Source organism: Zea mays, chromosome 7 (genome assembly GCF_902167145.1).
Source record: "Zea mays cultivar B73 chromosome 7, Zm-B73-REFERENCE-NAM-5.0, whole genome shotgun sequence".
Lineage (NCBI taxonomy): Eukaryota > Viridiplantae > Streptophyta > Magnoliopsida > Poales > Poaceae > Zea > Zea mays.
Window position 1 is genome coordinate 152,873,491 of NC_050102.1, and position 70,985 is coordinate 152,944,475.

The window sequence follows — 70,985 nt, forward strand, 5'->3', positions numbered from 1 at the left end:
CGTCTAAAGTCTCAGGAGGAGGAAACTGAGTGGTTAAAAAATAAGAATTAAAAACCTCATGGGTTTGAATTAAAAATAGAACCCCACAATTAGAGCTTGTAGGACTGGCCAATGTGGACCATGGAGACATGATATAAATTGACTATCCACAGCTCATTAACCATTCTCTTCATTCTGCCTTCATGTATAGTTTTTCTACAGTACACGAAGTAATCAAGAATAAACCTGAACTGTGCATCCCGTCCATAACAAATAGGACAAGAATCACAGCTGACAGCTCACATGACCAATGGCATCCTACTGAAGTGTGCTGATTATTCAATGTGATAGTGCAGTAATGCTAATGTGTACAGTAATAAAAGGTTTAAAAACACAGATTGCATTCGTGTTTTCTTTTCCTACTTGCAATCAGTTGTGTCCTAAAGTGACTGGACAGCATCATTTCAAGATATGAAAAACTATCTTGCCTAGTACTCCTTCCTTCCTAAGAACCAAGCTCTGCCAAACACTGCGCTCATTGACAATGGGATGACCACACAGCGGCACAGGATCAATTTTTTGGAATAAGCGCCAGCAGTACTATATATCTGGTCGGTGATTGTCACGACATCCACGAGCGCAACTGCGATCGCAGCACCAGAATGTTTGACACTCCACCACACCATGGAACACCGTAGTGCTAGAGAGCAGTGGCAAACAGCTAGGTAGTGCCGCAGTGCTCTTGTCATGTGGATTCCGAATCGCAAAAGAACGCCCGCGTGACGCACTACGTAGCTAGCTGCGTACCTCGGTCGCCAGCGTCCTCTGCGAGGGCGAGGCGGCCTGGGGGCCACCGGGCAGCCGCAGGAGGCGGGGCGCGAGCCGCTGGTGCCGCAACCATTCCCTCTAAATTTTCCCCCCTAAATGTTACTATGCAGCCACGTCAGCAAGATTTCATCCCCTATATTCACTCGTCCTGCAACCGTTCCCCCTAAAGTTTCCCCTATATATCCCTCTACTCATTAAGGGCCCGTTTGGCACAGCTCTAGCTCCTGATTCTAAGCGAGGATCTGGAGGAGTCGTGCCAAACGGGTATTTTTTAAAACTGATTCTCGTGTGGAGCCGAAAGATCGGGAGCCGTTTTTGTGAAGAAAGGTGGGATCTAAAAAAACATGCTCCACCCTCCCTTAAAACAGCTCCTCAACCAACCAAATATGGACCTCCCCTTAAATTTTGATCGAAATTACCCGCAATTGCCATTGGACAAAAACATAACGAGCCAATTTATGGATTAAACATTTGAGACCATTTTATGCACTACTATGATAGGAATATTTTATATGTTATTGTTTCATAATTTTTTTCCGTATATGCATCCTACTTATTAGTTTGTAACAAAGTTGAACTGCAAAGGGTAAAACAGACAATCGCCACAGACCACCAACTTTCAGAAGACAAGAATCAGTTTACTTGCCAAACGGTTTTAAAAATGATTTTGATTCTCTAGGAGAATCAGGAGGATCAACTCCTCACGAGGATCAGGATCTGGAGCTAAAGAAGCAGGAGCTGGAGCTTTGCCAAACGGGCCCTAAATATACATTTTCATATAACTAACTTAACCAACTTCAATTTTGTTTTCATTTTATTTATTTGCACACGTCCGACATGTTGCGCTTGTATTCAAAATAATAGAATTATTAATAATAATATGTTTCAATTAAATGTCACATAAAATATATAACAAAATTGTAGTTTACAGTAAATTCGTAATTGCATAATTTTGTGAAAACTTATGCTCCGTCATAAGTATTGGAATATATTCGTATGCAAGATATGAAACCACGCGTACGGTCAAAGCAAATTCGACTTGTCGTGCGCGGCAAGCCGCACTTGTCTTGCAACGAAAGCCACGTTTGGCTTTCGACGGAAGGCACTTGCTTCCCCCTGAAGCCGCATTCCTCTCCCCTATAAATATGGAATCCATCTCTTCACATATGCACCAACAAAGTTGAGTAGTTCAACTATTTAGCCATTTCACGGTATGTCTCACAGGCATAGGGATCACGATTCTGATTCGAGTGATAGTGAGGACAAAACACTTATGCTTGTCAATCTTCTTGCCCTCAACATAGAGGCCAGACGCCATCACCGACGACGGTCCCGTTTGCCTCGCCGCGTCATTCAAAGGGATCATTTTGCTGGAGAAAATCTTATCCACCATCACTACTTCGCCCTGAACCCAGTGTATCCACCCCACGTCTTTCGTAGAAGGTACCCCACTACTTGTTATTCGAATAGGGTTTGATATTTGCATTTTATTTACTAATATTCTATGTTCATAAATTAGGTTCCGCATGAGTAGGCCTCTCTTTCTCCGAATCTTGCAAGGACTTCAACAACAGGATTCGTACTTTACACAACGGGTTGACGCAACTGGTATGCCAGGTCTAGGTCCCCTCCAAAAAGTATGTGCGGCAATGCGGGTACTTGCATATGGGTTACCTTCTGATGCAGTAGACGAGTACATTCAAATTGGCGAGTCCACAGCTAGGGAATGCCTTCAGCATTTTTGTCGAGGAATCATTGCATACTTTAGTGGGTGGTATCTACGAACTCCTAATGAAGCGGACATAACACGCATCATGCACCATAGCGAATCAAGGGGTTTCCCAGGGATGTTGGGTTCTATAGATTGCATGCATTGGGAGTGGCGGAACTGTCCTACCGCATGGCGTGGTCAGTTTTGTGGCAGAAATGGTCGAGCGTCCATGATACTAGAAGCTGTAGCAACGTATGATCTTTGGATTTGGCATGCTTTTTTGGCATGCCAGGGACAAACAACGACGTGAACGTGCTCCACCGATCACCAGTTTTCGACCCCATGACATCCAGTCGAATGCCACATGTCCATTATACAATTAATGGTAATGCATATAACTTCGGTTATTACCTAGCTGATGGTATTTACCCCAACTGGCCAACTTTTGTAAAAGCTATCAGGCACCCATATGAGCAAAAGAAAGTCTATTTCACACAAATGCAGGAAAGTTGTCGAAAGGATATTGAGCGTGCATTTGGAGTTCTTCAAGCAAGGTGGGCGGTGCTGCGAGGTCCAGCGTATGGTTGGGATCGTAATCGTTTAACTGAAATAATCACAGCTTGCATCATCATGCACAACATGATTGTTGAAGACGAAGGGGCGTTTGCTGCTAATATCGATTTTGGAGATAACAGTTCAACCATTGAACCATCGCAACTAATTGCTGAAGGAAGGGCGGAATGGGTCATAAACCACTTGGATCTTCGTCGCCAAGAAAGATCGTGCTCCCTCCAAAATGATCTTGTCGAGCATTTGTGGGCATGGCGTGGAAGCATGTAAACTTCATAATTTGTTGCTACTTTATTTTCAAGTTCATTGAACTATGTTTAATTTGCATTGTAATGTCTAACCTATCGGTTATGAAATAAAGTTTATGATCATTGGACAACTTTCCTTGGTTCTTGAAACAATAACATTCATAACTAGTACGGAGCCATGTACAACTAAATTTGCAAATGATTTTGAAACATCAGAACCGGTTCCAAGCAGACCATTACTATCAAAGTATACCTTGACAAACAAATTTATGAAACTTTAATCAAACATGTTCACAACACTGACAAATAATTATTGTCTATAACAACACGATACAACATACGTCACAGCACAACTGTCCTTCACGACTTATGGTTCGAACAAAAAAAATATAATGGTCTGACATACAAATTAAACCATGACTTAAAGAAATAATGCAAACCGGTTTCGTGAACAAGCTGAAGTTTTGAGTAACCGAATATATCTTTTACTCATAACTAAATATGAATTATTGCAACTTTTTTTTGTTCTTTCATCATAATCCAGACTTCGGGATCGACATCTTCTTCATTTGTTGCCTCCAGCCTTTGCAATCTTTTTTCAGCAGAATCTAGTTCTTGAAGTTTCAATTCCCTTTGTCGTATGATGACCTTTTGTGCTTCCAATTCCAACCTCTTTTTCTCCATTTCCCTATCTTCTTCTGAGCACTTCTCTTTCTTTTCACCCTTTTCTATGGACCTCTGAATTTGTTTTTCAGTTATCTCTTGCAAACGGCTTAGGTACTCTGGAGATGACGAAGATGCAGCTTTGTGTCTCTCTGATTTACTGAAATCATGACCACGTGGTCGTTTTCCTGTCAATCCAGCAGATGCACTATCAGTTTGAGTTGCGTCAGCATAGGGACTACCTGTAGAGCCAATTGGATTTGCATTCAATCCGCGGAACGATTGTCCACTACAAATGCTCTCCCATTTGGGTTCTCCCTTGAGTTGGTGCCAGCAATGCATGTACTGGAAAGGTTTGTTCTCCTCGTGTGCAAACAATGTTGCCGCCTTCGATGTCTGTACAAATTTTGGTTTCATTTTAAAAATGTGTCAACATGTATACTTTAATATGGACATGATTCAAAGTCTGTAAAAATGGGTTACCTTGTCGTCATCAGTTAAGCCACTTTGTTTCTCTCTTAGAACTCTTGCGTAGTAGCCAGAGAACTTACTAACATCTACTCTAATCTTGTCCCATCTGCTGCTAAGGGCTCTGTTGACTCTACAAGGAAACTTGCCCCTCTGTTCGTTGTATCTTTTTTCAATTCTAGCCCAAAGCCCCTCCCTACGTTGGCCAGTGTGCACAACAGGGTCACTGCTAATTTGCAACCAGGTTGTGCAAAGGAGAAGATCTTCAGGCCCAGTAAAGTTTTGTTCCTTAGACTTCTTCGGTTTGTGCACAAGAGGTGCATTCTTTTCAGGACTATTGATGTCATGAACACTGTGTTCAGCATCTGAGTCCAAGTTCATAGGTAATGAAGGTATAGTATTGGAACCCTGCAATGGTGTACTAGTATTGGAAGGTGGAATGGAATCAGGAATTGGATTTACTTCAACTGACCCAAGAGGATTCCTGACAAAGTTCAAGTAATGATTCCAGTACATAGCTGATTGTGAGGCCGGAATCATGGTAGAATGGGAAGTACTATGTCCTGTCTGCATGGGTGCCCACATTGTTGTCGGACCTTGAGCAGGGTTTGGAAAACTAAGGTTTCCCAAAAAGTTACAATCCATACCACTCTGCTGCATGTAACCCGTAGGCCATAAAGGGTGTGGAGGAGGAAACTGTTGGCCACTTGAGGCATTTGACATGGGCTGTGAAGAAGTGGCATTGTTTGCTGGGTCCATTCTAGTAATTGTGGAGATGGGACAAATTTAGTTATATGCTAAAAACTTTTAAAATGTACACAAGCATTTCAACATATGAAGTACATAACAAGCAATTAACTGCGCACAGTTATAATAAAAGGTTCCCATTCACGGTTACAGTACTAAACCATAGATAGAACATATAGTACTGAACATAGTTCACACACTACATAATTCATTACATCATAGTTACTACTTGTTGTGACTGGGTACCACATAGACTTAGCCATACATGACATATGGTTGTTCAAAAGCATGTCATGTACCTTTAACTACAAACAAGTGCCTAATACAGATTCCAGTAGCTATTACGGGTAGACCTATCCGAATCACTGAAGTACCATTCGTCACTGACGTCGGGGCAGTAGAACTCCTCTTCTTCAACAGAAGGATCAGTAACTGTTGGAGGGGGTGACGGAGAGGGAGGATCAACAATGATGTCATCCCACTCGTACTTAGCTATTTCTGGAAAGGCTTGGACTTTTGCCTCTAAGGCATCCTGCTGAAGCAACTCTAGTTTTTCTTTCATGACAAACAATGTCCTAGCTAGGATCTCTTCATCATGCATGTGATCTAATGCATGATCAACTAAACCCCCCAGGGATTTTGTGGCATCCTCGGTACAATCTACAAGGACTTTCATCAAAGCCTTCATCTTATCTTCTTGGGAGGATGCCATGATGAAATGGGCTGCAAACATTTAATATATGAAGTAACATGTGGAAACCCTTCAAAAGCATATGCATTGATGAAATGAAAAAAAGTTCCCACATAATATTGCCTACAAATTTGTATGCACCACCATGGATTCATAAACAAAAGGAACACCATTACAAACATGTAGGAAATATAAGGGAAGTATATGTAACAGAGCTTGGAATGTAGTGTACATGCGCTAGCATGGATATATCATAATGATGAACAAAGGTAACAGGAAAATGTATCCTAAGGCATATGAAAAACATGTACATGTCCATAATTTAGGGAGGAAGTAAAGTGAAGATGACATATGTCATGTACAGTTAGAATCATAAACCAAACAGACACATGAAAACTATAAATTTGTCAATATCAGTTAGATGTTTGTTGCCAGGTACATGTGATTGTACATAAAGCAATAACATTATAAACACAATTAAACGTAAGGGAAGTGTATGGCACAGAACTAGAAAAGGAAAGTAGAACATGCAGATAGAAATGTTACAACTATTGTCATGACAGAAAGACATGTTGAAGTATTGAACATTACATAATCAGGCAGGTAATCATAGTCAAACACATGTTGAGGCAGACACATGATCAGGCAGATAATCATAGTCAAAAGTAAATGAACATGTCATGAAATGTATTCAACAATCAGTGTGTCAGTGAAATGCCTTATATTGGTGAAGACTAAAATACTACGAAATGGTAACATTCCACAGAAACGGCAGAAATACAATTGGTTCACTTAATAAACATCTGCTTCAGTCGAATGAACATCACTGGGGAAATAGATTTGGTGTCATGGCTAATGTTAGGCTACGAGTTTGAAAACCTTTGTTCCATTAGCATGTACGGGTGAACTGATAAATTGTAGGGGCCGTCAGCATCTCCTAGAAACATGACGCCCAAAGAAGGGTTCAAAGTTGTTCCAAAAGCACGACTACTGACTGTTGGTGTGTAATCCAACTTTAATGGTACAGACAAAGTTTGTTGCACAAGGGGGCTAAATCGGAGGATGAAGAACGTAATCAGAGGTGAAACTACAAGTGTGGGTCTGCTAAACTCGTATGGGCTGGCCAAAATAAAATAGGAATGTTGAACAAAACCATTGCTAATCTAAATATTTCCTGAATTAAGTTTTCATTTCACGGGGTATCGGTATACCTCAAGAAGGGAGGATCTCGCCCGCAAGACGGCGAATCGAAGCAAAATACAAGTGCTGTTCTAAATGAATCGAGAAATAAGTATTGATTTGCCGAGGTTGATGAAGGTAATACCTTAAGAAGGGGAGATCTCGGCCGCAACACGCCGAGTCGAAGCGTCTCTGTGTGGATCTGATGGCGCCGTCGATGGTCGGAGACGGAAGCCAACGAATCGGTCGCGACGTTCCTCGCCGGAAGCGGATTGGACTCCTCTTCATCTTGGGTCGCGAACGTCACTGGGTGGTCACGAACTCGACGTTCTCTTCTCCGAAACCGAGGTGGCCCGGGGCCGACTCCACCGGCCGACGGGAGATCCGCCGCCGCGTCGCTGCGAAATTTCACCCTTCCACGGAGTGCTCGAGGCGAAGCGAGGTGGAACGAGAAGTTTCTGTAGACTGCCGTGGCCGGCTCCGTCCACGCGAAGGAGGCGAGGGGGCGGCTACAGTCGTCCCCTGCATTTGGCGTGAGAGAGAAGAGTGCGGCGAGGAAGGGGAGAGGGTGGCGCTCGCCGCTGCGGGAGGTAGGGGGTACTGTAGCCGCCAGATGGTGAACAGTATTAGAGTAGGGGAGGGGTAGAGTGAAGCGTTGCGGACAGTTAGACTTAAGAGCACGGAGATGGTAGTGTTGAATAATTAGACAAATTCCAAATTAAATTCCGAATATAAATCATGACCAAATCAGAAGAACTGAAATAAAAGCCAAATCAGATGATGCGTACTGATTAGACTTACTGATTGTTGGCGCGCGCCAGGATCAGCTGAGTCGACGATGTCAGAAGATCACGAGCAGTCGCGTGAAGACGCTTCCCAAAAACCTTATTCGCCCTCTCCCGGTGCAGGATCTAGAAGACGAAGGGTTCCGGAGACCTGCTCTCCTGATCGCAGATGCACCTCTGCGGTCGGGACGAAGAGAACTAAAAGGCGGCTCAGCTATGAAGAGAGGCGAAAGCGAACTGGGATCTGGGGATGATTTGGAGGCTGGCTGCCGGGCTCCTTTTATAGGGTCGAGTCCGCGACCCCCCGTGCTTATCCGCCCACGAAAATCTCGCAATCAGTTGAGATTTTGTAGGAATCGGTTAGGATAAGCGTAACAGCCAAGAAACCAAAAAATCAAACGGCAAAAGGTAGCCGCGCCCCCGCAAGGCGAGGGGCCGGATTTCGGCGGACCATTCACGCGCATGTCGTGCGCCCGCGCCCCGCCCCGCCCCGGCCCGCCCCGCCCCGGCCAGGCCAGGCCAGGCCAGGCCAGGCGAGGCGAGCGAGCGCGCGCGCGCGTGTGGCTCTCCACACTCTCTCCTCTCATCCATGACTTGGTGAGTGAGTGTGGCTTCCATATTTAAGTTAGCTCTACTCCACAAGAGCTAGCAATATGGTGCTATTGGTTCCACCTATCCCTTTGCCATCCACTTATATGGGCTTTTGAGATTTTTCTGGGATTTATTTGAATAACTTAATTGGGCCAAGCCCATAAATCCTAACAATCCCCCACCAGATCTCAAATGCCCATCTACAGTTTTCGCCACTGTTCACTACTGTTTAATATACTAGTTTTTCAGCAGAGACTGTTAAGTTGAACTTCCGCCTAGAACTCCAAGTTACACCAACCCACAACTTGGACAATGGACTATGCCTTGAATTGCAAGTTTTGCGTGAATGGGTTTCACTTGAAGTCATGACCAGTACTTGGCTACCAGTAGTCCCCTTCTCGGGTGGAGCATATACGTCGTACTCCAAGGTCTCTTCATGAGTTTACTAGAGATCACCCAGATCTCATAGACTGCGACGTTAGACAGTCTAACTCATATAGGTGTGTTCTTTCAAAGAATGTTCTGCAGGACAACATCTTCGCTAATACAAGCCAACAGAACACATTAAGGCACAAAGCCAACCTGCCTTACAGCATTTGAGAGTATTGCATCTTTACTTAGAGAGGGTCAAAGGCTACTCTCCTCAGTTCACCAATGGCTTGTTCTTCCCAGGACCTAATTCACGGGATCTCCGATCACATAGACTGGGTTTCCACCATGGCAACTTTATTCGGGTCTCATACCCATCTCTCTCGATGCGATTTCTATCACATTACGTGGTAGTCCCTTGGTAAAAGGATCTGCCAGATTTTTATCTGTTGAAATATAAGTCACACTTATAACTCCGGAGTTTCTCAACTTTCTGACAGACTTCAATCGTCTTTTGACATGTCTTGATGACTTTCCATTATCCTTAGAACTCGTCACTTTAGCAATCACTGTTTGATTGTCACAGTTCATAAGGATAGCTGGTATTGGTTTCTCAACCACCGGCAAGTCCATCAAGAGTTCACGCAACCATTCTGCCTCAACGGTTGCTGTGTCAAGTGCAGCTAGCTCGGCTTCCATGGTTGACCTCGTCAAAATGGTCTGCTTGCATGACCTCCATGATACCGCACCTCCACCAATAGTAAAGACATAACCACTGGTGGCATAAAGCTCGTCTGCATCATATATCCAGTTCGAATCACTATATCCTTCAAGTACTGCATGCTGACCAGAATAGTGAATTCCATAACTCATTGTACCTTGCAGATAGCGCATAACCCGCTCAAGTGCATGCCAATGATCAGTCCCGGGGTTTGACATGAACCTACTCAATTTGCTCACAGCAAACGAGATATCGGGCCTTGTTGCACCAGCAAGATACATGAGTGAACCGACAATCTGAGAGTATCTCAATTGGTCTAAACCAATTCTCTTGTTCTTTCGCAGTGTCACACTGGGATCATAAGGTGTTGGAGAAGGTTTGCACTCAGAGAAGCCAAATCGCTTCAAAACCTTTTCAACATAGTGAGATTGCGAGAGAGTAATCCCACCATCTGCCTTAATCAGCTTGATGTTTAGAATCACATCAGCTTCTCCCAGATCTTTCATATCAAAACTCTTTGATAGAAAAGACTTGACTTCATTGATCACATCAATGTTTGTGCCAAATATCAATATATCATCAACATATAAGCACAATATAACTCCTTCGCCCCCACCACAGCGATAATATACACACCTGTCTGCCTCATTAATGGCAAAGCCTGCAGACGTTAGAGTAGTGTCAAACTTCTCATGCCACTGCTTTGGTGCTTGCTTCAGACCATACAAAGATTTCAATAACTTGCACACCTTGCTTTCTTGACCCTTTACTACAAATCCATCAGGTTGTTCCATATAGATTTCCTCGTCCAGCTCTCCATTAAGAAAAGCTGTCTTTACATCCATTTGATGAACAAGGAGACCATACGAGGCAGCCAAAGAAAGTAGTACTCGAATAGTGGTCATTCTAGCAACAGGTGAGTAAGTATCAAAGAAGTCTTCTCCTTCTTTCTGAGTATAGCCTTTAGCCACAAGCCTAGCCTTGTACTTTTCAATTGTACCATCAGGCTTGAGCTTCTTTTTAAACACCCACTTACAACCCACGGGTTTGCATCCATAGGGTCGATCAGTGACTTCCCACGTACCATTTGAAAGAATAGAGTCCATCTCATTATGAACTGCTTCTTTCCAATCATCTGCATCTGGAGATGCAAATGCTTCTGCAATGGTAGTAGGAGTATCGTCCACAAGGTACACAATGAAATCATTACCAAAGGATTTTTCAACCCTTTGTCTCTTGCTCCTTTTAGGAGCATCATTGTCATCCTCCTCTAGGACAATTTCATGTGGCTGTTCAAAACTCTCAATAGGTGTATTATGTTCAGGAATTATCTCAGAAGAGTATCTAGAATTGCTATGAATGTCTTTCATTGGAAATATATGCTCAAAGAAAGTAGCATCACGTGATTCCATAATAGTATCAACATACACATCAGGAACTTCAGATTTAACTACTAAAAATCTATATGCTATGCTACACGAAGCATATCCAAGAAAGACACAATCCACTGTCCTTGGACCAAGCTTGCGCTTTTTATTAATTGGTACATTGACTTTCGCCATGCACCCCCAAGTGCGCAAGTATGAAAGTGATGGTTTTCTCCCAACCCACTTCTCATAAGGGGTTTTCTCTTCTTTGCCCATAGGAATTCTATTCAGAACATGACATGAAGTCAGGACTGCCTCCCCCCACCATGCCTTAGATAAACCACAAGTGTCTAACATGGCATTCACCAGGTCAGTCAACGTACGGTTTTTCCTTTCAGCAATCCCGTTTGACTCGGGTGAATAGGGAGGAGTCCTCTCATGAATAATGCCATGTTCTGCACAGAAATCATCAAAGACTTTGGGAAAGAACTCGCCACCACGATCTGATCTAAGACGTTTGATCTTTCTCTCTAGTTGGTTTTCAACCTCAGCCTTATAGATTTTAAAGTAGTCTAAAGCCTCATCTTTAGTTTTTAGCAAGTATACATAGCAAAATCTAGACGCATCATCAATCAATGTCATGAAGTATCTCTTACCACCTTTTGTCAACACACCATTCATCTCACAAAGATCAGAATGTATGAGTTCTAGTGGTGCCAGGTGTCTCTCCTCAGCAGCCTTATGAGGCTTTCGAGGTTGCTTCGACTGCACACAACTATGGCACTTAGAACCTTTGACTATGGTGATATTCGGAATTAAACTCATGGTTGCAAGCCGAGACATAGAGCCAAAATTAATATGACACAAACGAGAATGCCAAATACTCGCAAGATCATCAACATTAGCACAAATATGGTTCACAGACTTATTATTGAAATCTAACAAAGAAAAGCGGAACAAGCCTCCGCAATCATAGCCTTTACCAATAAATTGTCCAGACTTGGACACAACTAATTTATTGGACTCTAAAACTACCTTGAACCCATCTCTACATAGAAGGGTTCCGCTAACGAGATTCTTGTGTATAGAAGGGACATGATGCACGTTCTTCAGCTGCACGATCTTTCCCGAAGTAAACTTCAGATCCATCGTGCCAGTGCCATGAACAGAAGCATGTGACCCATTCCCCATTAGCACGGAAGAATCCCGGGCGCCCTGATAAGAAGAGAACAAGTTGATGTCAGAACACACATGAACATTAGCACCAGTATCAAGCCACCAGCTAGGTGATTGAAATACTGAGAAGATGAAAGGTAAATTACCATACCCTTTGTCTTCCTCATTGCTAGCGACCACTGTGTTGACATTGCCCTTTTTGCCACGGCGATCCGCTCGATCGGGACAATCCTTGGCAAAATGACCCGCCTCGCCACATGCGAAACATGTCAATTCAGCCTTGTTCTTCTTCTTCTTGAAGTTGGTAGTTTTGTTGGGCTTGTTAGATTTTGGCTTTCCTTTGCCCTTGTTGTGGTTCTTCTGAACCATGTTGGCGCTGGAGTGGCCCTCGCCTCCTTTAGATCCCGTGTCCTTAGCCCGAGCTTTCTCCTCAACATCCAGAGACGCTATCAGATTTTCAACTGATATCTCCTGTCTCTTATGTTTCAGAGCTGTGGCGAAGTTCCTCCATGTAGAAGGCAACTTTGCAATAATGCATCCGGCCACAAATCGGTCAGGAAGGACTATCTTAAGGTGGTCGAGCTCCTTGGCTATACACTGTATTTCATGAGCTTGCTCTACAATAGAGCGATTATCAACCATCTTATAATCATGAAAGCTCTCCATGATATACAGGTCACTGCCAGCATCTGATGCACCATACTTAGTAGTAAGTGCATCCTACAACTGTTTCCCGTCTATGTACTGCATATTCGCATCAACCAGACGGTCAACAAGGGCGCTAAGAACGGCTCCCGTGAACATAGTATTGGCATGGTCGTACTCTTTCTCCTGTTCAGGAGTCAGTGGACCCTCAGGTCTGCCTTTACTAACATGGAAGACATTCATAGCAGTAAGCCAGAGCGTGGCCTTGACTTGCCATCTCTTAAAGTGCATACCATTAAACTTTTCTGGCTTCAGCGCGTCGGCAAAAGCAGCCATAGAAAAACTAGGAAATTGTCTACAATAAGGTTTTTGGATTGTTGAATAATTAGACAAATTCCAAATTAAATTCCGAATATAAATCATGACCAAATCAGAAGAACTGAAATAAAAGCCAAATCAGATGATGCGTACTGATTAGACTTACTGATTGTTGGCGCGCGCCAGGATCAGCTGAGTCGACGATGTCAGAAGATCACGAGCAGTCGCGTGAAGACGCTTCCCAAAAACCTTATTCGCCCTCTCCCGGTGCAGGATCTAGAAGACGAAGGGTTCCGGAGACCTGCTCTCCTGATCGCAGATGCACCTCTGCGGTCGGGACGAAGAGAACTAAAAGGCGGCTCAGCTATGAAGACCCACGAAAATCTCGCAATCAGTTGAGATTTTGTAGAAATCGGTTAGGATAAGCGTAACAGCCAAGAAACCAAAAAATCAAACGGCAAAAGGTAGCCGCGCCCCCGCAAGGCGAGGGGCCGGATTTCGGCGGACCATTCACGCGCATGTCGTGCGCCCGCGCCCTTCGCCCCGCCCCGCCCCGCCCCGGCCAGGCGAGCGAGCGCGCGCGCGCGTGTGGCTCTCCACACTCTCTCCTCTCATCCATGACTTGGTGAGTGAGTGTGGCTTCCATATTTAAGTTAGCTCTACTCCACAAGAGCTAGCAATATGGTGCTATTGGTTCCACTTATCCTTTTGCCATCCACTTATATGGGCTTTTGAGATTTTTCTGGGATTCATTTGAATAACTTAATTGGGCCAAGCCCATAAATCCTAACAGGTAGGAGACGTGAAGGCTGTGGCGGTGGGCGAGTCGGAAGCCCGCTGCCCGCAGGGCTGGGGACGGGGACGGGGACGGGGGCGGGGGTCGTGGGGATCGCAGGCATCGCTCGCAACCGGCGCCGGCGGGCCGGTCTGGGAGCCTGGGACGCCGGACGCGAGCTAGAGAGGTTGGGGAGGAAAGGAAGTGTCCGCACCTGCAGCAGTGCCCGGCACGGCAAATACGGCATGCTCTGCCTAGCGCCTGCGTTCTTTTTTCTTTCTAGTGCGGAGTTCCGGTGGAGCGGCTGCTCGTCCGGCCGTGAGAAACTGCAGTGGAGAAAAATTATAGCAATGTACCATGAAGCTTTTCCATCAACCTCTTTCGCCTATTCAGAAATTTAACTTCTTTTTACTACTTTTGTAAATTTCGTACGCACCTCCTTTTGCCCTTAGCGGTACATCAAAATAATATTCGTTGGTTTATACTATTTAAAAAGTGACGGGTTCAGCTTTTTCTAAAAAGTTTTTTTTGATAATCTAGTTATAGGAAGAAGCAGAGAATGTTAGTATTATAGAGATTATGCGTGAAGAAAGATAAAAAAAATTAATAGTGTTTAGAATATTAAAAATGATGTTTCTACTATCACAATGACTCAACCGATTCTTTATTTTTGTTGATTTTAGACGATTTTTATTAAAGTAATTTTTTATAAAACGAGCTAAAAAAGTTAAGTGTATGATAGTCTGCAGGAGCTTCTGATGACAGAAGCTGAAAGAAAACTGAAATAAACAGTGTCTTTACAGGTGGCAAATGTGATGGATCATTTCTTTACCCGTCATTCAGCTTCTAACACAATCGCTACAGTAAAAGAACCTTATCGGTTTGTCTCATCGCTTTTGAAACAATTAAGCTCCCGTCCACTCAAATGGGGTCATTCGTTGTGCTCTAGCGCCTGCCATTCTCCACCACCGCCACCCCACATCAGATTAGAGTTGCATCTAATCTGTGGTTTGTGTCTTTAATCTCACTTTCTGATGGCGTAGCAGCCTATCGTCTAAAGGAGATTCATATTTGAAACATAGTAAAAAATAGAATATGTAGAACTAAAAATAAATAAAGGTAGAAAAATATAGGATTGAAAAACAAAGGAAATTTTATAGGAGTGAGTGTTAGTGTTTGGAACACTTGAATATAAGAATATGTCTATTCCTCTATTCTAGTGAATAAAGGCTTGCTCATCATTCTATCATGTATAGAATATTGTTAAGGAATGAGAACTTGTTTAGGTGTACAAATTTTACTTTCTCTATATCACGAAGGAAAACGAGCCTTCCACTGGAAAAATAAAACTTAATTCATTCATTCTAAACATACATGATGTAAAAGTAGAAATTGGATTTTTAAAAAATGTATTAGAAACTTCAATCCAAACAAGGTTATAGAGAAACCGAACTAATACTCTCTATCATAAAATAAAGGTTGTTGTCGTTTTTTGAGAAGCAAAGTATCTTTAATTTTAACTAAATATGTTAAAAACATCAATATTTATGGTATACAATTAAAAAATTATTGGATTTGTTTTTTATAACAAGTTTATTTTAAAATATAAACAATTTTTTTATAAACATAGTCAAATTTTAAAAATATCCATATAGCCAGTTTAGCTATATTTATTTTTTAGAACGCGACTAATATTTTTTAATAAAATAATAATGGATGGAAGGTTGGAATCATGGATAAACCTGACACGCCAGCTCAAACTGATCTTTCATTCTTTCTCCCAACCGTACCACATAAACCGCCCGTCGACCAATCCCGCAGCGGAACGTGTTGGGCGGCCGACCTCATGCCTCACCCCTTCCCCGTCGGCCCCCGACTCCCCGAGTCGCCATTGCCTGCCCTCGTTCGGCTCGATCCCCGCACTACAGCGCCCGCCACCAACCCCGCCCGCGCCTCCGCTACTAAAGCCGAGGCCTCACCCACCACCTGACCACCATGCTCCTCCCCCTCCTCAGATCCCACCCGCTCCTCCACCACGCCGCGCGCCTGTCCTCCCCACGCACCCGCCTGCTCCTCCGCCGCGACGCAATCCCGCTCGCACGCTCCCCGCCTATCCGCATGGCGGCCTCGTCCGGCTCCGGCGCCAGCTCCCCTGCCTCGGCGCCGCCAGCTGCCGTGGTGCGTTCCCCGTCCCCCTTCGGTGCTCCTCCTCCTGCCACCCTAATGCGCTGTGCTGCGTTCAGGCGGCTAATCGTACGCTTGTAGCTGTAATCTCTCAGGAGTAGATGCGTGCTTGCTGAATCGATCAGGGCGTTGACTCAATCCAGTGGGTAGTGATCGTGCCAATTGCCAATTGGGATTGGCTTCCCATGCAGCCAAAAACGGCTGCTGTGCTCTCTAGTAAAATCGTATAGTTCTCTTCTCTATGCTACAGCCTACAATCATCTACTCTGTATAATGTTGTGGCATGCGGACCGAAGCTAAGTTCTGTGTTAACTCTCCTGGACTGCTTAAGGTTAAATATGCATTAGTCTGATTGCTGGCTGTAGGAATTGTTTAGTCTGCATAGCCAAAAACCTTAAACTGCATAAGGTTAAATCTGCATAAATGCCATGGCTCTGCAATGTTTATTTCTTGAGACATATAACGATTTAACTGGCATTGCGAAGAAAAAATGTTAAAAGACTCATTCTCAGAAAACCATTCCTTCTGCAGGTGCACAAGTCAAAGATCAAATTTTGCCCTGCTTGTGGAAGTCCAACGAAACTGGCCATACCTGATGGCGATGAGAAGATGAGGGCTGTTTGTTCTTCTTGTGGAAGAGTTCACTATGAAAACCCCAAAATGGTAAATGCTGAACAAATAAAAGAAAAAGGAAAGGATCCATATACATTTGTATTTGTGCTTTAAATTACGACACTGAATGCCTGTTCGCACAGTGGCCGTGGATTTTTTAGTTCTACCTACAGTATTTTGTAGGAGGCAAATCACAGCTGCAGCTTTAATCTGCGGTGAACACCCCTTCAATTCCATGATTATAGAGCCCGCATTTTTTCATTCATGTATGAAGTGCTTTTGATGAACAGATGTGTCCCCATTTTCTTTTTTGTTTAATCTATTGGTGAAACAAGGGACTATAGCTGGCAATATTTTTTTGTTATATATGTGTAACACATGTTGGCTTCTATTTTCTGCCATTTACAATATATATCATCTGGATAGGTTGTTGGTTGCCTTGTTGAGCATGATAATAAGGTTCTCCTTTGCAGAAGAAAGATTGAACCAGCTTATGGTCTTTGGTAAGTTCCCTTTGATGTTTTTCTTTCGATTTTTTGTTCTGATTCTATTCTGTGCTATAATAGTTAATGTCATAGCTGTACTATGTTTTGATATTCTCATGCAACTTTTTTGACTATGCACTCCAGATGCATATTTGCAGTATTTGTTTGCCGAACTCTTTGCATGTACTGTTCAGAATATGATGTCATATTATAATATAGGTTTTGCATTTTTTATGTTAGGAATAGCTTTTCTTCTGTTTTCACAAACTCCCTAGCCAATAGGATATGCTTTCTTATCTTCAACTTCAATGCAGTACCAATTGCCTAGTTCTTTCTGTCAAAACTTTTCTTAGATTTGTGTGCGATGAACAAATTTTCTTTTCATTATTGAACTATAATCATGTACTGCTGTCCTCCAATTTGAGTTAGTTTACATTAACAGGACACTTCCTGCTGGTTATTTAGAGGTGGGGGAGTCTACTGCTGAAGGAGCCTCTAGAGAAACATTAGAAGAAGCATGTGCAGATGTAGAGATAGTCTCGCCTTTTGCTCAGTTGGATATTCCACTGATTGGCCAAGTGAGTGAAAAATTGGCATAGTCACAAAGTTGTAGGTTATTTCGTCCGCTACTAAGTTGATTATCTTTGTATTACAATGAGATGCAGTAGAGTTACATTATTTTCCGAGCAAGATTGAAGACCCCCAACTTTTCACCTGGGCCAGAGTCGCTGGAATGTGCACTTTTTGCTCTGGATGATATACCATTCGATTCTCTAGCATTTTCTTCAATCATTGTCACCTTAAGGATGGTATTTCCTCCTCCATAATTGTCTCCTGCCTGCTTCACATTTGCTCTTGCCATTTATACGCTTTACACTAAATGCTTTAAACATGTCTACTATTTGCCACAGTATACTGAAGATGTGAGGTCTGGAAGCATCAAATTTCACTATTGCACGATAAACAAAAGGTAAATCATCCCACCCTTTTTGTAGTAACTGATCATCATCGTCATTCATAACTCTGATGACTTCTACAACTTAGGAAGCTTACGAATCTTTCTCTAGTTTTCTATGTGTTCTGTTGATATCTCAGTGCAACTTTTCTACAGCACTCACCTATACGACAATCTTGCGGCATCTTGAAGTTAACAAATCCTGCTCGAGTTTCCAATGTGGTCTATAACTTGTTTTGTGCAACTTGGTTTACAGGTTAGGAGCCAGCCCTTCAGATCTTCGGAGTTTCGATATTGATAACCATATAGCCGTGTGAGGTTGAAAGGTTCTAAACCTTTTGCGATTGAGGAGAATGGTTTTGGCATACAACAGGCGCGCGCGCACACACCATTGGAGCCTTGTTTGGCGCCTCCCTGCACATTGGAACAGATTTAAAGTAGGTGCTGGAACTGTAAATGATTCGGTATCAAAAAGGCTGGTTTAGCCATTTTAGGAGATTATGCGTTTCGATTTCATGGGAGTTGGGAGGACAGAATTGTATCATAGTGCAGTAACTCTTGGTTGTAGGATTGAGTTATCCTGCATGCCATGGTTGTGGCGCTTCGTCAGCGACCGAATGCTGTAATGTGGTTACGATTCTCTGAGCTCCTTTTCAACCATTAATTCCAGTTGTAAAGCCTGTATTGCTTCATCTTTTATCTTTTAAAAGTCACGTTATCTTCAGATCGAACTGAGTGCTCAATACATGTGCAGCCATGCTCGTTCGTGATTATTTGCACCCTAGAAACAGCAAAAGGTATCAAGTTTGTTCATCAAATTCAGAAAGAAAAAGAACTTTAACTATCAATATCTCTAAAACAATTGCTGGAATGAAAACTCGGGTATTATAAGATTAGGTCTGAATGTCTGATTATGGATATAGATGTAAACCTTGTTGCCAATGGTATTATAAAGTTTAGTCGTGGTAAAGAAAACACTCCGTTTATCCAAAAAAAAAAAAGCAATTAATGTGTGTTCTTCGTTAAAAAACAATATATAATTAAAAATATTAGCGTTCAAGACACTATAATAATTATACTATAACAATATTTTTCATGATTAATCTATATATACTTAATTTTTATAAATATTGAAATTTTTAATATATAGTTGTTAAACTTAAAATACTTTGATTTAATATTGTATTAAAATTAGACAGATGATTTACTACATTGTATAAAAAGTAATACAACTTTAGAAGCATGTCAATCTTCTCGTTTTTCTCTAATATATAAAATAGTACTCTCTTCTAAAATAGAAATAGTTGAGATTATCGTTTTTAAAGAAAATCATTCTTAACTTTTACAAATATATAAAAATAATAATAGTTATAGTATATATTTAATACCGTTAGATTATTTATGGTATATAATTAATATTATTACAAAGATCTTCAATTTATAATAATAAATTTATTTAAAGATATCAATATGACAATATTGGTAATGTTATTTTATAAATCTAGTTGAATTTAAAAACCTTTAACCAAATGTAATAGCGACCACTATTTTAGGACGGAAGGATTATACGTCGATCTCGTGCTGACAACCTCTATTGAATTCTGGATATTTTACGAGTGTTTAGTGAAAATTTCTGGATATTTACGAGGGTTTAGTGAAAACATGGCCGAGTCGGTGCAGTTTATTCAGGTCGCCGAGGTTAAGCTGTTTTCAGCAAGTTCCTCTATATCCATCATCTATATCTATCATTTACAGTCTTCTCTAAAAAATTCTATCATCTATATCTCCTTTCTCTCCAACAACGTTCTCTAAATCATGTCCTATATATGTAAATATCTATATTAGAGACATTTTTTATTTTTGTACATACGTATTTTTCATACTCTCAAATATATTGTACATATTTTAGTTTTGCTAAACCGGTTATTTAAAATATTCAAATGGATAGAGAATCGTTTAGAGAAACTCTATATATAAAGATTTCAGCAGCGTCCTCTAAATTTAGAGGATCGTTTAGAGAACGCTGCTGGAGAGCGTAGAGGACACTGCTAGAGAGCGTAGAGGACCGTTTGATCCTCTATATTTAGAATATAGGAGCTTTTAGAGTACCTTGTTGGAACCAGTTTAAGACTGTCTCCAGCAACATCCTCTATATTTATTCTCTATATTTATACTTTACAGTTTTTTTAAAAGATTATATTCTCTATATATTCTTCCTCTCCACAACGTCCTCTATACGCAAATACATATATTAGTGATATTTTTAATTTTTATTTTTTGTATATATATATATATATATATATATATATATATTTACCATACTCTTAAATATATTGTACATATTTTAGTTTTGCTAAATCGATTGTTTAAAGTATTCAAATAAATAGAATAACGTTTAAAGAAACTCTATATATAGAAAATCCAACAACGTTTTCTAAATTTAGAGGATCGTTTAGACGACGCTGCTGGAGTAAATAGAGAACGATCTGATCCTCTAAATTTAGGGTACAGAACTCTTTAGAGTTTCTTGTTAGAGCTAGTCTAACAACCCGCAGAATGGAGCTAAAGTGCTAACAGGATTGCCGGCTGGTATTCGGGATGGATCTAGCACCTTGGATTCGAACAAGCAGGCGAGGAACTTATCCGCAAGGTCCCGGTCTCCCGGACCACAAACGCCATTCGCTCGAAAAGTGTCCCGCATGACGGCGTTTATCACCTTGGGAATATGGCCACTTTGTGCCCTTTCCATAACAATATTCTCGAGCACCGGGGGCATGTGGCAGAATGGCGGCAATGAGTCCTCCCGGTAAGACACCATACGTGCTCTTCGGAGTATCATTTCAGTAAAAATATACGTCCTGGCGCACAAAAACACAAGTACAGACGCAGCAAAGAAGATTACAATTATTCTCTAGCGGGCTCACATGACCCTCGCAGCGGAATCGGAATGCACATGAAAATTACAAAAATATAGAGCTCAGTAGGAGTGATTAGGCTCGGCAGTTCCTGTGACATGTCCTTGGGAAAAACTGGTGATGACAAACATTGCTTAAAGATCCTCAGGGCCATTGACATCCTGGAGCCATCACATACCATGTTAGCGCACACTAAAGCACAGCAGCTGAGAATGGCATATCGATGAGATGTTGCTTAAGAGTGACGGTACGCTCATATTTCCAACTGGTAGGTTTATAGGTATCTATTTTTCTGAGGAGCTAAAGTATGCTGTAAGTATCGGTTACAAGGTCTACCCAATCTGCGGCTATCTGTTTGACATAATGGAATCACCATTCAAGGATTTTGTGAATGATATCTACCGAAGAAGGCTTGAAGCAAAGGCTAGAGGGAAGAAAGCTTTAGATTTTATTAACAAGACCACTATGAATAGTCTCTACGGCAGGTTTGGTATTAACCCTGAAAGCACTACCACCTTAATTCTTAATAAAGAAGAAGCACTCAAATTCCCTATGGAGCATGAAGGATTTATGCATAGCGAAGAACTACGTGCACCTTGTTCTCAAGTACGTCTCCATCTGGAATCTCCAACTTCACTCCAGGCTTGGCGATAATTGTCACCTTGCCCTAGAAATAGCACCAACAATATGAATCAGGCACTACTCAGTAACACATATGCCACAGCTGAACTAGGAGGCGGTATGGAGTGGAATGAGCAGATACAAGATCAGATCAGACAGAAACAACTGACAAAATTTGCACCAGGTATACAAGATCAGATCAGACAGAAACAGCCAACGAAATTTGCACCAGGTATTCATGTCCAAATACAAACAGTATTTAAGCAGCACCAGCACATATGGCAACAAAGGAGAAAATCCAAATACAAAGAGTACCTAAGCAGCACATACGGCAACAAAGGAGAAAGAAGAACATCAAATTAAAGTTTACCTTGAGTGTAATTCCAGAGCCAAACCAGACATCACCAGACACCTTCAAGCTGTCAAGCTCAACTATGCTGGGGATGGACTTGAACCGAGCAAGGAAATTGGCAACCTGTATTAGGAAGGAGATATTTCATCAGTGCTTGCTGTGATCTGACACCAGTTAAGGAGTGACAATTTTTACTGATCAATGGTTTCATCAGTGTTTCCCCTATATTAATTAATAAAAAAACGGCAGATCCTGCCAGTTTACGTTAAAAAAATGGTTTCATCAACACATTATTTTGTGAAGGAGCATTCTCAATGCTACTGATGGAACTCTATTATGAAAGATAAAACAGTCTGATCTTTATTTTGTGAAGGAGCATTCTCAATGCTACTGATGGAACTCTATTATGAAAGGTATCTTCAATATCTTGGAGACAAACTGTTTTACCTTCTTGAACTCAGGTCCAAGCTCAATTGAAGGGTTAGCTGGATTCGCTCTGGATGGGTTGCGGATGACAAAGCCATCAACCAAGGTGTAAAGATCAGACTGTAAACACAAAACGAGCAAAGCATTGAGCCATCAACAAAGTTGAGGTATTACGGTATCAGGCTAACAAAACATTGAGATGCATCCAGAAATACCTGCACAAGCAACAGATCAGATGTAGCCTTCACTGGGAGAAACCTTGAGCGGGGAACATTAATTCCAATCGCTTTGTCGAAGAACTAGTTAAAGGTAACAAAAACATTAGAGCAAGAATATAAGGAAAAAAATGGAATAAAACTGAGTACTGGGACAGGGAGTTGCTTGCATACCCGAATAGCTGCACCAGCTGCGGTTTCGAGTTGAAGGACTTTCACACCATCAACTTCCTGTAAGTGCCAACTTCTTAGTAGAAGAACCCAACATTTGTAATAGCACTCAACAAAGAATCTGATTGATGCACTACAATATAAATGCTACAAAAAGGATATAAAAGATTAAGATAGGTGACATACCTTGGGGTTTGGAATAATTTCCATCTTAAGTGCCTCAGCCTCTACGAGTCTCTTGATAGCTTTAAGGTTCACCCACCTGTTGGGCAAGAACTGTTAGAGAAAGAGATTTTTCCCTTAAAAGGCAGTTAGGCCAGGTTTCTTACAAGTTGTTAGTGTTGAATATCTTAAACTTCTCGATTGATTTAAATTCATTCACCTGGATAGAGATACAAGAAAATTAGAAAAGGTTGTGTAGCTCTTACTACAAAAGGCTGGTGGTGAAATCATGGAACAGATTATGAAACTTAAGTAACACAGAAACAGCAACATACATGCTCATCGGGTACTTGGGCAATCTCCAAAAGCTGCATAAATATCATAAAAATGAATCAGTATCATCTTATGTTAGAATGCCAGAACAGGAAGCATAATTGTCTGTCATAAATACAAAATTCTAACTTTCGAATATTATCAAAGACTCAAAACCTCTTGTGATGCTAAAACCAGTAGCAGAATGGGCAATAAACTAGCAGGGTGCAGAGAAATTATTCAATTTGAGCAATGGACAAGTGTACCTGAACTCTTCCTTCGTAAGAGATGAGAGTGCCACCCTTAACGTCAGCCAGCGTCTTTGGAGTAACCTAGAATAAATACAGTTCTTGAGTTTTATGTTGCACAAACTCAACATGAGTATAAACAAGTCATTCTTCCATACCTCCATGCAGTACTCGTTCTGGTTATTGATCAGATGGTTTAGGATCTCTGTGCTGATTAAGGATACAATTTTCAATTCAAAGCACACGGCAATAGTAAGTATTAAAACAGGTATGCAAATTTGATCATCCTATTTGGATACTGATGTCGACTATAGCACCCAAGTTGTCTGAGTTTGCAACAAAGACATACTCCTTGCCCTGATATAGGATTGGGAAACAGGTTAGCAAAATTACTGTAACAAAGCAACAAGATAAATGCTCAGTTAGAGTTATCAGTGTACTATTGTGGTTTCACTTATTAATCCATATAAAGGTTCTGGAAGTTGCATAGTTATTTCAGTTTATATTCCATAGGAAGAAAAGAGAAACAGCCTCAATATTCAATTTCCTTCAGAAACAAGCTTGCCTTTTATTTTGGCCAAAACATGCACTCTCCCTTTACATAGAAAGCATCGAAGGGCCTCAAACAGCAAAATATGATTTATGAATAACACACGACAATACTACATTGTAACAGAATATAATTTATTTTCCTCTCATGAAGTAACCCTTCATAATGTAGAATACTACAGCAATTAATATTTAAGTGCAATCTAAACCTAAAAAGAATAATATCTGGAAACCAGATTACAAAATCAGTTTCCAGATCACTTATGTTGCCAACTGCAAAGAGAAGCTTAATGTGACTTCTGCTTACCTGAGCCAATAAGATGTCAAGTTTTCCGCTGTTATTCAAAGAAGGAAACACATCACCATGACCAGGAGGATACCTTACACATCAAAAATCACAACAATCAGATGGGTATCACATTTATGTAAATACGCTATAAATGAGGTACAGTTCAAACTATATCTAAAAGTCTTCACCGTAAATAATCCAACAAGCAAGGTGATATTCCATTGTGAGTAGTCATTGCCTCATTGGAATAACATTTTAACTTCTATAATAACCTAAGACAGAAAACTAACCAGCCATCCTTCCCAGATTTCCCTTTGCTGGGAAGTGGCAAGAAGTCCTCGGTAACAATGCGAGGATACTGGCTCTGTAGAAGACAATGCAAATTTATCAGCTAACATTGCTTTCCACTCCAAAATGCTATATACTTGAAACAGTGTAGTCGAAATATATATTAAAAAAACAGGCCGCAAACCTGATTGAAAGTATGAATTTCGATGTTGGAGTTGGAATACTTCTCAACAATCTTCAGGGAAGAGAAAAGGTAAGCAAGCATGTAAGTACAACTCTAGGAACTCATCATTTAATGAACACAAAAGCATATTAGTACAAGTCTAAGAACTCATCAATTTAATGAAGACAAAAGCAAAGGGAAAACAGAACCTTCTGTGTGTCATCATGGGTGTTGAAAGAGTTCATCAGAAGTAAAGGGACATTGCATCCATACTTCTTGTTCAGGGACTGCAGAGACATGTAACGAATAAAGCATAGACTGATTCTTCCATATCCAAACAGTAAGAGAAGATGTTCAGGTTAATGAAGGATACCTCAATTTGAATCACAATAAGGTCAAGGAATGTGAACCCATTGCGGACTTCAATGACAGACCTGCAGGACATAGGAATCTTAGTTGTTCTAACTGCTCAAAGATGAAGCAAGAGCCATAAGTCCATACCATCTCAAGGGTCATGCATAGCTGCATAAATAACTAGTTAATGCATAGGGTGCCTAAGTGTGGCTAATGCCTATCAAAGTTGTCTCACTAGATTAAGTCAACAAATTGAAGAGTTCTAGAAATAGATCTAGCTCAACAAACAATGATATGCCAGGAGACTTAATGGCATCTAATTAACCAACAATTAGATACAAATGGGTCAGACACTACTAGTTGAGGCATTAAGAACACTCCATAAGAAAGTGATACAGGCAGCTGCAGCTAATTAGGAGCTGGGCAGATAAACAATTTGATCACCTTATCACATCAAACAACATATGCACACAGCCACTCATCAATCCACTCATTTTCAAAAAATGGAAGGAGATCTAAACCTATTGGAACCGCAATATAGTGAAAAGGGACAACAGTATGAGCACTTGAAAGATACAACTTAAGTATTCCATATTCTTCTAGACCATAGACATTGAAAGCTCCACTGGTAGAGCCAATAAAAACAGCATTATTAGGACAGGTCATACTATAACAATGGTACAGTACATTATGACATCTGAGCGTGCGCACTAAAACCCAAAGAACAACGCAATAGTGATACTTGTTTAATCATTTGCGTCCATTAGGAAAAGCAAGCTTGCACCAACTACAAAACTATCGACCAAGAAACTAACAAAGAAAAGTAAATAACCCAGAAACAGGGCTTGAATAACAAATATTATATTACTAGTGCTCTACCAAAAACCATGTGCAGGAAGATCAACACCGAGTTTCCATGTTGCTCAGAACGTGTATCTAGGGAACAAAGACACAATCCACATATTTACAGGCTAGCTAAAGAGAAATACAGTTCCTAGTCCCTTCGTAATTCAAAATATACCTCACACAAACATAACGAACAAAGCTAGATACATGATCCAGCATGTGAGAGCTGGTAAAATTCAGCCAAGCAGTAGTGGAGAGGATGGAGGTGCACTCACTTGGGCCCAGTGCAGCCCATGGTCGTCCCGAGCCCTCCGTTAAGCTTGAGCACAACGAGCTTATCCAGCAGCTTCTTCGTCTCCTCGAGATCTACCTCACAGACACACGATCCAATCAGTGTCCACACGCAGTGTGTAAGAGATCCACGATCGGATCCACCCACAACAACAATCACACTACACTTAACTAAGATGAAATTGGCACGGGCGATCATACCTTCGGGAGGCGACGCGACGGTATCGTAGGGCACCACCACCTCATCCGTAGGGGTCTGGATCTTGCTCCACTCGATCTGCTCCGCCTCCCCACTGCAAAACGCCACAGCACACATAACTCGGCTGACGAGTCGATGCGCACAGAGCAATCATACAGAGTGAACCTGCGGGATCTACTTCTACTTACCTGAGGTACCGTGACACGAGGCTGATGAACCCGGACTTCTCGTTCTCGCTGCGCGGAAAAACACACTCAGAAATCAGCAAAAATGGGAGGCGAAGCGATCGGGCGGCGAGATCTAGTGCGGAGAGGAGGGGGGCACTCGCCTGATCTGGTCGAGCTTGGCGACCTCGGCGCGAAGCTTATCGAGCTTCTCGTCGACCGACACCGCGGTGGTGGCCATCGTCGGGGCTCGCGAGGCTTCGAAACGAAAGGACGGGACGAGATGTCAGACGAGCGGAGTGCAAGCGAGGAGGTGTGGTGTGGTGTGTGTGCCGTGTGCGCGAGCGAGCAGGACAGCGCGGGTTTCATTTATAGCGGCCGCGGTCTCCGTCAGGCGCCGTGACGGAATGTGCGGCGGGGGTGCCGGATGCTCCGCGCGTCGTGACGGCGTCTGACATCTGGCACGACGGGAAGAGCCCGGCCGTGCGGACCTCGGGGTTCTCGTCGTGTCGAGGCTAGCCCGCCTGTCCCGTCTGATCCGTCGGCGCCGCGACCGGGATCGGGGATGGCGCGGTGAACGCTGAGCTGGCCGCCGGCTTCGCGTGGGCTGGACGCGGACGGACGGCGTGTCAGTGTGTCATTAGGCTCCGTGCTTTAACAAACCAGTCTCTTTCGGCAGCTATACCATCCTGATTATGTTATCTTAACTTTTTTTTTGGATAGAAATTATGTTATACTTTCTTAATGCTGTCATGGGGATGTGCAGGTAAAATTGGATCCTGTTAACTGAAAATTATCGTGGGCGCCGTGGTCTGCTAATGCTGTGTGACAAGTTCGGAGACATCGAACGCGACACTAGTTTACTAGTAGTAGTTGCGCTATCGATAAATGTTTGCTAAAAAATGTAATAGCTAACTATCCTTTTCAAAGAAACGAAAAAGTGAGCCAGTGTGCGTTTCCGCTGCATCATCTGCATCTCGGCCCGCGACCAGGTTTCGGGTTCCAGCCATACATCATGGTGCGATTAGGTGTCAACGTGCGCTTCTAAGTCTTATAACAAACTAATAATTGCACAGTGCGTGCACAAAGGTGCGTGTTTCACCAAACTGATGCTCTATTCAAATCAAATCTAAATATCATTGTTTGTATCACATGTGTGTGTCGGTGCCAGGCTGCCAGCAAAGAGTGGTGCACGTTCTTTTCATTATTATTTTTTTTCCAAACATGAGGGATATATAAGATGAGTGGCGCAGAAGCAACGCTTTGTTGCTGTTGCTGCAACAAAAATAAGGTTGCGCGAGATGCATCAGTCATCAGAGGGTGGCCCTTAATTTAATTTCCTTCCGTTTAAAGATGGTGACTCCTCTCACCTTGGCGATTTGCCGGTTCATGTCTGACACCGACATAGTACAGGACTACCCCAAGTGCATGAAACCAATATATAGGCGGGGCCCTCCGGTGATGACTGGTGAAGCACACTCACCTATATCTGCGCCTCCGCTCCTGCATCTCCAAACACCTGTGCACAGCGCTCCGTTCTTGGCCAGCAGCGCTCTGATGGTCCGCCGAGCCTGCTGCTCCTGTCTCCTGGAGTTCATTCCCCTTGCGCCAAGCCGAGTCACATTTGAAGGTGAAGGTGAAGGTGAAGGCGAAGGCGAGCAGAGGTGACACCTTTCGGTGCTTCTGCGGGCAGGGACACGGACGCCCAAACAAGCTGCCGAACAAATCATCATAATCATCTCACGCTGCTGCCAGGCGATCGAACACGGGACGTCCTGTTCGTATCCAAAGGACCATGCAGAGATTGCGCTCGGTTCTTGCATTGACTCACGCCAGAGTTTTGCCAGGCGAAATAAAATCCAAAACGAAGGCCCTGTTTGGCACAGCTGCTGCTTGTTGAAAAAGCAGCTTATCTGATAAGCTGGTGAAAAGCAGTTTCTGCTTGTTGGCTGCTTTTAGTGTATTCTGAGAAGCAGCTGAACTGATAAGCTGCTGCAGAAGCTAGCTGTTTGGCAGAACTTCTGTTTAAATTTGTGAAGAAGCTGAAAATAAGCTGTGCCAAACAGGGCCGAAATAGGAAGGCAACGTTGTGTGCAGGCGTGACTGCGTGAGCATGTTGAGAAAGCTTTTAATTAGTCGTCTTTTGCATCTCGCCCTATGCTTCTACACAACTGCAGCAGCAGCTCAGGCATGCGACAAGCAAATGCTTTTGAGTGTTGAGAGTTGAGATGTACCGTATCATGTATGGGGTGGATCTCGCTTCAAAGTGAACTTTTGGTGATCCTATCGTGTAAGCAGCATTATGGGAGTATTTCGTACATTCCAGTGTTGGATATGGAACTTGTCCCGTACTCCTTCATGCATGCAACTATGAAGTGCAGCAACATGAAGATCATTCGGACGGGGGTGGCTGGGCTAACTTTTTTTTTTACCAACACAACATAGAATAATTTCAATCTGCGTCGTGTTGTGCCTAAATACTAAAAGTTAGGCCCAGCCAATGATAATGTCGTGTCGACTCAAGCACGGCACGAAAATAAAAACTTATATATATATATATATATATATATATATATATATATATATATATATATATATATATATATAATACATTCTTAAAATGTTCATAACTTACTATAAACTAAAAAAACGTATGAGAAAGAGACACCGATGTTTTCTATAACTTGTGTGAAGAGATAAAAAAATATTAGAGCATAAAATAATCATTTAAACACAAGTTTTTTTAACTCATATCTCACTTTGTGCCGTGCGCCCGTGCCGACCTAATCACGGCCTATCTAGTCGTGCCAGGCCATTGTGCCTAAGTTTGAGACACTTAGCCCGTGCAGGCACGACCAATTTTTTCTTCTTGTCATGTCATGCTTTGGGTTCTTATTTTCGTGTCGTGTCGTGCCGGTACCAAATGGTCCGGCCCAAACTGTCTAGTCGCGTCTTCCCTGGGGCGCCACTTGTGTTGGTCTCTACGATTTGCTATCTCTTTCTAGTACCTGATGATCATGTTTGCATCTTGAATGCCTGTTTCATGTGTTCGTAGGCTACAGCGAGAGCACCGAGAGTTCGGGCGTTCCCACCGAGGGAACTCTACGGACAACGAGAGGCGGCAGATCCGCTAAGAGAGAGATGGAAACCGGCGAGAAGGCCACAAGCCACGGGAAGGCTCCATCAAGGGAGTCCGGCGCCAAGGAAGGGAGGAATCACCTCCCCGCGTCAAGTCGCATCGGAGTGGTGACAAGAAGAAGATGATGAAGAAAGTGGTCTACTACGAGACCGATTCTTCGTCGCCCTCCACATCCGGCTCCGACGCCGCGTCCGTCACTTGTAAGCGCCATGAGCGCAAGAAGTATAGTAAGATGCCAGTTCGTTGTCCCCGTATCTCTAAACACGCTCCTTTACTTTCTGTTCCATTAGGCAAACCACCATATTTTGATGGTGAAGATTATTGTATGTGGAGTGATAAAATGGGGCATCATCTAACCTCACTCCACGCAAGCATATGGGACATTGTTGGATTTGGAGCGCATGTACCTACGGTGGGGGACGAGGGCTACGACTCGGACGAGGCCGCCCAAATCTAGCACTTTAACCCCAAGCAACTACTATACTCCTCGCCTCTCTATGTCGAGAGGAGTATAATAAGGTGCAAGGGTTAAAGAGTGCCAAAGAAATTTGGGACGTCCTAAAGACCGCACACGAAGGAGATGAGGTGACCAAGATCACCAAGCGGGAAATGATCGAGGGGGGGCTCGGTCGATTCGTCCTCAACCAAGGAGAGGAGCCACAAGCGATGTACAACCGGCTCAAGACCTTGGTCAACCAAGTGCGTAACCTCGGGAGAACAAAATGGGATGACCATGAGATGGTAAAGGTTATTCTTAGATCCCTCATATTTCGTAATCCTACTCAAGTTCAATTAATACGTGGTGATCATAGATATAAGCTAATGTCTCCCGAGGAGGTAATTGGGAAGTTTGTGAGCTTTGAGTTGATGATCAAAGGCTCCAAACACATCGTTGACTTAGAGCAAGGCGGCACCTCCACACCCGAGGTGCAACCCGTCGCATTCAAAGCGACGGAAGAGAAGAAAGAAGAGTCTACATCAAGTAGACTCCTCATCGACGCCTCCAAGCTCGACAATGAGGAGATGGCGCTCATCATCAAGAGCTTCCGTCAAATCCTCAAGCAAAGGAGGGGGAAGGACTACAAACCTCGCTCCAAGAGGGTGTGCTACAAATGTGGTAAGCCCGGTCATTTTATTGCTAAATGTCATATGTCTAGTGATAGTGATAGGGGTGACGATAAGATAGGGAAGAAGAAGGAAAAGAAGAGGTACTACAAGAAGAAGGGCGGCGATGCTCACGTGTGTCGGGAATGGGACTCCGATGAGAGCTCCACTGACTCCTCCTCCGACAAGGATGCCGCCAACATCGCCGTCAACAAGGGCCTCCCCTTCCCAAACGTCGGCCACAAATGCTTCACGGCAAAAGACGGCAAAAAGAAGAAGGTACAATCTAGAACCACCCCCAAGTATACTACATCTAGTGATGAGGGTAGTTCTAGTGAAGATGAAGATGACTTGCTTACTCTTTTTGCCAACCTTAACATGCATCAAAAAAAATTAAATGAATTTATAGGTGCCATTCATGAGAATGATGAACTCTTGGACAACCAAGAGAAATTTATTATTAAAGAAAACAAAAAACATGTTAAAGTAAAAAATGTTTATGCTCAGTAAGCAGAGAAAAATAAAAACTTGACTAAATAGCTTAGCATTTGCCATGATTCAATTACCAATCTTAGAAATGAAAATGCTAGTTTAATTGCTAAGATTGATAAATTGAATGAATCAATTTCTAGCTTTAGGATCGAAAATGCTAGTTTAAATTCTAAGGCTAAAGATCTAAATGTTTGCGATGATTCCATTTCCTGTCTTAGAAATGAAAATGTCATGCTAAAATCTAAGATAGATGAATTAAATGTTTGCAAACCCTCTATATCTACTGTTGATCATGTTACTATTTGTACTAGATGTAGAGATGTTAATGTAGAAGCTATTCATGATCACCTTGCTTTAATTAAACAACAAAATGATCATATAGCTCAATTAACTGCTAAAATTAATGAGCATGAAATTGAAAATGAAAATTTTAAATTTGCTAGAAGCATGCTCTATAATGGGAGACGCCCTGGTATTAAGGATGACATTGATTTCCAATAGGGAAGCAATGTCAAGCTTAATGTCCCCAAAAGATTGTCTAATTTTGTTAAGGGCAAAACTCCCATGGTTCAGGATAATGAGGGCTACATTTATATCCTGTTAATTATCCCGAGCACAAAATTAGGAGAATTCATGCCAAGAAAACTCATTTTGTTTCACACCATGCTTTTATGTATAAGAATGAGGCTTCTAGCTCTAGGCAATCAACCCATGTTAAATTGCCTAAAAAGAAAACTTCTACTGCATCAAATGAACCTAACATTTCATTTAAGACTTTTGATGCATCTTATGTGCTTACTAACAAATCAGACAAAGTAGTTGTCAAATATGTAGGGGGCAAACACAAGGGGTCAAAGACTAGTGTTTGGGCACCCAAGGTACTTGTTTCTAACGTTAAAGGACCCAAGACTGTTTGGGTACCTGAAAGGGAAATAGGGTTTAACCTTTTTCTATAAATGATTTTGGTGGTTGAATGCCCAACACAAATAATTGGACTAGCTAGTTTGCTCGAGATTATATATTCCACAGGTTCAACCCAAACCAATAAAAGATCAAAGTTAGGGTTTAAAAAGAAATGAGCAAAAGAAACCGAAGTGTGCCCTGGTCTGGCGCACCGGATGCTACAACTGTGAACTAGCCACCTTCGGTTTCTAAGGCCGCGCTCCGCTATAATTCACCGGATTGTTCGGTGTGCCATCGGACTATCCGATGCACCAAGCGGAGCAACGGCTACCAGCGCAACGGTCGACTGCAACAGACACCTGCAAACGCTACAGTGCGCGGACACTGCGCGCAGAAGTCAGAGCAGTTGTCAAAGGCACACCGGACAGTGCACAGTACCTGTCCGGTGCGGCACCGGACTGTCCGGTGCCACTAGAAGACAAAGCTCCAACGGTCGAAACCGCGAGAACCCTAACGGTTGGGTGACGTGGCTGGCGCACCGGATAGTGTCCGTTGCTCTGTCCGGTGCGCCCATCGACAGCAGCCTGCCCAACGGTTGTTTTGGTGGGTGAGGGCTATAAATACCCCTCAACCACCTCCAATCCAACCATCCAAGCATTCAACACTCTTCATTCAATACAAGAGCAAAGTGCAACACTGCAAGACACAATAAAAAGCCACCGATCCGACCAAAGTCCCCAATCCAATTCTAGTGCATTAGGACTTGTGAGAGGATCACTTGTGTTTCTTGTTGCTCTTGTTTGCTTGGCTTGGCTTGGCTTTCTTTTCTTTCTCACTTCTTACTCTCAAGCTTTGTAAGCGAGGCAAGAGACACCAATTGTGTGGTGGTCCTTGCGGGGTCTAAGTGACCTGTGAGATTAAGGAAGAAGCCTCACTCGGTCTAAGTGATCGTTAGAGAGAGGGAAAGGGTTGAAAGAGACCCGATTTTTGTGACCACCTCAACGGGGACTAGGTTCTCAAGAACCAAACCTCAGTAAAACAAATCACCATGTCATACGCTTTATTTTCTTGGTTGATTTGTTTTCCCCTCTCTCCCGGACTCAAATTTATTCTAACGCTAACCCCGACTTGTAGTGTGTTTAAAGTTGTAGATTTCAGTTTTCGCCTATCCATCCCCCCTCTAGGTGACTTTCAGTACCTAAGCACAAGACCTAATTTTTTTTGTAGGTTTATGCATCCGAGGGCTCAAGTTGGATAATTGATAGTGGATGCACAAACCACATGACTGGGGAGAAAATAATGTTCTCCTCCTACGAGAAAAACGAAGATTCCCAGAGAGCCATTACATTCGGGGATGGAAATTGAAAGTCGCCTAGAGGAGGGGTGAATAGGCGGAAACTGAAATTTATAAACTTAAAGCACAACTACAAGTCGGGATTAGCGTTAGAAATAAAATTGAGTCCAAAAGAGAGGGCAAAAATAAATCAACTAAGAAATAAAGCGAGTGACACGGTGATTTGTTTTACCGAGGTTTAGTTCTTGCAAACCTAGTCCCCGTTGAGGTGGTCACAAAGACCGGGTCTCTTTTAACCCTTTCCCTCTCTCAAATGGTCACCTAGATCGAGTGAGCTTTCTCTTCAATCAAATGGGTCACTTAGACCCCTCACAAGGACCACCATAACTTGGTGTCTCTTTCTTTGATTACAAGTGTTTGAAGAACAAGAATGGGGAAGAAGAAAGCACGATTGCACAAGCCAAGCAACAAGAGCAACAAATAACACATGGATCACTCTCTCTCAAGTCACTAATCACTAACGATCACTTGTCTCAATTGTGGAACTTAGAGAGATTGGAAGCTTTGATTGTGTCTTGGAATGGATTGCTAGCTCTTGTATTGAATGTAGAGGATTGGAATGCTTGGTTGTAGTGAATGGAGGTGGTTGGGGTTGTATTTATAGCCCACAACCACTTCCTAGTCGTTGCCCCCTTTCTGCCGACCGCGGACGGTCCGTGCCCCTGGTCCGGACGGTCCGCCCCCTGCACATCAACGGCTGAAATCGCAACGGTCAGCAATAACGGCTATATCAACGGCTATATAGCATTTAATGTGTCATCAGATGTCAGATAAAGGTAGTCGCGGACGGTCTGGTCGTGCACCCCGGACGATCCGCGAGGACGCTAAAATTCATTTTACCGAACCCGTCACCTTCGGGTTTTTCGGATCTTCACCGATCGGACGGTCCGCGCCTGAGACCAGACGGTCCGCGCTTGGTCTCGGACGGTGCTTGCTTTTCATTGGACGATCTGTAGTGTAGACTTGTGTTTTTGCATTGGTTCTGTTCGAGGCTCACCCTAGTGTCGTGGATGATCCGCCGCAAGGGCCCGGACGGTCCGCGCTTAGGTGATTTTCCAAAAAGCTTCTCCTGTCCAGAATAATCTACGGTATTCCGGACAGTCGATTTAGAATAGTTGTAGATGAACTTATGCACCTGTGAAAATGATCAACTAGGCAAAACTGGTTAGTCCACAAGGTTTGTGATGGTCGTCAAACACCAAAATTGATTATAGAAAATATTGAGACTATTTCCCTTTCAGAACTCAAGGTTTGGTCAAAGGACTTGGTAAATTTGCTATATCACCTAACCATTCTATTTCCAATGTTTTTCTTGTAGACTCTTTAGATTACAACTTACTTTCAGTTTCTCAATTATGCAAAATGTGTTACAACTGTCTTTTTACAGATATAGGTGTTACTGTCTTTAGAAGAAGTGATGATTCAATAACATTTAAGGGAGTGTTAGATGGTCAGCTATATTTAGTTGGTTTTAATGAAAACACAGCTGAACTCAACACTTATTTAATTGCTAATACTAATATGGGTTGGCTCTGGCATCACCGACTAGCCCATGTTGGAATGAAGAATCTTCACAAACTTCTAAAGGGAGAACATATTTTGAGACTAACAAATGTTTATTTTGAGAAAGACATGGTTTGTAGCGCATGTCAAGCAGGAAAGCAAGTTGGTACCCATCATCCACACAAGAATATAATGACAACGGACAGGCCACTGGAACTACTCCACATGGATCTATTCGGCCCGATAGCTTACATAAGCATCGGCGGGAGTAAGTATTGAAAGGGAAATAGGCTTACACCTTTTCCTAAATGATTTTGGTGGTTGAATTGCCCAACACAAACAATTGGACTAACTAGTTTGCTCTAGATTATAAGTTCTACAGGTGCCAAAGGTTCAACACAAACCAATAAAAAGTCCAAGAAAGGGTTCAAATAAAAAGAGCAAAAGACAACCGAAGGCTGCCCTGGTCTGGCGCACCGGATAGTGTCCGGTGCACCAGGGAGATCAACTCCGAACTTGCCACCTTTGGGAATTCTGGGAGCCACTCCGCTATAATTCACCGGACTGTCCGGTGTAGCACCGGACTGTCCGGTGTGCCAGCGGAGCAACGGCTAACTGCGCCAATGGTCATCTGCAAAAGTATACAGTGAACAGTGAACAATGCAACTGCGCGCGCAGAAGCCAGAGCAGGCGCTAGATGGCTCACCGGACAGTGAACAGAACCTATCCGGTGCACCACCAGACTGTCCTGTGGCCCACATGTCAGAAACTCCAACGGTCGAACCCTAACAGTTGGGTGACGTGATTGGTGCACCGGACTGTCCGGTGCGCCATACGACAGCAGCCTTCCCCAACGGCCATTTTGGTGGTTGGGGCTATAAATACCCCCAACCACCACTCTTCAAGGGATCCAAGCATTCACTACTCCTCATTCAATACAAGAGCAATACACAACACTCCAAGACACAAATCAAAGCCTCCGATTGAATCAAAGTCCACAATTCAACTTGTGTTCTTTTGTTGTTCTTGTTAGAAGATCGACTTGTGTTCTTTTGTTGTTCTTGTTGCTTGGTTGGCCTTTCTTCTTTCTCTCATTCTTACTCTCAAAGCCTTGTAAGCAAAGCAAGAGACACCAATTGTGTGGTGGTCCTTGCGGGGTCTAAGTGACCCGGGAAATCAAGGAAGGAAGCTCACTCGGTCTAAGTGAACGTTTGAGAGAGGGAAAGGGTTGAAAGAGACCTGGTCTTTGTGACCACCTCAACGGGGAGTTGGTTTGCAAAAACCGAACCTCGGTAAAAACAAATCACCGTGTCATCCGTTCTTATTCGCTCGTGATTTGTTTTCATCCTCTCTTTTGGACTCGATTATATTTCTAACGCTAACCCTGGCTTGTAGTTGTGCTTAAACTTTATAAATTTCAGATTTGCCTATTCACCCCCCCCCCTCTAGGCGACTTCCAATTGGTATAAAAGCCTGGTACTTCATTAAGAGCCTAACCGCTCGAAGTGATGTCGGGAGCTCACGCCAAGAAGGAGATGGTGACCGGCGAGAAGCCCGCCACAAGCCACGGGAAGGCTCCATCGGGAGAGTTCGGCAACAAGAGGGAGGAATCACCTCCCCGCGTCAAGTTGAACCGAAGTGGCGACAAGAAGAAAATGAAGAAGGTGGTCTACTACGAGACCGACTCTTCGTCGCCTTCCACCTCCAGCTCCGACGCACCGTCCATCACTTCTAAGCGTCATGAGCGCAAGAAGTTTAGTAAGATCCCCTTACACTATCCTCGCATTTCCAAACGCACCCCTTTACTTTCCGTCCCACTAGGCAAACCACCGGTTTTTTACGGTGAAGATTATTGTATGTGGAGTGATAAAATGAGGCATCATCTAATCTCACTCCATGCTAGTATTTGGGACATTGTTGAGTTTGGTGCACAGGAACCATCCGTGGGGGTGAAGTCTATGACTCGGACGAGGTAGCCCAAATCCGGCACTTCAACTCCCAAGCCACTACTATACTCCTCGCCTCTCTAAGTCGAGAGGAGTATAATAAGGTGCAAGGGTTGAAGAGTGCCAAAGAGATTTGGGACGTTCTAAAAACCGCGCACGAAGGAGACGAGGTGACCAAGATCACCAAGAGGGAAACGATCGAGGGGGAGCTCGGTCGCTTCATGCTTCATCAAGGGGAGGAGCCACAAGCAATGTACAACCAGCTCAAGACCTTGGTGAACCAAGTGCGTAACCTCGGGAGCACCAAATGGGATGACCATGAAATGGTCAAGGTTATTCTAAGATCACTTGTATTTATTAATCCTACACAAGTTCAATTAATTCGTGGTGATCCTAGATACAAGCTAATGTCTCCCGAGGAGGTTATAGGAAAATTTGTGAGCTTTGAATTGATGATCAAAGGCTCCAAGAAAATCATCGATCAAGGCGCCTCCTCCACACCCGAAATGCAACCCGTCGCATTCAAGGCGATGGAGGAGAAGAAAGAAGAGTCTACATCAAGTAGACTCCCCATTGACGCCTCCAAGCTCGACAACGAGGAGATAGCGCTCATCATCAAGAGCTTTCGCCAAATCCTCAAGCAAAGGAGGGGGAAGGACTACAAGCCCCGCTCCAAGAAAGTTTGCTACAAGTGTGGTAAGCCCGGTCATTTTATTGCAAAATGCCCATTATCTAGTGATAGTGACAGGGGCGACGACAAGAAGGGGAGAAGGAAGGAGAAGAAGAAATACTACAAGAAGAAGGGCGACGATGCCCATGTTTGCCGGGAGTGGGACTCCGACGAGAGCTCCACCGACTCCTCCTCCGACGAGGACGCCGCAAACATCGCCGTCAACAAGGGTCTTCTCTTCCCCAACGTCGGCCACAAGTGCCTCATGGCAAGGGACGACAAAAAGAAGGTAAAATCTAGAGCCTCCACTAAATATGCAACATCTAGTGATGAGGAGAACTCTAGTGATAATGAGGATAATTTACTTGCCCTTTTTTCCAACCTTAACATGCAACAAAAAGAAAAGTTAAATGAATTGATTAGTGCTATTCATGAAAAGGGTGAACTTTTAGATACCCAAGAGGACTTCCTTATTAAGGAAAATAAGAAGCATGTTTAAGTTAAAAATGCCTATCAGGAAGTAGAGAAATGTGAAAAATTAACTAGTGAGCTAAGAACTTGCCATGATATTATTTCCAACCTTAGAAATAAAAATGCTAAATTAATTGCTAAGGTTGAGAATTTAAATGATTGTGATGATTCTCTTGTCAACCTTAGAAATGATAATGCTAATTTGATTGCTAAGATTGACAAATTGAATACATCTCTCTCTAGCCTTAAAATTGAGAATGAAAAATTAATTGCTAAGGCTAAAGATTTAAATGCTTGCAATGGTTCTATTTCCAATCTTAGAGATGAGAATGTTATTTTACATGCTAAGATTGTTGAATTAAATACTTGCAAACCCTCTACATCTACCGTTGAGCATGTTACTATTTGCACTAGATGTAGAGATATTAATGTTGATGCTATTAATGATCACCTAGCTTTAATTAAACAACAGAATGATCACATAGCTCAACTTAGTGCTAAAATTAATGAGCATGACTTAGAAATTGAAAATTTTAAATTTGATAGAAGCATGCTCTATAGTGGGAGACACCCTGGCATTAAGGATGACATTGGCTTTCAAAAGGGAGACAATGTCAAGCTTAATGCCCCAAGAAATTGTCCAACTTTGTTAAGGGCAAAGCTCCCATGACTCAGGATAACGAGGGTTACATTTTATACCCTGCTAGTTATCCCGAGCATAAAATTAGGAGAATTCACTCTAGGAAGTCTCACTCTGGCTCTCATCATGCTTTTATGTATAAGAGTGAGGCATCTAGTTCTAGGCAATCCACTCATGTCAAATTGCCTAAGAAGATGTTGGCGTTTTGGACCCGCGAGGACCCTCAACCGACTAGTAAATTTGACGTTGCGTGTCCCTGCCCAGATGGGTTGATGCAAGATGAAACACAAGAGGGAGGATGAGGCTTATATTATCTTGCACCGGGGTGCTCGTAGTAGGGGTTACAAGCGTCGCGAGAGAGAGGGTTCGGCCTTGAGGTGAGCTGTCTGAGTTAGCCTCCTTCGCGTGTCCTAGGAAGACCCTGGACATCCCCTTTTATAGATCAAGGAGATGGTCCAGCTGTACATGGGGTTGTAGCTATGTGCTAACGTGGCCGGTGGAGAAGTACTTGAGCCCTGTAGAAGCACAGCTGGCGGTGCGTCCTGGGTCCTGCTGACGTTTCTTTGCCTTCGTAGAGAGCTGAGAACAATCAACGTCATGGACACATGCAGGGAACCATCATTACCTATTATTGGAGTAATTTGATGTGACTCCGATCTTGTTCCTTCGCAGCCTGGGGTGGCTAGCTAGGGGTAGGGCAATGATGTATCTCCTGTAGCGTAGTCGGTCCTAGGCCGAGGTCGGGCGAGGCGGTGACTCCTCCTGAGGCCGAGGCCGAGGTCGGGCGAGACGGTGACTCCTCCCGAGGCCGAGGCCGAGGTCGGGCGAGACGGGGACCTTCCCCCGAGGCCGAGGCCTGGGGTCGGGCGAGGCGGGGCTCCTTGTTGTGCCCGAGGCTGAACTCGGGGGAGGCCGTGACTTAATGTTGTTAGTCTTACCCTGGTGGTTGGCACAGTAGTCGGAACGGGGCGAACAGTGTTGTTACCCTGTCAGAACGATCAGTGAAAGGGCGAAGTGACTGTGGTCATTTCGACCTTGCCAACTGAGGCACGCGTGTCAGGATGAGGTGTCAGGTGATCCCGGCATTAAATGCGCATGCGATACGGTCGGCGGTAGGGCGATTCGGCCGAGGTTGCTATACGACAAAGTTTGCTCGAGCTTAGCCTCGGGTGAGCTGGGGGTGCGTCTGCTGCCTGAGGGGACCCTCGGGCGAGACGTGAATCCATTCGGGACTACTATTCTTGCCTGAGGCTGGGCTCGGACGAGACGAGATCGCGTCCCTTGGTAGGTGAGGCTTTTACTTTGAGTTGTTCCTACCAGTCTTTACGGTTTGTTTTTAAAGATGTTTTCCAACCATGCTTAGGAGTATTGGGTACGCCCTAATTACGGTACCCGACAGTAGCCCCCGAGCCTTAAAGGGAGTGTAGGCACTCGCTTGGAGGTTCTACCGGATTTTTGCAAGGGGACTAGCCTTTTTCGGTTTTATTTTGTTCCGACGGGTGCGCGCGAACGCACCCATCGGGTGTAGCCCCCGAGGCCTCGGAGGAGGGGTTCGGCTCCTCTGAGGTCTTAACTCTTCTTGTGACTCCTCGGTCGGCCTTGTTGTTCCCTCATGCGGCCTGGCCGCAGCCCGGGTGCATGGTCAGGCTCTGAGTTTTTAAGCTGGTTTGTTGACTTGGTCAACAATTTGGCCGTAGCCTAGTGCGAGAGCAGCCTCCGAGCCTCTGCTCGGAGCGTGAGGACGATCAAGGACCGTCTCGACTTTTATTGTATGCCCCTTCGTCGCCTTTCTGCAAGGAGGAGGGGGGAACGCGCCATGTTACCCTCGGTGGGCGCTGAACATCGTGTTTCCAGTGAGTTGCTATTGAGTGATCCGAGCGGACGCCCGAGCCCTGTTCGATAAGGGTCGGCTAGTGGCCCGAAGGCGCGTTCCAAAAGTACCTACGGGTGATTTGCTGGACCCAGACCCATTTGATAGGGTCCGAGGGCTCGGTGCCTCCCTTCGGTGGGATTCCATTACAAATCATTCCCGCTGGTCTCAAAAATGTCTTAGGGTACCTCGGGAGCGTATCCCGAGCCTCGGCCATGTAACGGACGTACCCAGGGTCATCCCTGAATCTACATGCTCTGGGGCGGCTATCGAACCCTTCCGAGGGGCCAGCCTTAGACCCCCTGATCAGTAAAGGGCTCGGATCCCGAGTGCTCTGGGGCGGTTGTCGAACCCCGCAGGGCGCAACCTTCGAACCCCTGATCAGTAGGAGGGCTCGGGGCCCGTTTTCTTCGCTGAGAAGGATCCTTTCGAAATATCCCCTTTCCCGATCCCTATGGCAAGAGATAGAGAGAGGGGAAAGGAAAAAAGGATATAAATTTAAACAATGTGGCACACCTTTTTTGAGGCAGTCATCATGACGAAGGCGAAACGGCGCCCGCTTTGCCTGCCAGAGGTGTCGCGTGCCTTGCCAGGGAGTTAATGCGACGGGACGGGCGACTCACGAGGTATCTGTTGCGCGTGCGCGAGTCGTTCGAGGAACAAAACACGAGTGCATCGTTTTTATGTTGTAGGAGAGGGCTCCCCTGCTTCTTCAGGGGAGGATGCGAGCCTGTAGGTGGGACCAGGGCCTGGTTGGTGGTTGGACCGCTGCTTCCGCACGTCTGTTGCTGCAATTACTGTCGGTCCGCCTATGGTCATATCAACTGTCGTGCCTATTCCCGCGGCTGACTGACCCGTGACCGTCGTACTTAATTGGCGTTGTTGGGTCATGCGCGGTGCTGCCTCGAGTCGTTGCACTGGTTCTGTAGCCCCGAGAAGACGCGGTATTGGTGCAAGTGACGGTGCAGTTTCTTCGCACGTGGTAACCGGTGCGCCGGTTACATGACATGTGGGCCTAGGCCTCCATGCTGGACCGCCAGTTGCAGCAATGCTGAAAGGGTGCACAACCGTGGTGCAGTTGCATGCTTCTTGTGTGGCGGTCCGCCTTTTCGACCGCTGGTTTCGGCGAGGATGAGAGAGCGCCTAACCGCGGGGCGGTTGCATGCTCTGTGTGCGGCGGTTCGCCATCTTCGCGTTTCGGGTCAGTTTGTATGACATGTGGGACCTAGCCCCCGTGTCGTAGAGTGGGAACCCTGGAGCACGTCGGGGGAGTCTTGCCCGTGATGCTTTAGGGCGTGAGTGGGGAGATCTGCCTTTAAAAAGGGATCGATCTCCCGGGCAGTAGTCATGCCTTTGCACTTCTCGCATTCATCGCGTGTTTCCACCTTACGGGCCTCCAGATGGGGTGCACCCGTGTTGCCTTCTTCTTGCTGCTCTTGGAGGAGCACGACCTCGTGGGGGTTGGTGCTCTTCAGTCATCGCTCGGCTTCAAGGATTTTCATCATGCAGCCCGGCTACAGTTCCCCGCCAGTGGTCACCTAGAATGATGACCGCCAACCTTGTGGTGGGGAAGAGCGAGCCAGGTCGTGGCCTCCTCCCTGCCCTCAACTTCAAGGATGTTCATCATCCGTGCTGGGGAGGAGGGCAAGCCGAGTTGTTGTCCTGCCTTCCGCATGGGCTGGCGACCTGCTTCTTCCTCCAGCATTTGGGGGAGAAGGGCGTTCACCAGCCTTACGGAGGAGGCGAACTGCCACCTGCTGCCCGGTCGGGGTGTGGCTGTCCGTCCACCGCACGGGCGACGGTCGCGTCGTGCGCAGGTCGGCCACGTCCACGACCCGTCCTGCACCGCCGGCTACACCGGGGGGTCGTACAAGACGTCGTACGCTGCGGGGGCGGTGTCCGCGTTCTTGGATAGTCTTGTCCTCGCTCCTATGGCGAGGACGGGAGTGAGGACCTCCTTGTGCGCGCTAAGGCGGTCGCCATTCGCCGGTGCAGCGTTGGTGCGCAGGTGGCCGTTGTCATCGGTGCTGAGGTGGTGGCCGCCACAGGTGAGGCTTCCCACTGCAGAGGGGGTTGCCTCAGCCGACGAGACCGTCAGTGCCACCTGCAGCCGGACCTCCGGCTCTTTGGCTTTAATGGCTTGTTCTCGCCCCTCATAGGGGGACGGGGCGAGGGCCTTTTCATAGTAGCCTTTGCCCTAGGGCAATCACTGCTGCTGTCTAGCCGCCTGAGGCGGAGGTCGTTGTCGCTGCTGGTGCAGTGGTTGTCGGCGAGCCGCTCGGAGTTTGTTATCTCGCAGCCCTTCTGGTGTGGAGGTAGTTCATTCCTGCGGGAACGGAGCTGGGGTCCCGTTTGTAAGGGAATGTACCGGCATTCGCCTGAGAGCAAAATGTAATTGCTTTAAGTGCTAAGACGTCTGCCGCAGGTCGGGAAAACCGCTGAGGGTGCTGCCTACATCTAAGTCTATGTAGCATAGTTATCCTAAGTATGTGTGTTTGTTTTTTGTGGCTGCTGAGGCCTGAACATTTGGGTATTTGAGTATAAAGTTGTGTCTCTTTCCTCTTATTTCGAGCATTAGGACTTGTTCGTAGGTAGCAGAACCACTTATCTGAGCGTGAGCTACCTTTCGCGAAAGGTGATGAGTGAGGTATCCGTATCCCGGAGGCGTAGGAGTCCCTCGGCTCGGTCGGCCTTGCCGTTCAAGGTCACTCCCGCTCGTTTTTAGGATTCCGTTATCGACGTAGTCGAAAGGCACGAAAGTCGTTTCGGTAGAAAACTTTTCCGAGGAAAATTTTGACGCAGAAGGGGTTCCCCCCTTTCTAGACCCGAGGCGATCGCTCGGGCCGGGACCCTTGCGGAGGGCCTGTCCGTGGCCGTCGGGTCCGGCCGGTCCGCCCAAGCCATGGCCCCACAGCAGCGTGCCCGGGCCGAAGGTATGTTTTGCCCGCTTTTTGACTTTGTTTTTGTCTTCATTCAATCACCAAAAAGGGGGATATTGAAAGGGAAATGTGCCCTTGGGCCATTTCTAAGTATTTTGGTGATTTAGTGTCCAACACAAGTGCTTAAGTGATAAACTATGCCAAATTGTGGATAAGGTGCAAATCAATACAAAGGTATGATTCTAGACTTAGTACATTGGTTTTTGTGTATTAACATGTTTGTCTAAGTGCTAGAATCAGAGAAAATTCAATTGGAAAAGCTTGGCTCGAAGCAGCCAAAAGTCTGCTCAGTCTGGGTGCACCGGACTGTCCGGTGGTGCACCGGACAGTGTCCGGTGCGCCAGGCTGCCTCTGGCGAACTGGTCGCTCTCGGGAAATCGTCGGTGGCGTACGACTAAAATTCACCGGACTGTCTGGTGAGCCAACAGACGGCCCAGCCAACGGTCGGCCGCGTAATCCGCGCGCGACGCGTGGCGGAGCCAACGGTCAGAAGGGGCACCGGACTGTCAGGTGTGCACCGGACAGTGTCCGGTGCGCCAACGGCTCTGAATCGCCAACGGTCGGCTTTGCCAAAGAAGGAAAGAAATTCGCACCGGACAGTGTCCGGTGGTGCACCGGACTGTCCGGTGCGCCAGGCGACAGAAGGCAAGAATTGCCTTCCGGGAATGCTCTCAACGGCTCCTAGCTGCCTTGGGGCTATAAAAGGGACCCCTAGGCGCATGGAGGAGAATACCAAGCAACCTTTGAGTATTGTTGATCATTCACACTTCATTCTTGCGCACTTGTTCGATATTCTTAGTGATTTGAGCTCTGTTCTAGTGAGAACCTCGAGATATTGTCTTGAGCTCAAGTCTTGGTCTTGTGTGTGCGTATTTGCTGTGGATTTGAGTGTGTTGCTTCCGTCTCTTACTCTTGTGCTTCATACTGATTCTTATTGTAAGGGTGAGAGACTCCAAGTTGTGGAGATTCCTCGCAAACGGGAAAAGAGTAAAGTTAAGAAGAACACTGTGGTATTCAAGTTGATCATTGGATCACTTGAGAGGAGTTGAGTGCAACTCTCGTCCGTTGGGACGCCACAACGTGGAGTAGGCAAGTTTTGTACTTGGCCGAACCACGGGATAAACCACTGTGTCTATCTATGATTGATCTTCTTGTGGTTATCGTGTCTTGCAAGAATTCTTCTCTAGCCACTTGGCTTTATTGTGCTAACTCCTAACCAAGTTTTGTGGCATTAAAGTTCAAGTTTTACATGATCACCTATTCACCCCCCTCTAGGTGCTCTCAGATGGGAATCAAGGTTTGGTCAAAGGATTGGGTAAAGTTCCTATATCTCCTGACCATTCCATTTCCAATGTTTTTCTTGTAGATTCTTTAGATTACAATTTGCTTTCCGTTTCACAATTATGCAAAATGGGTTACAACTGTCTTTTTACGGATATAGGTGTTACTGTCTTTAGAAGAAGTGATGATTCAGTAGTATTTAAGGGAGTGTTGGAGGGTCAGCTATACTTAGTAGATTTTGATAGAGCTGAACTCGACACTTGCTTAATTGCTAAGACTAACATGGGCTGGCTCTGCCATCGCCGACTAGCACATGTTGGAATGAAGAATCTTCACAAGCTTCTAAAGGGGGAACACATTTTGGGACTAACAAATGTTCATTTTGAGAAAGACATGATTTGTAGCGCATGTCAGGCAGGGAAGCAAGTTGGTGTTCATCATCCACACAAGAAAATCATGACAACTGGCAGGCCACTCGAGCTCCTACACATGGACCTATTCGGTCCGATAGCTTACATAAGCATCGGCGGGAGTAAGTACTATCTAGTTATTGTGGATGACTATTCTCGCTTCACTTGGGTGTTCTTTTTGCAGGAAAAATCTCATACCCAAGAGACCTTAAAGGGATTCTTGAGACGGGCTCAAAATGAGTTCGGCTTAAGGATCAAAAAGATAAGAAGCGACAACGGGACGGAGTTCAAGAACTCACAAATCGAAGGGTTCCTTGAGGAGGAGGGCATCAAGCATGAGTTCTCTTCTCCCTACACGCCACAACAAAATGGTGTAGTGGAGAGAAAGAATCGAACTCTTTTGGACATGGCAAGAACCATGCTTGATGAGTACAAGACCTCGGATCGGTTTTGGGCCGAGGCGGTCAACACCGCCTGCTACGCCATCAACTGGTTGTATCTACACCGAATTCTCAAGAAGACATCATACAAACTCCTAACCGGTAAAAATCCCAATGTTTCATATTTTATAGTCTTTGGTAGCAATTGCTTTATTCTTGTTAAAAGAGGTAGAAAATCTAAATTTGCTCCTAATGCTGTAGAAGGCTTTTTACTAGGATATGATTCAAACATAAGGGCATATAGAGTCTTTAACAAGTCCTCTGGACTAGTTGAAGTTTCTTGTGACATTGTGTTTGATGAGACTAACGGCTCTCAAGTAGAGCAAGTTGATCTTGATGAGCTAGATGATGAAGAGGCTCTGTGCGTCACACTAAGGAACATGTCCATTGGGGATGTGTGTCCTAAGGAATCCGAAGAGCCTCCATAAGCACAAGATCAACCATCTTCCTCCATGCAAGCAGCTCCACCAACAAATGATGAGGATGAGGCTCATAGTGATGAAGGAGAAGATCAAGGAGTTGAGCCACCTCAAGAGTAGAGCAATGATCAAGGGGGAGATGCCCATGATCAAGATGAGGAAGATGAACAAGTTCCAAGGCCGCCACACCCAAGAGTCCACCAAGCAATTCAACGAGATCACCCTGTGAACACCATCCTCGGCGATATTCAAAAGGGGGTACCTACTCGATCTCGTATTGCTCATTTTTGTGAACATTACTCTTTTGTTTCCTCTGTTGAACCACACAGGGTAGAGGAAGCACTACAAGATTCAGATTGGGTGGTGGCTATGCAAGAGGAGCTCAACAACTTCACTAGGAATGAGGTATGACATTTAGTTCCACGTCCTAACCAAAATGTTGTAGGAACCAAGTGGGTATTTCGCAACAAACAAGATGAGCATGGTGTGGTGACAAGGAACAAAGCCCGACTTGTGGCCAAGGGATATTCACAAGTCGAAGGTTTGGATTTTAGTGAAATCTATGCACCCGTAGCTAGGCTAGAATCAATTCGCATTTTACTTGCCTATGCTACTTACCATGGCTTTAAGCTTTACCAAATGGACGTGAAAAGTGCCTTCCTCAATGGACCAATCAAGGAGGAGGTCTATGTTGAGCAACCTCCCGGCTTTGAAGATAGTGAGTACCCTAACCATGTGTATAAACTCTCTAAGGCGCTTTATGGGCTCAAGCAAGCCCTAAGAGCATGTTATGAATGCCTAAGAGATTTTCTTATCACTAATGGCTTCAAAGTCGGAAAGGTCGATCCTACTTTATTTACTAAAACTCTTGCAAATGATTTGTTTGTATGTCAAATTTATGTTGATGATATTATATTTGGGTCTACTAACGAATCTACATGTGAGGAATTTAGTAGGATCATGACACAAAAATTCGAGATGTCTATGATGGGGGAGTTGAAGTACTTCTTGGGATTTCAAGTGAAGCAACTCCAAGAGGGCACCTTCATTAGCCAAACGAAGTATATTCAAGACATTCTAAACAAGTTTGGGATGAAGAATGTCAAGCCCATCAAGACACCCATGGGAACCAATGGGCATCTCGACCTCGACACGGGAGGTAAATCCGTAGATCAAAAGGTATACCGGTCGATGATAGGTTCTTTACTCTACTTATGTGCATCTCGACCGAACATTATGCTTTTCGTATGCATGTATGCAAGATTCCAAGCCGATCCTAAGGAAGCTCACCTTAGGGCCGTAAAACGAATCTTGAGATATTTAGTTTATACTCCTAAGTTTGGCCTTTGGTACCCTCGGGGATCCATATTTGATTTGATTGGTTATTCGGATGCCGATTGGGCAGGGTGTAAAATCAATAGAAAGAGCACATCAGGGACTTGCCAGTTCTTGGGAAGGTCTCTGGTGTCTTGGGCTTCAAAGAAACAAAATTCTGTAGCTCTTTCTACCGCAGAAGCCGAGTATATTGCCGCAGGTCATTGTTGCGCACAATTGCTTTGGATGAGGCAAACCCTTAGGGACTATGGTTATAAATTAACCAAAGTTCCTCTTCTATGTGATAATGAGAGTGCAATCCGCATGGCGGATAATCCCGTAGAGCATAGCCGCACTAAACACGTAGCCATTCGGTATCATTTCTTAAGGGTTCACCAACAAAAGGGGGATATCGAGATTGCATATATTAATACCAAAGAACAATTAGCCGGTATCTTTACCAAGCCACTAGATGAACAAACATTTACCAAACTTAGGCATGAGCTAAATATTCTTGATTCTCGGAATTTCTTTTGATTTTTGCACATATAGCTCATTAATATACCTTTGATCATATCTCTTTTATATGCTATGACTAATGTGTTTTCAAGTGTATTTCAAACTGAGTCATAGATTGAAAGGGAATTGGAGTCTTCGACGAAGACAAAGGCTTCCACTCCACTCCATCAAATTACTTACCCTTCACCGTCGCTCCACGCCGCTCTCCAACTTTGGTATAATCTTCACTCATATTGTGTTCGCCAAAGGGGGATAAATTAGTTAGAAGGGCTTATATTTCACTCAAGTATCCGTTTTTGGCGATTCATGCCAAAGGGGGAGAAAGTATTAGCCCAAAGCAAAAGGACCGCACCACCACCAATTTTCAAAAATTTGAGTTAAGAAAAGATTTTTCAATTCGTGATTTTTCAATTGGTATCTTACTTTTGATAGAATTTCAAAATTGAAACAACCTCTTCAAAACTAATATCAAAAACCCTCTTGAACTCTAGCAGGAGGATTTAATTGAGGGGGAGTTTTGTTTAGTCAAAGGAAAAAGCATTTGAAACAGGGGGAGAAAATTTCAAATCTTGAAAATGCTTCTCAAAATATCATTCATTTACCTTTGACTATTTGCAAAAAGGACTTTGAAAAGAATTTACAAAAGAATTTGCAAAAACAAAACATGTGGTGCAAGCGTGGTCCAAAATGTTAAAAATAAAGAAACAATCCATGCATATCTTATGAGAATTTATATTGGTTCAATTCTAAGTAACCTTTGCACTTACATTATGCAAACTGGTTCAATTATGCACTTCTATATTTGCTTTGGTTTGTGTTGGCATCAATCACCAAAAAGGGGGAGATTGAATGTGTATTAGGCTTACACCTTTTTCCTAATTGATTTTGGTGGTTGAATTGCCCAACACAAATAATTGGACTAACTAGTTTGCTCTAGATTATAAGTTCTACAGGTGCCAAAGGTGTCGGTGTTTTGGGTCCGACCGCACACCCGGGGTTACCCCTCGAGGTGTTTTTAGGAGTAGGACGGTGTCGACGACTGTAGCAAAATGGTTCGTGCCGATTGCACGAGGAACAGTAGACAAGGTTTACAGGTTCGGGCCGCTTAGAGATGCGTAACACCCTACGTCCTGGTGAGTATGCTTGGTGAATGTGGTTACAAGAGAGCTTCTCTGGGTTGAGAATACAGAGAATTGGTGTGGGTGGCTAAGTAATAGGGTCGATCGTTCTAAAGGGGTGCCCCCTAGGCCTTATATACTCGACCGTGGGGCAATACATGTGGATATGATAACAACAAGTAGCTAAAAGATAGTGAACCTCTTGAGTTTATCCCTGCGTAACCCTCGCCGACTTATCCTTGCATGGCTCCGTTGCATGGGGGCTCCGGCGCGGGAAAGTCGGATTTCTGTTTTTGGCCATTCGCTCGACGTTGTGGACCGTTCGGGTTTGCACCAATCCGGCCTCATGTCGATCTACTTTGCTGGTTGCTTCTCCCCAGGCCCATGAAAGAATGACCTCACGATTTATTGGGCCCTTGGGCCTTTCGTGGGGTCTTTTACTCTTTTAGTGGACCCGGGGGATATCTATCCCCCACAAGCCCCCGATCTTTGGGTTAATTTAGAGGTAATCAGCCCAAAGATCCCAGGTCCAGCTTGCAGGTGACTTGAAGAAAATGATTTATTGTTGTCTTCTCCTGCTTTGATCTCTCGTAGACCGAAGCCTTGTTTCGTGCTCGTGCCTTAGAGGTCGGCATTTCGATTTGTAGGATTCTGAACTTCATTGGGTGCACCGGAGGTGCACCCAATGGGTGTAGCCCCCGAGCTTCGAGTAGATTTTAGAAGATAATCTACTCGAAGGTCTTCCCCAGAAATTATTTCCATTTGTGCTCCTGCATTTTGGTTGAAAGCTGGCCTTTTAATCTTGTTCCACGCTCTTTATAAGTCGGCACTATCTTGGCTTGGAATGATAATCCATGGGGTGCACCGGAGGTGCACCCAATGGGTGTAGCCCCCGACCTTCAAATGGATTTTTGAGGATAATCCATTCGAAGGTCTTCCTTTTGTGTCTCTTTGCTGAAAATTATCCTTTCTGGTTTGTAGAAATCGGCATGAAGCTATTCGCATTATGCTTTGGAGGTCAGCATTATGTCATCAATATTTTGTTTCAGAGGTCAGCATATATTTTGTCTTTAGCAGCCGAGTTCGCAATCCATCCATATCTTGCTAGGTAGTGCAATTTATTTGCTCTGTGACTGATTGGACGTCTGATGGACGTTCTCTATCTAGTCTTCACATCGCTTCTGTCGGCCATATTTTGTACTTCACTGGCTATATTTGGCTTTCCTCTGATCCTTACTGGTATCTAATTTTTGTCTTGAGGTATTCACTGCGTGCCCTGCACAGATGTGACCGTTTTGAAAAATATACTGATAATTCCTGGGCGTCCCCCCCAATGGGTGTGGGCAAGGGACGGCTTGGTGCGCTGAGTGTTTTAGCCGGCTGCTTCTGAGTAGTAATGTGATGTGACGGCGGGTGTTGTCGGGGACCATAATTAGGGGTACCCTCAAGACGCCTAATTCTCAGCTGGTAACCCCCATCAGCATAAAGCTGCAGAGGCCTGATGGGTGCGATTAAGTCAGGGATCAGTCCATACGAGCGACTTGATCACGCCTCGCCCGAGCCTAGCCTCGGACAAGGGCAGCCGACCCCGAGGGGTTTCCGTCTCGCCCGAGGCCCCCCTTTAACGGCGGACACATCTCCGGCTCGCCCGAGGCCTTGCCTTCGCTAAGAAGCAACCCTGACTAAATCGCCGCACCGACCGACCGAGTCGCAGGGGCACTTAACGCAAAGGTGGCCTGACACCTTTATCCTGACGCGCGCCCCCCGGCAGAGCCGAAGTGACCGTCGTCACTTTGCCGCACCACTGACCGGTCTGACAGAAGGACAGCGCCGCCTGCGCCACTCCGACTGCAGTGCCACTTGACAGAGTGAGGCTGACAGGCAGTCAGGCCCTGCCAAAGGCGCCATAGGAAACTCTGCTCCGCCCGACCCCAGGGCTCGGACTCGGGCTAGGACCCGGAAGACGGTGAACTCCGCTCCGCCCGACCCCAGGGCTCGGACTCGGGCTAAGACCCGGAAGACGGCGAACTCCGCTCCGCCCGACCCCAGGGCTCGGACTCGGGCTAAGACCCGGAAGACGACGAACTCCGCTCCGCCCGACCCCAGGGCTCGGACTCGGGCTAAGACCCGGAAGACGACGAACTCCGCTCCGCCCGACCCCAGGGCTCGGACTCGGGCTAAGACCCGGAAGACGGCGAACTCCGCTCCGCCCGACCCCAGGGCTTGGACTCGGGCTAAGACCCGGAAGACGACGAATTCTGCTTCGTCCGACCCCAGGGCTCGGACTCCGCCCTGGCCTCTGCCGAACGACCTCCGCCTCGCCCGACCCAAGGGCTCGGGCTCGGCCTCGGCAACGGAAGACAGATTCGACCCAGCTTCGGAGGAGTCCCCACGTCGCCCGACCTCGGGCGTGGGCCCGCCACGTCAACAGGGAGCACCATCATCACCCTACCCCGAGCCGACTCGGGCCGCAGAGAACAAGACCGGTGTCCCATCTGACCAGCTCCGCCAGATAGGCAATGATGGCGCCCCGCGTGCCCTGTGACGACGGCGGCTCTCAGCCCCCTTACGGAAGCAGGGGGACGTCAGCAAAGACTCGACCGCTCCGACAGCTGTCCCTCCGCCAAGCTCCGTTGCTCCTCCGACAGCCACGACATCACACCAGCAGGGTGCCAAGATCTCTCCGGCTGCCACATTGGCATGTACTTAGGGCGCTAGCTCTCCCTCCGCTAGACACGTAGCACTCTGCTACACCCCCCATTGTACACCTGGATCCTCTCCTTACGACTATAAAAGGAAGGACCAGGGCCTTCTTAGAGAAGGTTGGCCGCGCGGGACGAGGACGGGACAGGCGCTCTCTTGGGGCCGCTCGCTTCCCTCACCCGCGTGGACGCTTGTAACCCCCCTACTGCAAGCGCACCCGACCTGGGCGCGGGACGAACACGAAGGCCGCGGGATTTCCACCTCTCTTCATGCCCGTCTCCGGCCACCTCGCTCTCCCCCCTTCACGCTCGCCCACGCGCTCGACCCATCTGGGCTGGGGCACACGGCACACTCACTCGTCGGCTCAGGGACCCCCCGGTCTCGAAACGCCGACAGTTGGCGCGCCAGGTAGGGGCCTGCTGCGTGCTGACGAACAGCTTCCCGTCAAGCTCCAGATGGGCAGTCTCCAGCAACCTCTCCGGCCCGGAACGGTGCTCCGTTTTGGGAGTCTTGAGTTCATGTCCTTCGACGGCAGCTACGACATGATACTCCTTCCACCGCCGCGCGACAACGACAATGGCGGCCGACAACCCGCCCGCCGACGGCAGAATCGACGACATCTTCCCCGCGTGGTGGAAGAACAACGTTCGAGCTCGCCCCGCCCTCTCCCCCGCCAATGGAGGAGGAGGCGGGGCAACCAAGGCCAAGCGGGAGGCCGCGCTTCATTGGCCGTCGAGCGAATCGACGTTCCCAGCGCCCCGACGGAAGGCACGCCGGGCGTCGACCTCGCGTTCGAGACGAAGGCAAGCGCCGTCCCCCCACGACGCACTGATCCCGAGCAAGAAGACGACGCCAGCGCGCTCGCGAAGGGCTTGCAGGACGTCGCCCTTGTACCTGAGACGACAGTGCAACCAGTCCCCGATGTGACTACGTCGCTCCTCGTCGACCAAAAGGTACTGACTAACTCCCATCTTATGTCATTTCGACTCGGCCTCAACCCGCCTAGCGACCTCGCTTTGGCGGGCACTCTCGTTGAGGCGAGTGCAACCCCACTGGGGTTTCGTATGCGGTCGCCTTGGGACCGATTGACGAACGTCTCGACCTACGGGCCCTCTGGGTCCGAGGAAGATGACGCTCCCAGCATCTGTTGGGATTTCTCCGGATTTGGCAACCCCAGTGCCATGCGGGACTTCATGACCGCATGTGTCTACTGCCTCTCCGACTGTTCCGACGGTAGCCGCAGCCTTGACGATGAGGACTGCGGCCCAAGCCGCGAATGTTTCCACGTCGAGCTAGGGGATCCCTCCGAAGGCAACCATCTTGGCATGCCGGAGGACGGTGATCTTCCTGGGCCGGTGCCTCGTGCTGACATCCCGCGGGAGCTAGTTGTGGTCCCCGTTCCGGCGGGGGGTCATGACCCACAGCTCGAGCAAGTCCGTGGGGCGCGGGCCAGGCTCGACGAGGGAGCAGGAGCGCTTGAGCCGGTCCGCCGGGACGTCGGGCAGGTATGGGCGGGCCAACCCCCGGCCGGAGAAATACGTCACCTGCCCAAAGGTTTCCAACACCGCGTCGCCAATGACGTCAGGGTCAGGCCGCCGCCCGCGTCCAGCGGGGTCGGTCAGAACCTGGCAGCCGCAGCGATGCTCCTCCGCACGATGCCGGAGCCATCAACCACCGAGGGTCGGCGAATCCAGGGAGAGCTCAAGAATCTCCTGGAAGGCGCTGCGGCCCGACGGGCCGAGAGCTCTGCCTCCCGAAGGCAGGGGTACCCCTCGGAACCTCATGCCGCGACTTCCCGATTCATGCGGGAAGCCTCGGTCTACACCGGGCGCACGCGCAACACCGCGCCTGCGGCCCCGGGCCACCTCGGCAACGAGCACCATCATCGCGACCGTCGGGCCCACCTCGACGAAAGGGTGCGCCGAGGCTACCACCCCAGGCGTGGGGGACGCTATGACAGCGGGGAGGATCGGAGTCCCTCGCCCGAACCACCCGGTCCGCAGGCCTTCAGTCGGGCCATCCGACGGGCGCCGTTCCCGACCCGGTTCCGACCCCCGACTACTATCACAAAGTACTCGGGGGAAACGAGACCGGAACTGGGGCTCGCGGACTACCGCCTGGCCTGCCAACTGGGTGGAACGGACGACGACAACCTCATCATCCGCAACCTCCCCCTGTTCCTCTCCGACACTGCTCGCGCCTGGTTGGAGCACCTGCCTCCGGGGCAGATCTCCAACTGGGATGATTTGGTCCAAGCCTTCGCCGGCAATTTCCAGGGCACGTACGTGCGCCCCGGGAATTCCTGGGACCTCCGGAGCTGCCGGCAACAGCCGGGAGAGTCTCTCCGGGACTACATTCGGCGATTCTCGAAGCAGCGCACCGAGCTGCCCAACATCACCGACTCGGATGTCATCGGCGCGTTCCTTGCCGGCACCACCTGCCGTGACCTGGTGAGCAAGTTGGGTCGCAAGACCCCCACCAGGGCGAGCGAGCTGATGGACATCGCCACCAAGTTCGCCTCTGGCCAGGAGGCGGTTGAGGCTATCTTCCGAAAGGACAAGCAGCCCCAGGGCCGCCCATCGGAAGAGGCTCCCGAGGCGTCTACTCCGCGCGGCGCCAAGAAGAAAGGCAAGAAGAAGTCGTAATCGAAACGCGACGCCGCCGACGCGGACCTTGTCGCCGCCGCCGAGTCCAAGAACCCTCGGAAGCCCCCCGGAGGTGCTAACCTCTTCGACAAGATGCTCAAGGAGCCGTGCCCCTATCATCAGGGGCCCGTCAAGCACACCCTCGAGGAGTGCGTCGTGCTTCGGCGCCACTTCCACAGGGCCGGGCCACCCGCGGAGGGTGGCAGGGCCCGCGACGACGACAAGAACGAAGATCACCAAGCAGGAGAATTCCCCGAGGTCCGCGACTGCTTCATGATCTACGGTGGGCATACGGCGAATGCCTCGGCTCGGCATCGCAAGCAGGAGCGCCGGGAGGTCTGCTCGGTGAAGGTGGCGGTGCCAGTCTACCTAGACTGGTCCGACAAGCCCATCACCTTCGACCAAGCTGACCACCCCGACCACGTGCCGAGCCCGGGAAAATACCCGCTCGTCGTCGACCCCGTCATCGGCGACGTCAGGCTCACCAAGGTCCTGATGGACGGGGGCAGCTGCCTCAACATCATCTACGCCGAGACCCTCAGGCTCCTGCTCGTCGATCTGTCCTCCGTCCGGGCAGGCGCTGCGCCTTTCCACGGGATCATCCCTGGGAAGCGCGTCCAGCCCCTCGGACGACTCGACCTTCCCATCTGCTTCGGAACGCCCTCCAACTTCCGAAGGGAGACCTTGACGTTCGAGGTGGTCGGGTTCCGAGGGACCTACCACGCGGTACTGGGGAGGCCATGCTACGCGAAGTTCATGGCCGTCCCCAACTACACCTACCTGAAGCTCAAGATGTCGGGCCCCAACGGGGTCATCACCATCGGCCCCACGTACAAACACTCGTTCGAATGCGACGTGGAGTGCGTGGAGTATGCCGAGGCCCTCGCCGAGTCCGAGGCCCTCATCGCCGACCTGGAGAACCTCTCCAACGAGGTGCCAGACGTGAAGCGTCATGCCGGCAACTTCGAGCCAGCGGAGACGGTTAAGGCCGTCCCTCTCGACCCCAGTGGCGACGCCTCCAAGCAGATCCGGATCGGTTCCGGGCTCGACCCCAAATAGGAAGCAGTGCTCGTCGACTTTCTCCACGCAAACGCCGACGTCTTTGCGTGGAGTCCCTCGGACGTGCCCGACATACCGAGGGATGTCGCCAAGCACCCGCTGGATATTCGGGCCTGAGTCCGACCCGTCAGGCAGCCTCTGCGCCTCGGCCGTCAAGGAAGGGTCGGCCTCGCCTTGGCGGAGCCCGACCCTCCCTCGGGGGCTAAAAAGGGGGAACCCCTCTGCGTCGAGATCGGGTGTACTTCTCCGCATCAAAAATTTTCAATCAAAAAGGGGCTTTTGCGTTCTCCCGGCTATGTCAGAAGCAGGGTCCCGAGGAGCGAACGTGGGTACATGTAAGTGGCAAGGCCGACTGAGCCGAGGAACTCCTATGCCTCCGGGCTAGGGACGCCTCACTCATCACCTGCCACGAAAAATGACCCAACTCGGGAAGCCACCCCATTATTGACAAGCTGGGCCGGACACGCAGACTGAAAGAAAGAAGAGTACGTCTTCATGCAAGAAAAACAAAGTGTTCAGGCCTCAGCGGCCGCGGTAAGACACACATTCAACAGAAGCTGTTCCAACAAGAGTTAGGCGCCGCCTTGGGAAGGAGCCGCGCCCTCAGTTTCGTCCCCGCCGTCGGTAAGGTCCATCTCGGCTTCCGGCGACGGCGCAGGGGGAAGGATCTCCGCCTCGAAGGTGGTCGCCAGCGCCGCGCTCGGACCCGCGGCGATCGCGTCGAGCCGCTGAACTTCCGCCAGGGCAGCTTCGTCCTCGTCAGGAAGACAATACCCCTCACTAACCCGCTCCAGGTCCACAACGTAGTGGGAAGCGAGCACGGCGAAGGCCCGCCTGACGCCGTGGTGTAGCGCCTCGCGGACTCTGCCGCGCGCGTGATCACCCAAGGCTTGAAGGCGGCTTTGGGGGGAGCTTCCTGAAGGGACGTCGCCAGAGCCAAGGATCCGATAAACATCCGAGACGACCTCGGACATGGCCACGAGGTCAGCCTCCCTCTGCTCGGCAGCTCCGGCAAGCGCCTCGGCGAGCGCCTTGGCGGACTCGTCAAGGGCGGACTCGAGCTCTGCGAACAACCAGAAGAAAGACCTCAAGCGCAAGCAGAGGAAACCGACAAGAACAAGAATCAGGGACGGCCAAGGCGTACCTCCGGCTCGGGCACGCTGCTCCGAGGCCGCGACCTGGGCTGCGGCTAGGTCGGCCGCGAGGGTCTCAGCCCGGCCTTCGGCCTCGGCAGCTCGGCCCCGAGATTGGTCCCGCTCCTCGACGACCTGGGCGAACTCCGACCGCTGCCGTTGCGCCTCCGCTCGCGCTGCTGCCGCCTCGGCTCTCAGGTCAGCGCAGAGCAACTGGAGGTCCGCTACCTTGGCATCCTGCTGAGAAAGGCGCACAGTAGCCCCGGCAAGCGAGGTCCTCAGGGATCGCAGCGAGCCCCAGACATCGACCTCGCGGTGGATGAATGACGACTTGGCGGCGCTCCGATCCGTCAGGTCCTGGGGGAAGGAGACAGGGCGTCACGACGAACGCTTCGCTCACAGAAAGGAAAGGGTATGCCTGAAACCGTTACCTGGAGGATTTTGGGGACGTCCCTGCAGAGAACCTCCAACGACGACCGGAGCGACCCCACCGTTGCTTCAGTGCGCTCGCGGAGCTCATCCCAGGACTGGTCCTCCTGTTCATCGTCGAGAACGAAGACAGGGTCCGAGGCCTCGCGGGTCCGGAATCGGAGCAGCTGACGCCGGGCCTCGGGCCTCCGCCGCACAGCGACGAGGCTGTCGCCCGGCTGGACAGATCGCGCGCCCACACCCACCTCTTCCGAGGCACTGGGCGCCGACGCATCAGCCATCCTGACGCTGGCAGCAACCGGTCGCTCTCCGACTGGGACGGCGGCGGCTTCGGTAGCGGCAGGCGCCAGCATGGACGGCACGACAGGCGGGCTCGGGACCACGTCGGCGTCAGCCGCCTCCCCTATCACGATGGCCGCCTCGGCAGAAGAGCCAGCCTCGGGAACCTGCTCCCCAGAGGCAGGCGATGCCCGAGTCCCCTGCGGTGAAACGCCCTGCGAAAGGGCCGACTGAATGACAAGGCCCGGGACGACGCTGGCCGCACAGACCAGCACCGTCTTAAGGGCCTTCCGAGGTGCCAGGTCGGTCTGGCCATGGCTTCGCTTGCTGAGAAAGAAAAGAAAGGGAAATTCACGGCCGAGACATATGAATGGGAAGCCAAGACATTCTGAGGTACTTACCCACTTCGGGCCATGATCCACCGCGCCTGGGGGGAGGTTTCTTGGATCCCGGCTCCCAGAACAACCGCCGAGGTCCGCTTCGCCGGCAACTTCGGCACCACCCTTGCTTTGGATGCCCAGGAAGCAGATTGCCCGGGCACGGTCGCGATGACTTGAGGGTCACCCCCATGCGCTGCCGGTACGAGCGGTGGCCCCTGAGGAGCATACGCCCTGACCTGGCCCTCCGGAGCCACCTCAGCTCCCCCGGCCGAGGGGTCAGGCGACCTCTCGGGTCGCCCCCGTGCCTCGGGCCGGGACCCCGACGCCCCAACTCCGGGGACTGACGGTGTCGACCCGCTCGGGGGCTGGCTCGACGACTCCTGGCCACACCCCAAGCCGGGGCTGAGGCCGAGACGGGCGGCCATGTCGTCCTCCTCCTCATCATCGTCGTCATCGTCTTCATCGGGCGTCTCTGGCGATGGCTCCCTCGGGAGCCCTTCCCTCTCCTCCTGGCGGCGGCGCTTCTCCAAGGCGTCCCGAGCCCGCCTTCGCTCGCGGGCCCGGGCCTTCTCTGCGTCCTTCTTCTTCTTCTCCTCTGCGGCGACCCGCCGCGCTGCTCGGTCCACCGCGTCCTCCGGGACCCGTGGTAGGGAGGGCTTGTGCCACCCCACCTCCTAAAGAAGGGGAGGAAGAAACCCGATCATAAGAACCCGGAGCAACCCGATGTATGAAGAAGGAGGGAGTGAACACTCACCAGAGTTACGCACCCCTGGTCGGGGCGCATCCGAAGCTGGGAGTAGGCATGGGGGTCCGGCTTCCCCATCGCAGCCGACACCCGCCATTGGAGGGCGTCGAAGGGAAGAGGATCAGGGGACATTCGCGAGCCCTCCCAGTCAGCCTCCGGGGTCATCTCCCACAGCGGCAGCCGCCGCTCCGCCAAAGGAAGCACCCTCCGACGGTGGATGGCGGCGACCACTCCCGCAGCGGTGAGTCCCCTCTCCCGCAACTCCTTCAGGGCCTGGAGAAGGGGTTCGAGATTCTTCTGTCTCTCGTGCGGGGTCCCGTGACGCCAGGCGTCGGTGGCGGCAGTGACTACTCGCTGGGAGAACGGTGGGAGCAACTCACCGTCATTCCGGAGGTAGAACCACCGGCGCTGCCACCCCTTGTTCGAGGACGCGAGGATGACAGGAATGTACTACGACGCCCGCGACTGCCTCAGCAAAAGAGTGCAGCCGCCGGCCCGCACTGCTGCACGGACTCTCCTCTCCCCCGTCGACAAGGCGAAAGGCTCGGCGAGGAAGAGATGAGTCCACAAATCCCAATGGGGGGCGATCCCCAAGTACCCTTCGCACACCGCTACGAAGATAGCGGCCTGCGAGATGGAGTTGGGGGTGAGGTTATGCAACTCCACCCCATAGTGGAACAGGATTGCCCGCATAAAGCGGCCCGTCGGCACACCGAATCCCCGCTCGTGGAAGGAGACGAAGCTCACGACGTACCCCGGCGGTGGGGATGGAGCGGCTCCGCCCACGGGAGGAATCCATTCTGGTCGCTGCTTATCGGTAAGAGGGCGAAGCAAACCCTCGCCGACCAGCTCCTCCAGGTCGCTCGCTGTCACCGTGGAAAAGGGCCACGGATCACGCGGGGAGATTATGGTCACCCGATCAGCCATCACCAAGATGGAAGGGATGGCGGCGCAAGGGGCAGGAAGGGCGATTTCCCTCTTCTCCGACTAAAGTTCCTTGGGTTGCGAAAACCTAAAGGAAGAAGCGGGGAGTGGAGCGAAGAACCGTCACCGGACCCCCTCTCGAGTATATAAAGGCCAGGGCGGAACCGTTTCCAGCGCTCCGCTCGGACCGGACGCGGGATTCAAAAAACGCGAAGCGAAACAGCCGTTCCTCGAACGGCTCGCGCACGCGCAACGGCCGCCCCGCCAACCACTCGCCCCGTCGCATTAACTCCGCGGCGGGACAAGCGACGCCTCTGGCAGGAGAAGCGAGCGACGCTTCGCCTTCGCCGTAATAACCGCGCCAAAAAAGGTACGCCACGTCGTTCGATTTCGTATCCTTTTCCTTTTTTCCTCTTTCTCTATCTCTTGCAACAGGGACCGGGAAAGGGGGATACCCCGAAAAGGATCCTTCCCTGTGAAGGAACCGGGCTCCGAGCCCCCTCTACTGATCAGAGGTTCGAAGGCTGGCCCTCCGAGGGGTTCAACAGTCGCCTCAGATCGCGTGGGCCCTACACCCACTACTGGTCAGAGGTTCGAAGGCCGGCCCCCCGAAGGGCTCCACGGCCGCCTCAGGCTACTCGGGCTCCGCGCCCATTACTGATCAGGGGTTCGAAGGCTGGCCCCCGAAGGGTTCACAGTCGCCTCAGACGTCGAGCGAGGGATGACCAGGGGTACGTTCGATACATAACCAAGGCTCGGGCTGCGCTCCCGAGGTACCCTAGGACATTTCCGAGACCAGCGGGAGCAATCTTGTAACGGAATCCCATCGGAGGGAGGCATCGAGCCCTCGGACCCCGTCGCCAGGGGACCGGGTCCGGTAGATCACCCGCAGGTACTTTTGGGCGTGCCTCTGGGCCCTTAGCCGACCCCCAACGAAAGAGGCACGGACGTCCACTCGGATTACCCGCTTGCAGCTCACCGGAGACACCATGTTCGGTGCCCATCGAGGGTAACATGGCGCTCTCCCCCCTCCTCCTTGCGGAAAGGCGACGTAGGGGCGTATGTAAAAAGCTGAGTTTGTCCCTGACCGTCCTCTCGCCCTGTGCGGAGGCTCGGGGGCTGCTCTCGCAAACCCGGCTCCGGCCGAACCGTTGACAGCGTCAACATACCAGCCCGAGAGCTTGGGCCCCGACCGTGCACCCGGGCTACGACCAGTTCGCATGAGGGAACAACCAGACCAGCCGAAGCGTTACGCAAGGCATTAAGACCTCGAAGGAGTGAAATCACTCCTCCGAGGCCTCGGGGGCTACACCCGGCGGGTGCGCTCGCGCGCACCCACCGGAACAAAATGCAACCGAGAAAGGCTGGTCCCCTTGCAAAAAAGTGCGACGAAAGCCTCCAAGCGAGTGCTAACACTCCCTTCGAGGCTCGGGGGCTACTGTCGGGGACCATAATTAGGGGTACCCTCAAGACGCCTAATTCTCAGCTGGTAACCCCCATCAGCATAAAGCTGCAGAGGCCTGATGGGTGCGATTAAGTCAGGGATCAGTCCATACGAGCGACTTGATCACGCCTCGCCCGAGCCTAGCCTCGGACAAGGGCAGCCGACCCCAAGGGGTTTCTGTCTCGCCCGAGGCCCCCTTTAACGGCGGACACATCTCCGGCTCGCCCGAGGCCTTGCCTTCGCTAAGAAGCAACCCTGACTAAATCGCCGCACCGACCGACCGAGTCGCAGGGGCACTTAACGCAAAGGTGGCCTGACACCTTTATCCTGACGCGCGCCCCCCGGTAGAGCCGAAGTGACCGCCGTCACTTCGCCGCACCACTGACCGGTCTGACAGAAGGACAGCGCCGCCTGCTCCACTCCGACTGCAGTGCCACTTGACAGAGTGAGGCTGACAGGCAGTCAGGCCCTGCCAAAGGTGCCATAGGAAACTCCGCTCCGCCCGGCCCCAGGGCTCGGACTCGGGCTAGGACCCGGAAGACGACGAACTCCGCTCCGCCCGACCCCAGGGCTCGGACTCGGGCTAAGACCCGGAAGACGGCGAACTCCGCTCCGCCCGACCCCAGGGCTCGGACTCGGGCTAAGACCCGGAAGACGGCGAACTCCGCTCCGCCCGACCCCAGGGCTCGGACTCGGGCTAAGACCCGGAAGACGGCGAACTCCGCTCCGCCCGACCCCAGGGCTCGGACTCGGGCTAAGACCCGGAAGACGACGAACTCCGCTCCGCCCGACCCCAGGGCTCGGACTCGGGCTAAGACCCGGAAGACGGCGAACTCCGCTCCACCCGACCCAGGGCTCGGACTCGGGCTAAGACCCGGAAGACGACGAATTCCGCTTCGTCCGACCCCAGGGCTCGGACTCCGCCCTGGCCTCTGCCGAACGACCTCCGCCTCGCCCGACCCAGGGGCTCGGGCTCAGCCTCGGCAACGGAAGACAGATTCGACCCCAGCTTCGGAGGAGTCCCCACGTCGCCCGACCTCGGGCGCGGGCCCGCCACGTCAACAGGGAGCGCCATCATCACCCTACCCCGAGCCGACTCGGGCCGCAGAGAACAAGACCGGTGTCCCATCTGGCCAGCTCCGCCAGATAGGCAATGATGGCGCCCCGCGTGCCCTGTGACGACGGCGGCTCTCAGCCCCCTTACGGAAGCAGGGGGACGTCAGCAAAGACTCGACCGCTCCGACAGCTGTCCCTCCGCCAAGCTCTGTTGCTCCTCCGACAGCCACGACATCACACCAGCAGGGTGCCAAGATCTCTCCGGCTGCCACATTGGCATGTACTTAGGGCGCTAGCTCTCCCTCCGCTAGACACGTAGCACTCTGCTACACCCCCCATTGTACACCTGGATCCTCTCCTTACGACTATAAAAGGAAGGACCAGGGCCTTCTTAGAGAAGGTTGGCCGCGCGGGACGAGGACGGGATAGGCGCTCTCTTGGGGCCGCTCGCTTCCCTCACCCGCGTGGACGCTTGTAACCCCCCTACTGCAAGCGCACCCGACCTGGGCGCGGGACGAACACGAAGGCCGCGGGATTTCCACCTCTCTTCACGCCCGTCTCCGGCCACCTCGCTCTCCCCCCTTCGCGCTCGCCCACGCGCTCGACCCATCTGGGCTGGGGCACGCGGCACACTCACTCGTCGGCTCAGGGACCCCCCGGTCTCGAAATGCCGACAGGTGTAATCATATCCTCTGCGCTGTTGACTGGAGTCCCAATGGGTGTTGTGTTGCGTGAAACGGCGTCAGCCGCATGACGTGTCTTCAGATGGGTTGAAGTGCTTATTGAATGCTTTGCGACTGTTCAGTGACCGCGGTTGGAGGTGAGCGGTTGCCTTCTTCTTCTATAAATAGTGCCTTTGCCTTTCTGGTTATTTCACATCTCTTGTTGTTCTCCGCTGCTTGCTTTCTTCCTCTCCTTGCATTTCCACCATGGGCAAGAACAACAAACGCAAGCGCGAGCCGACTCCTCCGTCAGAGGACTTTGGCGACTCGGAATACTCAGAGGAGGAGTTCTCCTCTGAGTCCGAGGGGTCTCCGGCTCCCGTCTCTCCCCCAGCGTCGTCCGATGACTCGGATGACTCTCAGGGGATTGCCGCGGAGGTCTGGACGTACATCCGGGCCGTCGAGCGCTCCGGGCTCGAGGGCTCGCATGAGTCAGAGTACTCCTCGGATGGCGAGGACGAGGACGACGACGACGACAACGGCGGCGACGACGGTGACGGTGACGGCGACGGCAACGGCAGGGGCAGCAACGGCGGCAGCAGGGGCGGCAATGGCGGCGGCAGGGGCGGCAACGGCGGCAGCAGGAGCGGCAACGGCGGCAGCAGGAGGGGCAGCGGCGGCGGCGGCAGCAGCAAGGGCAGCAACAAGGCCAGTGGCTAAATGCCACTGGTTTTTAGATATTAGTATAGATTAGAAGTAGTATAGTAAAATAATGTAGTAGTATTAGTAGTGTAGAGTAGTATAGCGTAGTGTAGTAGTAGTAGTAATGTAATGTAGTAATAGTAGGGAAGTATCAACTCGTGAAGAGTTGATTTGTAAGTATGTTATCTTCCCTTTGATGAATGAAATGATGTTGGTTTCTCTTGTGACGATTACTCTCTGATATTCACAACTCGAAGTTCTTGAATCATTCTTCTTCCCGACTTTTTCATGAAATTGATTCCGAGTTACTTGAAGACGACGTTGGCGCTTTGGAGGCAACTGCCGAGCGACTGAACATGATATCAGCGTTTTAGAGGTAACGTCGAGTGACTGGAAGGCGACGTCAGCGTTTTAGAGGCAACACCGAGCGACTAAACACGATATCAGCGTTTTAGAGGTAACGCCGAGTGAATGGAGGGCGACGTCGGCGTTTTAGAGGCAACGCCGAGCAACTGGACACTGTATCAGCGTTTTAGAGGCAACACCGAGTGACTGGAAGGCGACGTCGGCGTTTTGGAGGCAACGCCGAGCAACTGGACACTGTATCAGCGTTTTAGAGGCGACGCCGAGTGACTGAACACTGTATCAGTGTTTTAGAGGCAACGCCGAGTGATAGCGGGCCGCGCGAGCCACTTTGAGGATGAAAGCCGAGTGATGAGGTGGCGCGTCGGTTTTTTGGAAATAACTGCCGGATGACCACGTGGTACGCTGGGTGCTGACTGGGCACTTTTTGTAACGGTATCTGGCTCGAGAATATCCCATAAGAGCTGCGCTTTTAGCCACCTTTGCTTTCCGTGCCCTAGTTCTTGCTTTTTCGCTTCCGAATCCTCTCTGCCATTCGCCTTCCGCTCTGCTCGCTGGTAGAATTGAGATGGCACCCAAGAGGAAGACCGCGAGCTCGTCTGCTGTGGTGATTCCTCCAATCGACCCCAACAGCCAGTTGTCTTTCGCAGGTAACCACATGTCCATCATTTCCGAAACTGAACTTCTCCACCTCGTATCTATCGGGGTTCTTCCTCCGCGAGAACTCTGTTCTTGGCGGATTTGCTATGGGTTTACTGTTCCGACAGAGGATACCCATGAATCCGTTGTTTACGCCCCTTTTCTTCTCCACGCCCTCGGCCTTCCCATCTCTCCCTTTTTCCGCGGCCTCCTTGATTTCTACCATATTAACTTGACCCATTTGAACCCTAATTCAATTCTGCAAATCTCCATTTTCGTTCACTTATGCGAAGCCTTTCTTGGTGTGCTGCCACATTTCGGTTTATGGAAATATTTGTATCATTGTCGTCCTGGGATGGCCGGGGGGCAACATCAGTTGGTCGGGGGTGCCAGCTTGGAGATGCGCCGCGGGAGGAAAACTGAATATCTCGAGATCCCCCTCAAGGATAGTATTAAGGGATGGCGCCTAGAGTGGTTCATAGTTGAGAATTATGGGAATTCTCTCCCCTCCCGGTCGGGAAGACAGCCGGATGTTCGCACCCCAAGCTGGACCGAGTCTCCCACAGATCAGGAGGTAGCTGAGGCAGGTGTGTTGCTGGCTGAAGTTGGACTGCTGAAAGAGAGGGGTCTAACTGCTGAAGCTGTGGTTACTGACTTTGTTTTCAAGAATATTCAGCCACTGAAAGACAGGGCCTATCCAGCTTATCTGTATCGAGGGCTAGCCGACTCAACTCGGGTTACCAACAGGAGAATTCCTTCTGCAGACTTGGTGAGCCGACTTGAAATGATCCTCAGGGGCAAGGTGTCAAATGTTGGTGCTCCAGTGGCGTACTCGGCCTGGAACTTGCCTCCTCCCAAAGCCTTCACCCTTTTCGTGTCGAATCCACCAGTTTCTGATGGCAGTTTGGGCCTTAGAATGCGACCCTCTGCTGAAGAAGTTAGTGCTTTGGTTGCTTCGCTTGGGGAGATTCCTGATGACGAACGGCAGGTCCATTTTGAGGTGCCCCTGAACCCTAGTGATGCAGATATAAACGCTATGCTCGATTTGCTAGCTGAGGATTCTTCTGACGCTGCTCCTGCCGGGGCGTTGGCAGTGGTGCCCCACCCAGAGGTTGATACTACTTTGGATGCTCAGAAACCTGTCAGTACTCGCCCGAGGCGCCCTTGCCGAGCCAATCAGCCTGATCCTTCTGCTGATGAGCAGAAGAAGAAAAGAAGACGCCTCCAGCGAGTATCCAGCTTTGATCAGGACGTTGGTACCTCGGTTCCTGCTACTGAAGAAATGCCTGCGACTGGACTTATTGATGCTGACCCCAATGGGTGTACCCAATCGGCTGCTGATCCCAATGTGGGTGCTCCACCTGCTGCTGATCCCAATGGGGGTGCTGCTTGTGTTGCCAATGTGGATGATGATGAGGAAGAAAATGAAGCTCCTTTGACTCGGAAAAACAGTCGGCAATTCATCGCCAGCGGTGGAAGTAGTGGAGTTCCCTCTCCTGCTTTGTCTGCCCTCATTGGTCTGCAAGAACTATCCCCAGCCAACTTTGATCAAACTCTTGAAGATATGGTCCCAGAAGACTTGTTATCGGAGCCAGTGGATGATGGTTCAATGGAGGCTTGCGTTGACGTGCCTGATGCTGGGTTGAGGTCATCCCATGCCTCGTCGACCTTAGAGCGCGATCTCGAGGGTCGGGAAGCTGGCTTGGACTGTCCTGGTCCTATGGAAGTAGCTGAGGGCCCGTCAACCTTAGAGGTGGTTACTGCGGAGAGCTTGGACCTCAAGAATGGTGCTGACACGTGCCCAGCCCCCGAGGATGTTGCCGGGGATGACTTAGCTCGGGTGAAGAGTGTAAGCCACTGCCCAGCCCTTGAGGGTGCTGCCGGGGATGATCCGGCTCAAGTGGGCAGTGCCAACTATGACCCAGCCCCCGAGGGTGCCCAAGCAGGGTCTCCTTCCTGTACTTCCATGGACATTCACGCGGGATCTCCTCCACACTCTAGCTGTATGGTGGTAGCCCAAACTTTGGATCAGGGAGTCGCTTTAGAGGGCAGCGTCCCTGCTGACCGAGTGTTGGGCTCTGTTGAAGTTACTGAGTTGATCTCTGCTGGTTCGTTGCAAGCTGCTTCGGGTGGTGGCCTTACGCCTGCTTATCAACTGATCTCCCCTGATTTGGGGATCCCTTCGTTCTTTACCAACCTCCAGGTACCGTGATGCGTTTTAGCTTGATCTTCACATTGTATGAACTGCTGTCATCACCCTCATCTGTTTTCCTCATCAGGCTTTGGTGGATGGGATGGCCAGCCAGTTGAGATTGCAGGGTGCTTCCGTCCCAGAAGTGGCTTCGTCTCTTGCATGTTGGAATCCAGTGTCTCTTCAACGTGTCTCTGAATTGGAAGCAACCAACGCTGGTTAGTGCCTTTTTGCTTCTCTTCGCCTTCACAATGGACTGCTTTACCTTCTGATCCCGTTTTGTTTGATTATCTCTTGCTAGGAATGACTCGGCAGATTTCAACTCTTGAGGAAAAACATTCCCGAGATCAGGCTGAATGGGTCCAGCGGTGCGCTGACTTCGAGGAGAAGTATTCTCAGAGCCAAACTGAACTGGGTCAAGTCTCCGCTGCCTTGGATGACGCCAATGCCCTGAGTTCTTGTCACACCCGGTTTTAGAAGGTAAACCGAATGCGAACCATGTACGTGCCAGGATCAGTTATTCACGTACACAGCAGTTACATAATATGGACATCATCACACAGTGCTCAAAATAGTATTAAGAAGGGAAATAGTCGATTACATCATACGTCTGAGACGTCCATATAGTCCTTACAATAAATCAAAGTGCGGAAAAGAAACGTAGATAACCGCGGCCTTCACAGGCAGCCGACTGGGGGTTGCCGCTAACCCACACCTAGAACTCGTCGTAGTCTTGGAACTCCTGGAAATCTCCTTCCACAGCTTCATCTTCGCCTGAGCAGTGGTTGCAATGCTGACAACCTGGGGATGGGGGGGGTTTGGTGTGTAGAGCAAGGGTGAGTACACATCAACATACTCAGCAAGTATCCTGTTTGGCTGTAGTGGACTAGCTTTATGTGGGGATAAGTCAAGCAGTTGCTTTTAGTTGGTCAGGTTATTATTTACTAATAGAAAGCCAAGTTTTAGCATTAACCCGAGTTATTAACCCGATGTACCCTTTCCAAACGGAAAGAATACCACTTACCAGCACCATAGTCATAACCAAAACCATCGATCTCATAGCCACCTGTACCAAAGTATCTCTGATCAAGTACCACTAATCACTGGAGCTCCCTTGGCCGCTCATAACCGTGAGCACGACTGATATATCAGTTTTCAAACACTCTGCAGAGGTTGTGCACTTTACCCACAAGTCGTGATTCCCTCTTGCCTCGGGCCGATCAAACCCTTGAACACTACCAAGGTGAATAGGCAGGGTTTCACTACGTAGCCTTTACAAAGATTCCCCGGGGCTGTAGTCGCCCGTTAGGTTTCCTAAATGTACCGCACTCCTCCCCAAGGGACAAATCAACCTTGGCAGAGCGAGCCGCATACACCGAGCCCCATTGACGGCACGACGGCGAAGCGAACTACACCCCGTATCCTCTAATTATTCAGCTAAGGGCATCCCATTCCACCCTCATGGTTGCACTGTTTTCCCGGGCGGTCATCCATAGAACAGGTCCTTACGGAGAGGCACTCGAGAAACCGCTCGAGCCCCCTTAAAGCCACAAGTACAACATCATAATAAGAGAAGGGAAAACAGCGTATCATAGATAATCTCATCATGTTCATTGATTAGAGTTGAGCAATAGCATAAAGCTAACTAATAATAATCCAACCCATATAGGTAAACAAGGATATGGATAACAAAAGCTAGTCAGTCCTTAGGCATAAATGTGTAAAGCGGGAGGTGAATTAAATAATGAATAGGACAGAGATAGGTCAAAGGACACTTGCCTCCACCAACCGACTGCTGCTCAGGGGCTTCTCCTGCGAGTTCCTCGGGCTCTTCAACCGGATCGTTCTCTATGCGATTGCAAGCATACATACATACATCCATTCAAATTGGGAAGCAAACAGTACATCATACAAGGGAACAAATAAAGTGGATATGCATCAAGTATGACATTCGATATCGCATTCATTATGGTTAGAAATAAACGGGAAAAGGTCTCGCGGGGGGGGGGGGGGTTAGGGGGCGGCCAAGCCGGACCGGGGCGCAGGGGCGGGGGCGGGGGCGGCCAAGCCGGCGGCGGGCAGCCGAGCTGGCGGGGGGCGGGCGGCCGAACCGGCAGGGGCGCAGGGGCAGGGGGCGGCCGAGCCGGCCATGGGCGGCCGAGCTGGGCGGCGGGCGGCCGGACCGGGGCGCAGGGGCGGCCGAGCGGCGGGGCCGAGCCGGGTAGGGGGAAGGAGAGGGGGGATGGGGGAGGGAGGAGAGGGGGAGGGGGACCTCACCGGGGACGGGGACGGGCGGCCGAACCGGCGACGAGCAGGGGCGGCGGCTAGGGCAGGGGGCGGCGGCTGGGGTGGGGAAGAGAGAGAATGAGAGGGAGGGAGAGGGATTGGGGGGATTGGGAGGGAAAGGGAGGGGGCGGCTGGGCCAATGGGCCCAAAGGGGGCGCGTGGGGGGCGGCTGGGCCGGCCAGGGGCGGCCCACGGCGCGGGAGAGAGAAAAAGGGAGGAGAGAGAGAAAGGAAAAAGAAAGAAAAGAAAAGAAAAAATAAAGAAAAGGTTTTTTCTCCTTTTCGAAATCCGTTTTTTCCTGGATGAATGCACTTACATTTTCAAGCAATCGAAAGAATGCATGGTTCGGCATGGTGCATCAAACAACATAAAGTAATTTAGGGTTTTGCTTTACACGGGGTCTAAAGCCAAAACCCGCTATAACTTTGGAAAAGGTCAAGGTTTAGCGAGGGAACGAGAAAAAAAGAAAAGGGTAACGCCTGAATTTGGTAAGAGAAAAGAAGAAAAAATTCTACCCCCAAATTCAGGGCGTTACAAACCTATCCCCCTTAAAAGAATCTCGCCCTCGAGATTCAGGGTTGGCTAGCAAAGAGCTCAGGGTATTTAGTCATCAGATCATCTTCACGCTCCCAGGTTGCTTCCTCTTCTGAATGGTGATTCCATCTAACTTTGCACATTCTGATGGTCTTCCTTCGGGTGACTCTGTCTGCAACCTCGAGGATCTGCACTGGCTTCTCAACGTAGGTCAAGTCCTCCTGGACTTCAAGACCTTCCACTGGCAACTGCTCCTCTGGCACACGCAAGCACTTCTTCAACTGAGACACATGAAAGACATCATGCACAGCAGACAAACTCTCGGGCAAACTGAGCTGATAGACCACTTCTCCACGTCTTGCAAGAATATGATACGGACCAATGTAGCGGGGTGCTAGCTTGCCTTTCACTCCGAATTTTCTGACTCCTCTGATCGGTGACACTTTCAGATAGACGAAGTCTCCGACTTCGAAAACTCAGCTCTCTTCTTCTTGTGTCTGCATAGCTTCGCTGCCTCGATTGCGCTATCTTCAGATTCTCTCGGACCATCTTGATGTTCTCTTCGGCTTCAAGCAAAATGTCTGGCCCAAACACTTGCTTTTCTCCAGGCTGATCCCATTGCAACGGAGTTCTGCAACTCCTTCCATAGAGCGCCTGAAATGGTGACATCTTCAAACTGGCCTGGTAACTGTTGTTATAGGAAAACTCTGCATAAGGCAATCTCTTATCCCATCCGGACTGATCTTGCAACGCACAGGCTCTCAACATATCTTCAAGAATTTGGTTGGTCCTTTCGGTCTGGCCATCTGTTTGCGGATGATAAGCTGAACTGAAATTCAGATGCGTGCCCAAAGCTTCATGCAACTGCCGCCAGAAATGAGAGGTGAACTGCGTTCCTCTGTCTGACACTATCTTCTTTGGCACACCATGAAGACAAACGATCCGAGACATATACAACTCTGCCAATACTGCACTACTGTAGTTGGTCTTGACAGGTATGAAGTGGGCTGACTTGGTCAAGCGGTCCACCACTACCCAAATGGAATCGTAGCCGGCTCGAGTGCGAGGCAATCCGACTATGAAATCCATACCAATTTCATCCCATTTCCACTGAGGGATCTGCAACGGTTGCAACAATCCAGCAGGTCTCTGGTGCTCTGCCTTAATTCTTCGACAACTATCGCACATAGCCACATGCTCTGCGATTTCCCTCTTCATTCCGTACCACCAGAATTTCTTCTTCAGATCCTGATACATCTTCTCACTGCCAGGGTGAATTGAATAGGCTGTCTCATGAGCTTCCTTAAGGATCAACTCCCGAATGGACTGGACATTGGGAACACACAAGCGATCTTTGAACCATATCACGCCTTCTGCATCTTCTCGAAAATCTTTGCCTCTGCCATCTAGAATCAGTCGCCGGATCTCACTGATTTTCTCATCATTCTTCTGCGCTTCTTTGATTTCGCGCTCCAAAGTAGGTTCCAACTCAACTGTGACTCCTCGCGAATTGTTCAGAAATCCGAGACTCAACCTGTCAAACTCCTTGGCCAACTCATAAGGCATCGGACGAGCGACCATCGGATTGACTTGACTCTTTCTGCTCAAAGCATCTGCCACTACGTTTGCTTTGCCTGGATGGTAATG

General features: G+C 48.7%; 2 protein-coding genes, 1 long non-coding RNA gene and 1 pseudogene across 4 annotated transcripts; 1 reads left to right on the plus strand and 3 right to left on the minus strand.

Moving 5' to 3' along the window:
* Positions 1–880, minus strand: part of LOC103634284 (nicotinate-nucleotide pyrophosphorylase [carboxylating], chloroplastic-like) — a 9,206-nt pseudogene extending 8,326 nt beyond the window's left edge.
* Positions 881–11,818: 10,938 nt separating this feature from the next.
* Positions 11,819–14,222, minus strand: LOC111589738 (uncharacterized). The gene is made up of 3 exons (XR_002748859.1): positions 14,046–14,222; positions 13,223–13,420; positions 11,819–12,132 (listed from the first exon to the last, which is right to left on the minus strand). It is a non-coding gene; the product is annotated as an uncharacterized lncRNA (long non-coding RNA).
* A 1,449-nt stretch (positions 14,223–15,671) lies between these two features.
* On the plus strand, positions 15,672–18,791 carry LOC100192798 (nudix hydrolase 23). Of its 2 annotated transcripts, none has more exons than NM_001358556.1 (7): positions 15,672–16,009; positions 16,547–16,678; positions 17,054–17,130; positions 17,555–17,690; positions 17,781–17,921; positions 18,024–18,082; positions 18,324–18,747. In NM_001358556.1, the coding sequence occupies exons 1-7, from the start codon at positions 15,827–15,829 to the stop codon at positions 18,382–18,384; spliced, it is 789 nt and encodes a 262-aa protein (NP_001345485.1). In that variant the 5' UTR covers positions 15,672–15,826; the 3' UTR covers positions 18,385–18,747. The 2 variants fall into 2 exon arrangements, with proteins under 2 accessions (NP_001345485.1, XP_020395887.1); XM_020540298.3 differs by lacking the exon at positions 15,672–16,009 and adding an exon at positions 16,059–16,239 and having other exon boundaries at positions 18,324–18,791.
* A 2,098-nt stretch (positions 18,792–20,889) lies between these two features.
* On the minus strand, positions 20,890–26,942 carry LOC100191846 (uncharacterized). The gene is made up of 21 exons (NM_001137270.1): positions 26,797–26,942; positions 26,657–26,704; positions 26,471–26,562; positions 26,254–26,344; positions 25,152–25,212; positions 24,988–25,065; positions 24,800–24,850; positions 24,618–24,691; positions 24,346–24,418; positions 23,789–23,846; positions 23,648–23,694; positions 23,508–23,573; positions 23,265–23,297; positions 23,097–23,149; positions 22,954–23,029; positions 22,771–22,827; positions 22,597–22,680; positions 22,403–22,501; positions 21,974–22,078; positions 21,578–21,649; positions 20,890–21,143 (listed from the first exon to the last, which is right to left on the minus strand). The coding sequence occupies exons 1-21, from the start codon at positions 26,871–26,873 to the stop codon at positions 21,117–21,119; spliced, it is 1,422 nt and encodes a 473-aa protein (NP_001130742.1). The 5' UTR covers positions 26,874–26,942; the 3' UTR covers positions 20,890–21,116.
* Positions 26,943–70,985: the final 44,043 nt, after the last annotated feature.

What these genes read in the sequence shown, in the direction of transcription:
- LOC100192798 (NM_001358556.1), top strand. Translation starts at nt 15,827, where the DNA reads ATGCTCCTCCCCCTCCTCAGATCCCACCCGCTCCTCCACCACGCCGCG. An exon ending in ATATTCCACTGATTGGCCAA is followed by an intron (nt 17,691 to 17,780) that starts GTGAGTGAAAAA and finishes GAGATGCAGTAG; the next exon opens with AGTTACATTATTTTCCGAGC. An exon ending in TCATTGTCACCTTAAGGATG is followed by an intron (nt 17,922 to 18,023) that starts GTATTTCCTCCT and finishes TATTTGCCACAG; the next exon opens with TATACTGAAGATGTGAGGTC.
- LOC100191846 (NM_001137270.1), bottom strand. Translation starts at nt 26,873, where the DNA reads ATGGCCACCACCGCGGTGTCGGTCGACGAGAAGCTCGATAAGCTTCGC. An exon ending in GGGTGCTATAGTCGACATCA is followed by an intron (nt 23,695 to 23,788) that starts GTATCCAAATAG and finishes TAATCAGCACAG; the next exon opens with AGATCCTAAACCATCTGATC. An exon ending in CTGATCTGTTGCTTGTGCAG is followed by an intron (nt 22,502 to 22,596) that starts GTATTTCTGGAT and finishes TTGTGTTTACAG; the next exon opens with TCTGATCTTTACACCTTGGT.